Source organism: Dendropsophus ebraccatus, chromosome 5 (assembly GCF_027789765.1).
Source record: "Dendropsophus ebraccatus isolate aDenEbr1 chromosome 5, aDenEbr1.pat, whole genome shotgun sequence".
NCBI lineage: Eukaryota > Metazoa > Chordata > Amphibia > Anura > Hylidae > Dendropsophus > Dendropsophus ebraccatus.
Window position 1 is genome coordinate 50,318,245 of NC_091458.1, and position 58,391 is coordinate 50,376,635.

At 44.1% G+C, this 58,391-nt stretch overlaps 1 protein-coding gene across 2 annotated transcripts; it reads right to left on the reverse strand.

The window, feature by feature from the left end:
• Window positions 1–11,216: 11,216 nt before the first annotated feature.
• Window positions 11,217–38,487, reverse strand: ITM2B (integral membrane protein 2B). Of its 2 annotated transcripts, XM_069970147.1 has the most exons (7): window positions 38,278–38,487; window positions 25,300–25,428; window positions 24,212–24,253; window positions 18,237–18,437; window positions 17,261–17,371; window positions 14,302–14,452; window positions 11,217–12,953 (listed from the first exon to the last, which is right to left on the reverse strand). In XM_069970147.1, the coding sequence occupies exons 1-7, from the start codon at window positions 38,368–38,370 to the stop codon at window positions 12,865–12,867; spliced, it is 816 nt and encodes a 271-aa protein (XP_069826248.1). In that variant the 5' UTR covers window positions 38,371–38,487; the 3' UTR covers window positions 11,217–12,864. The 2 variants fall into 2 exon arrangements, with proteins under 2 accessions (XP_069826248.1, XP_069826249.1); XM_069970148.1 differs by lacking the exon at window positions 24,212–24,253 and having other exon boundaries at window positions 38,278–38,486.
• Window positions 38,488–58,391: the final 19,904 nt, after the last annotated feature.

Sequence of the window (58,391 nt, forward strand, 5' to 3'; positions counted from 1 at the left end):
GTACAACTCCCATCATGGCTCTGCTGGCAGGCCATGATGGGAGTTGTAGTTCTGCAGTCTGTGGCCATCCAGGTTGCAGACGTACAACTCCCATCATGCCTTGCTGACAGGCCATGATGGGAGTTGTAGTTCTGCAGCCTGTGGCCATCCAGGTTGCAGAAGTACAACTCCCATCATGGCTCTGCTAGCAGGCCATGATGGGAGTTGTAGTTCTGCAGTCTGTGGCCATCCAGGTTGCAGACGTACAACTCCCATCATGCCTTGCTGACAGGCCATGATGGGAGTTGTAGTTCTGCAGTCTGTGGCCATCCAGGTTGCAGACGTACAACTCCCATCATGCCTTGCTGACAGGCCATGATGGGAGTTGTAGTTCTGCAGTCTGTGGCCATCCAGGTTGCAGACATACAACTCCCATCATGCCATGCTGACAGGCCATGATGGGAGTTGTAGTTCTGCAGCCTGTGGCCATCCAGGTTGCAGAAGTACAACTCCCATCATGGCTCTGCTGGCAGGCCATGATGGGAGTTGTAGTTCTGCAGTCTGTGGCCATCCAGGTTGCAGACGTACAACTCCCATCATGCCTTGCTGACAGGCCATGATGGGAGTTGTAGTTCTGCAGCCTGTGGCCATCCAGGTACACGGGTACCTGTGATTTATGTTGGCATACTAGACCATATTATCTCATCAGGAAATCCTGAAGGTTTTTCCTGATGGTTTCCTGATGGTAAAAACGGATTACTGTCAGGAAATCCTGATACTTTCCTGATGACATTTGAGGTCTCCTGATCAGGATTTCCTGACAGTAAAAACGGACGTGTGAATGGGGCCTTACTGTATTAGGAAATTGTCAATTCAAGCAAAGCAATATTTATACTAATAATTCAATAATACCTGGCCATCTATAGCTTGCCATAGTAATTGCGGTTCAGCTTTATAGGTGTGGCTTCCTGTATCTGATAACGTCCGACCTCTCATGGTCACATTTCCTCACTTCTCCCTAATTGATGTAACACTGCTAATGACAAAATGACACTGTTGATCTCCCACACCATCTGCTCACAGGGGGAGGACTACCCACATTAGACAGAGCTGTGAGAGTGCTAATCACCTACAGAGTTAAATCCTGTTTATTGTACTGCTTGAGTCCAGCATGTGTTCACTGCAGGCTTCTTCAGAGATCCAGCTCAATATTGTAACAGGACAATATAAGGAAAATGCAGGCAAGGAAGCCTGGAATCCTCATTTTAGTTCTATCCATTCAGTACTGTATAACACTCTTCGCCACTGTAACACAGACACCACAAGATGCAACAACAGCTGCAAAGAACACAGTAGGAGGAAACGCATGTAGGAGAGGGCAGTGCTGAATGCGGAATTGGTTATTTAACAGTACTGTGTTACCCTGTGCAGTCATTCCAAAGGGAAACTTCTCCACCATCCAAAAGACAAAGTATAAATAAAACAGTTGTGATCAGTAGGAGTTGACCCCTGGGAGTCCCACGCTATGTGAGTGGAAAAACGTTTCAAGTTAAACCACTACAGCTGGGTTCACACTGCGTTTTTGCACACCTTTTAACATACACATTTTATCGGGGGGGGGGGGGGGGGAGGGGGACAGATGGATGCAATTGTGTGCAGTCTGTTTGAATCCGTTTTTCCGTTTTTTTCCATTATAAAAAAAAAAAAAAAAACAGATCAAAACAGATATTTTTTTTTTTTAGAGTACACAAAAACGTTAAGGTTAAAAGTAACCATTAGAAAATTAATACATTAAAGAAGAAGGCCGGGCAAAATGTATTTTATAATATGTTATTCCATAAGAAAAGTTAGAGAAATTCCTAATGTACACTAATTATGGTAGATGCACATAAAGTGTTATTTTCCTCAATTTTGTAGATCAGTAAAAAACCGACAGCCAGCAGCCCCATGCACGGCACATAGGACTGGCCCCTGCACACACACACACCCTCCCGCGTCAGCAGACCCCAGACCAGTGAAACACCCCCCCCCCCCCCAAGGACCCCCAAAGCTCAACTCAAACACCCCTCTTCCTTCGGGTGTCCGAGCCGCACAGAGAGGAGGTGCATTACCTCCTGTAATGCGGCGTCTCCCTGCTGTCTCTCTGTTCTCCCGCTGCAGTACATCTATTCAGCGGGAGAGGAGAGAAACAGCGGGGAGATGCCACATTACAGGAGGCGATGCACCCCCTCTCCGTGCGGCAGAACCCGTCCTATGTGCCGTTGACGGGGCTGCCGGCACTTGTGATAGGGGTAGTTCGGGGGTCTTTGGGGGGAGGGTCAACTGGTCTGGAATGTGCTGGCGGAGGAGGGGGGGGGGTTCAGGGGGCAGCCGCACCCACACTACAAGTGCCAGCAACCCAGTCCTATGTGCCGTGGACAGGGCTGCTTGCACTTGGATGGGGGTAGTTTGGGTCTTTGGGGGGGGGGGGGTTTACTGAGGGGCTGCTGGCAGAACCATTGTACATAACTAGTGAGCATGTAGTTATAGTTTCAGACAGCAATGTTTTGGATGTTTCATACCCTTCATTAGGCATAAAGAAAGAATGGATGGTTTAGTCATAGAGGGTGTGAACCTCATAGTTGCAAGTAGCGTGTATGCCCATGCATGCCATGACTGCCCTAATATCTGGACTTTCAAATGCCCAGGAGAAATGAAGCATTACACAGTGCACATTCAAATAAATGGTTTGTCTGTATAGAAGGACAGGTTCTTCAGAACAAGAGAAGCTCTTTGTAACCACTCTCCCCTCCGATCTCCAAACCCTGATCACTCTTTTAACTCAGCATTCTATAACGGGATCTTAAAGTGGGATTTCTAAACTGAGTAACCAATTTAAATGGGTTTTGTGGGCAAAAACAGCTGATGACCTGTCCACAGGCTAGGGATAGACATGATAATCTGGGAACAGTATAGAGACTGCTTCTTTCATGGCACTGGAATGCATGTGACCAAGTGCGCCACGTAGAATCTGTTAAGATAAACAAAATGGGCCACATAAAAATCTTAGTTAAGATGAAGGCTTTAAGGCAGCTTTATTTTTAGGTTATGTCACATGACATTTCCACTTGAAGAACCATTGATGTGATGATGTCATACATCTTGGGAAGTGTTTCCTCCCCCTACTATGTTTCCTTGCTAAATGATCAGTGCTATGTAATTGCTTGTCTTGTGCTCTGTTATTATCCAGGGGGTTGGCAGTCCCAATTTTGGCGCGCAGAGCTAATTGTCAGTGTTTTGTAATACTAGGTCTCTTTAGTGTATATATATATATATATATATATATATATATATATATATATATATATATATATGCACACATATACACACACACGCATATCACAATGCATTCAAAAAGTCTTCTGACCCTTGACTTCTTTACATTTTGTTATGTTGCAGCCTTATGCTAAAAAAAAAAAAAATCTTTCCACACTCAGTGGTAAATCTTTCCATCTTTCCACACTGGTGGTAAATTCAGTTAACTGGACATGGTTTAGAAACACACAGCCCTGTCTATATAAGGTTTCACAGATGACAATGCATATCAGAAAAAAACACCAAGCCATGAGGAGGAAAGAACTGCCTGTAGAGCTCAGAGACAGGATTGTGTGGAGGCACAAATCTGGAGAATGGTATAACCCCCTCCCCCTTCTCCTAAATGTAAGTAATGGGGGGAGAAGGGCTTTAGTAAGAGAGGCAACCAAGAACCCAATGGTCACTTTGTCCGAGCTCCAAAGACCCTGTGTGCAGACAGGAGAAACTTCCAGAAGGTCAACATCACTGCAGCACTTCACCAATCTGGCACTTATGGCAGAGTGGTCAGAAAGAAGACTCTCCTCAATAAGACACATGAAAGCCCTTGAAGTTTGCACACAAAAAAACACCTAAAGGACTCTCAGAACTTTAGAAACAAGATTCTCTGGTCTGATGAAACCAAAATTAAAGGGCTTGTCCGGTGGTTATCTTTGGCTCTGACTGCAGAGCCTCCACATCAGAGACTAATGGCCCTATTCCACGGAACGATTATCGTTCGTTTTCGGACGATATCGACCGCTACGGACGATAATTGTTCCGTGGAATAGAGTGCAACGATCAGCCGACATCGTTCATGTCGGCTGATCGTTGCAGTTGCTTGTTTTTCAACATGTTGAAAAACAAGCGACTGATATAGCAGCGATCTGCTGCCGTCGCTCCGTCGAATAGGAGCATCGGCAGCAGATGCTGCTATATCCTATGGGCTACCCGGACGATCAGCGATCCTCCGAGCAGCCCCCCCGCAGCTCTCCGCCGCCCCTCCCGCACTCACCCGCTCGCTGCAGCCGCGTTGAATAGCGGCGGCAGCGAGCGGGGAACGAGGAGCAAACGAGAGCTAATAGCGCTCGTTTGCTCCTCTAAAACGACCCGTGGAATAGGGCCATAACTCGCCTGGAGAGTGACAGCCTGCTAAGCCGATGACTGGTCATGGGGCTGTCCCATTTCAGTCAGTGATTGGCTGAGCGAGCTGTTACTCCTGAGACGAGTTAGTCTCAGATGTGGAAGCTGTGCAGTCAGTGGGGGACACTGGCGATACCAGAGGAGGACAAAAAGGGAGTGGCGACATGTAAAGATAACATGTTTATTGTTTTACATGCACCAGCAGCAATATAATAAAAGGCTGACCGCTGGACAATCCCTTTGAACTTTTTGGCCATAATTCTAATGTCTGGAGGAAACCAGGCACTGCACATCACCTGGCGGTGGTGGTGTTTTTTGGTGGCTGGGACAGGGAGACTGCTCAGGGTGGAGGAAAAGCTGAATGAAGCAAAATACAGAGATATTCTTAAAGAGAATCTGTCACAAGGTTTATGCTGCCTTAAATAAGGGCAGCATAAAATATTGACAGAAATTCTGAATAGATTAGTGTTCAGCTGTTCTCCTAATATGCTAGAGAATAGGCTGACTGCCTATACACAGCATGGATAGATAACTGCCAATCAGTAGTTTTCTGCTTCTCATGAATATCCAGCAAAACACAACAATCACTGAACTCAGGGAGAACAGGGAAAAAATCCAATGGAGTACTCATTTACGAGTCTCCACTGATTGTCCCCTACAAAATTTGAATATGCAAAGAAGGGGTCCGTGGAGCCTCAGTTACGAGTCTCAAAACACGGGAATAGACAGATATCCCTCTCTCCAGAGAAGCAAGCCCGTTGCCAAGGGGTGCCTCCTAGTGGGGAGAGCACTAAACCACCCTGATACGTAGTCCTTCCGGTCATCACTCTGTTGCGAGCTTTGGGACCTAAATAGGGAAACACCAGGGTGGCCCCTGTAAGTCAAAGTCTTACAGGGGCCGCTGATCGTTCATTTAGGTTCAAACCTGAAATCATCGGTCGCCACCCGCACATCGCTACGTGGATTTCACAAACATCATACATTACCTGTCCAGGTGCAGGTCTTCTCCTTCTCCTGGTCCTGCGTGGCAGCATCAGCTTCGGAGCGGCCTGTCTGACGTCATGGGATCCGGCCATGCAAGTCTTTTGGTCCCAGCTGGTCAATCTGGTGCATTTAAAATGGCAAGTCAAAATTCTGTCTATACCGCAGTTATTCATTTTTTTCATGCAATCCTGGAATCCCCTAAGATATTTTGAGCACTCCATGCATTTTTTTGTACTTGGATAGGTTAGGGTGTTAAAAAGAACAAAAAAAGGTGCTCCAAAATTCTTAATAAAATAAAATGGAGGAGCTTTGTAGAAATTTTTGACTGACCAGGAGATTGCCGGGCTAATGTCTGCACTTACAGGTACTACTTGGTATCTCACTGCAGATTTTGCAGGCTTTTAGGTCGCTTAAAACCCCCCAGCTTAAGTACATGGTAGTGAATTTCACTTGATTGTGTGCTCTACATCAGTGATTGGGGGTAAGGGGGGGGGGGGGGGCTGAAATTAGTTTAGGTACATTAAAGTTGTTCTGTTTGCTGACGACACAAAAGTGTGCAACAGGGTTGATATTCCTGGAGGTGTAAGTAATATGGAAAATGATTTAGCTTTACTAGATAAGTGGTCCAAACAGTGCAAATTGAAGTTCAATGTTTCCAAATGTAAAATAATGCACTTGGGGAGGAGGAATCCTCTATCTGAGTATCACATCGGCAGTACTGTGTTGGAAAAGACTTCAGAAGAGAAGAATTTAGGAGTAGTGATTTCTGACAGCCTTAAAATGAGTCACCAGTGCAACCAAGTGGTGGGGAAAGCAAAGATATTGCTAAAATAGAAGGGGTCCAAAGACTGGCTACAAAAATGGTGGAGAGTGTGAGGCATAAACCATATCAGGAAAGGATTTGAATCTGTATAGTCTGGAGGGAAAAAGGGAAACCTTTGAAACCTTTAAGTATGTTAAAGGACTAAATAAGGTTCAGAGGGAAGTGTTTTTAGTAAAAAACTGAGCTCAAGAACAAGAGGACACAGTGAGAGGTTATCTGGGGAAAAGATCAGAAGCAACGTGAGAAAATATTACTTTACTTAAAGAGTAGTAGATACTTGGAACAAACTTCCAGCAAATGTGGTTGGTAAATCTACAATAACAGAATTTAAACCTGCCTGGGATAAACATATATCTATCATAAGACAAGAATGGAAATACTAAAAGGGCAGACTAGATGGACCCAGTGGTCTTTTATGCCGACATTCTTCTATGTTTTTATGTGGCTGTCCAGGTCACGTAACACAGTCGCGAGAGAATGAGCTAGGCACTGGCTTCTCCTGGCTTATTCTCCTGATCAGTCGCAGTCTGAACATGCAGACCCCAACCAATCAGAACTTTTGACCTGTCAAAAGTTTATTTTAGTAGGTACTTTTTAAATGTATCTTTCTTGCCAAGCATGTACAGCAAGAGAATTATAATTAATTTCCACAAATTTAACCCCTTCAAGACCGAGGTCATTCGTGCCAGGATGTCAGAGCCAAATTAATGCAATGTTCCTCTCTGCCTTCCAGTGGCGGATTAAATGTGCCCGGGGCCCCCCCCCCAATAAACATCTTGCCACCTGGTTTTCTGTTGCTGCCCTTAACATATGGCCATCTGGCCCCCCTATGCAGCCTGCCCCAATAATCATTGTCCAGTCCCACTGCCAGGAAGCCTCCCCTCAGCCCCCAATGGTCCATGTTCCGGTCCTAGCACCCCCAGTGCCAACACACACTGCTTACATGTTAGCAAGGCCGGACAGGCCCTCTCACCGCGCGGTGATAAATTATGAGAGGATGTTGTGAGAGCAGCATGGCTACATGTTGTATCATCACGGCCATGGCTGGAATTACAGATAATAACACAGTAAATGGGGTCAGAAGCTTCTGTCTCTGTACTGTGTAGCTGAGCTGCAGTTACAGGTCGTCACCACTACACAGTGTACAGAGGCAGACTGCTTCCGGCCCCGGTCACCGTGCTGAGTTTAACACCACCACCACCACATACTGACTAATACCACAACATACTGACTAATGTCACTACATACTGACTAATTCCACCACCTACTGACTAATACCCCCGCATACTAACACCACTGCATACTGACTAATACCACCGCATACTGACTAATGTCACTGCATACTAACCAATGTCACCGCATTCTGACTAATGTCACCGCATACTGACTAATGTCACCACTAATAGTGACTAATACCGCCGCTGCTACTGAATAACATCCATTTTACACAGATCACTATCACCTCATACAGTCATATAGAGGTACCCAGCTCTACACAGGTTCTCTACACCATATACATTACAGTACTGTTATATCAGGTGACTCACAGGGGACGTCTTCTCTGATCGGAGTTCTTCCCTTTTCATCTTCGTCTTCATCTGCTCTGGACCATCATGAGAACTTCTCCGAGCCACAAATCCACAGAATCTGCCAGACAGACATATTAGGCTCCTCACTCTAACACCATCCTCATCTCTCTACAAACTGCACATCTGTATTGGCCCCTTTACACCCTCGTTTAGTAGGTAGGCTGACTCTATGTGATCCCCCTTATAGTATATGATTTCCTCTATGTAGTGCCCTTATAAATGGCCCCCTCTCTCCCTATGTTGTTACCCCCCCTTATAGATGGCCCCTGCCCCTCCCCTCCCTTATAGATGGTGCCTTCTCTCCCCCCTTCCTTATAGATGGCCCCTTTTCCCCCCCTAATAGATGGTCCTCTCTCTCACACCCTCCCTTATAGATGGCCCCTTCTCTCCTCTCCCCTCCCCTCCCCTCCCCCCCTATAGATGGCCCATTCTCTCCTCTCCCCTCCCCCCTATAGATGGCCCCTCTCCCCCCCCCCCCTTATAGATGGCCCCTTCTCTTCTCCTCCCCTTATAGATGGCCCCCTCTTCTCCCCCCCCCCGTTATAGATGGCCCCCTCTCTTATCCCCCTCCCTTATAGATGGCCCCCTCTCTCTTATCCCCCTCCCTTATAGATGGCCCCCTCTCTCTTATCCCCCTCCCTTTTAGATGGCCCCCTCTCTCTTATCCCCCTCCCTCTTAGATGGCCCCCTCTCTCTTATCCCCCTCCCTCTTAGATGGCCCCCTCTCTCTTACCCCCCTCCCTTATAGATGGTCCCCTCTCTCTTACCCCCCTCCCTTATAGATGGTCCCCTCTCTCTTACCCCCCTCCCTTATAGATGGTCCCCTCTCTCTTATCCTCCCCCGTGGCAAGGCAGATAAAAAAAAAAAGATACCTAACAACCCGCTCCCCCGCCGATTGTCTCTTCTTCTCCAGCCTCCGTCTGTCCCCATCTAATGTGCGGATGCCGGGGGTATCATGTCCTATCCCCGGCAGCGCACGGATCATAGAGTTCCCTGTACGCCGGGGATGGTACTTCCGGCACAGGGACGCTCTCTGTACCGGAAGTCACGGCCACAGGGAGCTGTATGATGCGCGCGCTGCCGGGGATAGGACTTGACACCCCCGGCTGCCGCATATCAGACGGGGGTGACTAGCGTTGTGGGCCGGGAATTCCAGGGACAGAGCGCCACTGCAGAACATCACTCAGGGGCCCACTGGGCCCCGAAAGTGATGTGCTGCTGCTCTGTAATGTGGGCGGCACGGCATGGGCCCCCCCCCCCCCAGAGCCTCGGGCGGCCGCCCAAACCGCCCACATTATAATCCGCCATTGCTGCCTTCTAAGAGCCATAGCGCTTTTATTTTACCACCTACAGGGCTGGTTGGGGTGTCATTTTTTGCGCCATTATCTCTAGTTTTTATTAATTAATATATTGGTGTAACAGAAAAATTTGGATCGCGCTTTATTAATTTCTCCTGTCACTGAGTACCTTAAATGCAGTGATCACTATAGATCGCGGCGTTTAAGGGGCTGAGAGGCAGCTGCTGGTTCGCAGCTGCCTCTCATTATCATCGGCTCCCCGAACACGGATGTGTGCGGGACTGCCCTCACTGCAGCGGACCCGCACACATCTACAGCCCCTTAAGTCAGGAACGTACATATACATTCCTGCTGCACTTGGTATGTGCAGCAGGAACATATATCTACGTATTGCTGACGTGAAGGAGTTCTATACAAGTAAAAGACTTGATAAAACTTAAAAAAAATTAATTAAAAAAAACAGACATGTATAATTACATGTTAAACATATATGCCAAAAATCAGAGGCATGTGCATAATATTGCATTCTTATCTAAGTTTTTTTACAGTATACATTTTCATGACATACAATGGTATGTCCACTTCCCTAAAAATTATTAGGGCCCTTGCACACAGTAAAAACTGCAGAATTTACAAGCAAAGTCCCGCAGCAGATTCCATTTCTTATTGCTTTAACCCTGCTGTTCTGTTCGGTTCTACTAAACACATATAATGTTCCGGTCATTTTTGACCGGGCCTATTAAAGTCTGGATTTTTAACTAATTTAAGTGTTTTATTTGAATTTCTTTTGCAATACTATACTGTGTATGAACATGGTTGTTCATAAACAAATGAAAAATGAAATCAAAAATTTATTTTTTGTATCAAAAAATGTTACAAGGCCTTATTGCATTATTAATGCATATTGTACATTTGCAAAAAAAAAAAAAAAATTGGGTCTATTTCACGCCATAACACAAATGCATTGTACGCCAACACATCAAGAATGTTATAAAAAAAAAACAACCAGTAGCCAACAATTAGTTTTGTGGCTCATCAGAATGACATGTTTGTGTTTTTTGGGAACGTAAGAAACTACTGTTGAAAAATAAAACATAGAAATAAACACGTCTCCCTTACTGAGGATACCGCGCAGCAGTTCTGGCTTATTTTATTCTAACAGTACCCAGCATGGTCATTTTTCTTTTGAGCAATATCTGCCCCAGCTGGTGCGATGTGAAAAAATTGTCACATGTAACATTTCGTCCTTTGAGCCCATGTGTCAAATCCAAAACTACTCGCATACCTTGTTTTTTTAGCTCTTCCTCCACGGGTTTTTCCCTATGTATACCTGAGCATTTACAGTGTATGAACTTTTGCTGTCGCACAGAGTCCATATTTTGATGGCATAGTTTGCAGGCTTACTTGGATTATACTGTCTGAATGGGCACCTACCTCTGAATGACACCAGTTGTTCATCTACAGTCACATTTTCACCAGCATTATATAAAATGTATGTATAACTCTGCATGGACCAAAAGGACCTAGATAAACTGGTTAATAGAAGTAGATGAACTATAAAGACCAAAATGAGATTATAGCCGCTTTTTTTTTTTTTTCAAAAAATTGCTGGGGATTAGTATAAAAGGCTATTGGTCATTTTACAAAGACTACAAGTGTAGAAAAAAAAAAAAAAAAAAAAAAAAACGTGGAGCAAAACGTAGACAAAAAATAAATAAAAACTGCTGTTAGTAAGAACCCCTCAAATGAGGAAAAGTCAATAAACCACAAGTTTCAGAACCGCATAATGAATATTTTAAAAAATATCAAATTTCAAATTCAGTTATTTTTGACCGAACAGAACAGCAGGGTTAATGGGGTTTCTCGTATGCCTCTGCTATCCGCTCAAAAAATAAACCCGTGAGCAGACATGCAAGAGAAACCCCATTGAAGCAATAGGACAGGCAGAATGACAAGCAGAATCCGCCACACGGTAAATTCTGCCGTTTTTACTCAGTGAGCACGGGCTCTTACAGAGAACTTCAGCTTATATTTGAATGAAGAAAAAAAAAGCACACAGGCAGCAATCAAACAGGTGGTGTAAGTTTTATTCTCTTACAAGTACGATTATATACAAATTAGTAACACGTTACCACCTAATTCTTTATTGACACTCCTGTTTTTATAGTAAGTGGGCATACCAAACCATTAACTAGAGTTAAAAACAGATTTAATAAAAAGCTTAAAAACAAAGAAAATAGTAACACAAACATCTGAATGTTAAGTAGATGGAAATGCACAGCTGTAGATATGTCCCCATAGAAATAGAGCTGGAGGTCAGGTTACTTACCAGTAGGATGATGCCCCTCCATGTTTTTTTTTTTTCTTTCTATTTTATTTTATTTTTTTGGTAAATGCCAAGACCCTAACATACTTCATTATGCATGTACTGAATATATGTATGTACACAGATGCTCCCATAAGTGCCCATTTGCACACTGCCCCAACTATTTACATATAATGTAATTTCCAGCAACAAACTTTATGGATTCCATACTGCTTTTCGTTCCATTGTATTCAATATATCTGAACTATCAACTTCCAGTTCTCTTAATATAAATGAAATATGCTGAATAACTACAGTACTTCACTTGTTTATAAGCAGGGTGATCACCACAATCCCTCTAAATGTATTTTCTGCACACCAAAAGCTTAAAAAGACAACTATATGTAAAAAGATACACTTGTCAGGGCTAGATTCTGTAGTATTTGCCCTGCGCCATAGACAGCTTGATAAAAGTTTATATCGACTCATCCACAAATACACAGCTTAGCAGCAGAAACAAGATGTCAATGTTAAGTAGCCTGTCAAATAATAGGATTGCCATTGGGGGGAGGGTGGGTTCCAACCTATGTACACAAAAGAGAATTCACAAAGACTACGCTGGCTACGATCCCTCCTAAAGTGCCTTGTTACTATCTGGTTTTGGGCGCCATTTTTATTTTCTGCATAGCTGATACCATTATTACGTAAAAAGCTCTTCAGGCTCCGTATACAAGTCATTCACAGTGCTACTGACTGTAGTTTCATCCAAAAGGTCAAAACATACATTGAAAACATAGGCAGGCACCCTATGGCTACACATTTGATAAAGTCATCAGCCGGGAGTTGTAGTCCACAGCTGCGTCTGTGCCATAGGGTTTTAACAGAAATTTATTCTTTATTCTTTCTCCATACCATACTAAGTGTGACTTTCTATATTATTTAGTCCTGAGCTCTTCTGAAAACGAGTGTTTTACAATGAATAAAATTAGGTACTTTAGGTGTATGAACATGCGATATTAAACAGGCTTTAATTTTCAAATGAATGCATATAATATGTGCGGCTTCTTAAAGTAGTATAATAGTGGTGGATAGAGGCTGTGACATTTCCATGTAAAAGTCTTATATAAAGTAATCCTCTAAATCATCAGGAATGAAAGTCGGTGTAAATGGTCTTATTTGACGTCTTATTCTCTAGATTTAAAATAGAAAATACCACACTCAGAAGATGGAATATGGAAAGGAAAGGAAAGAAAGGCCGATTAAAGACAGATCAGATGAGATGAAAGTGAATCTGCTGTGCAAAAGTCTGGCCACTAAGAACAAAACCCTTCCTTAAAAGAATGACTACACACAACAAAAGGGCAGGGTTATACTGTTGATAAATGGCTGACACGTTCTTCACCAGGCTCCTTTTACAGGTGGCAAATCTCTGTCTCCGTCGCAAACATATTCTCAAAGTGAATGATCTTTGTACATTTCTCAGCCTCTCGTTTTTGCTTTCCTGTTAAGAAAGAGATATGTCAAGTTACCACTATAGAAAGGACTTTACAGTGCAGTATCATACATGTTAAAGGGGATCTTCCTGATTTAAAGAAATTTGCAAACTAGAGATAAGCAACCCCACAGGTGGAATCACCAATCTGAATCTAGAATTGATTTATTTAGTCTTGAAAAAACACTCACAATCCCCAACTGATTAAAGGGGTACGCTGGAGAAAAAAAAAAAAAAAAAATTACACATATCTGTCAGTTACTTTTTAAAAACGTCAAGCCTTTCAAAGGGGATATCCAGCGCTTAATTTTTTTTTTTATATATTGCTTTGCTGCTGTTTAAAGCGATACTGTGTGCTGCTATCCCCCAAAAAAACAGATGTTCTCCTGAGCAGAAGTCCTTCCCTGTTGTATTTTCTAAATTGTGGCCGGTGGCTTTGTTTGGCTAGTAAACAGTTTTTATTAGGAATGGTCCGAACCGTCCAAGGTTCGGGTTCGTATGAACCCGAACGCTTGGCATCAGATTCCCGCTGTCTGCCCGCTCCGTGCAGCGGGTGGATACAGCGGGAGGACCGCCTGGAAAATTGGGATACAGCCTATGGCTATGGCTGTATCCCAGTTTTCCAGGCGGTCTTCCCGCTGGATCCGCCCGCTGCACGGAGCGGGCAGACAGCGGGAATCATTACAGAGAGTTCGGGTTCGTACGAACCTGAACCGAACTCTGTTCGGACCATCCCTAGTTTTTATTCAATGAGGAGTGGCCTAGGACGTCTGTTTTTTTTTTTCTCCCCCCTACTCCTGTGTGTCACATCCCCGGCAAGTAGCTCAAATAGTCATAGTGTGCGTCATCCAGGTGCTACAGCGCACGCACAGGCTGTGGTGTACTGTAATCATGCGAACTGCTTGCCGGGGTCCTGACACAGAGGAGTAGGGGGGAGAGGAAAAAGCTCACTGACCCATAAAAAAAACAACTTAGCAGTGATGCTTGCACATATGCCCCAAAGGGCAGCAATTTGCTACAGCAGTCACGTGAGTGATGCATATGACATCACCTTCACAAAACTGGCAACTCTAGATGCAGGAGGAAGCCATTGCAATGGCAACTGAGATCTTATAATGTGGTCTGTCTGTTGAGGAAAAAAAAAAAAAATAGTGCTGCATACTTTTTGGACTATACTACTGCCCAATTTAATATTAGCTCAGCACTATCTTTATTAGGCTCATAGAGCTGAATGAAAAGGTAGTACACGTCCCGTGTCATGTAATCAGTGGGGGCCGCAGTGGTTGTACTTCTGCTGTTTAGACAATTATTACTTATCCTGTTATCCTGCTATTCAAAGCTTCAATATTCTCAGTACCTCGAATTGTGCTCCTGCGTTGCAGTTTGTAGGTCTCCTTGTCCTGACAAAGGCGACGGATAAAGACACCCAGTTGGTCCACATTATCAATGCGATCGGTCACTACCATCTGCTCATGAATTAAATAAGACTGAGGAAGGTATGTTCCAGCCTGTGCAAAAAGAGGTGATAAAGGAACAGATTCAAAATATAGTTTATTAACCATAATGAAACCATTTGCATTTGGCTTGCATAGATATCTACCCCAGACTTTCAGGTTTTATTTAATTAGGTCTATTAGTTAGATGGACATTTAAGATTGTCTAACCTAAGGCCCCGTTCCCACTGAGCAAAGGTAGCGGAATTCCGCGACGGAATTGTCCGCCGCGGAATGCAGTTAGCCTCCCGCTCATAATGGGAGTCTATGGAGGCGCGCGCTGCTGCCCTGTCCGCGCTGAAGAATGAACATGTTCATTCTTCAGCGCGTACAGAGCAGGAGCGCGAGCCTCCCATAGACTCCCTTTATGAGCGGGAGGCTAACGGCATTCCGCGGCGGACAATTCCGTCGCTGAATTCCGCTACCTTTGCTCAGTGGGAACGGGGCCTTAGGGTATGTGCACATTACAGAATTCTCACAGATAACATCCCACAGATTCCGCCACTCACCCCAGCCTGACTCTCTGCTCATCCTATAGACTCCATTCTATGCTCAGGCAAATTCCGCAGTCTGCCCAAAAAATTGACATGTCAATTCTTTGGGAGTATGGCGGAATCTGCCTGAGCATAGAATAGAGTCTATATGATGAGCAGAGAGTCAGGCTAGGGTGAGCGGCGGAATCTGTGGCATGTTAGTTAGAATGAAGGGGCAGACGCACACCACAGCACGCACACTCTGCCTCTTCATCTCTGTCTCACTGCTAAAGTAGCAGACGACTGAATTGCTACTTTAACAGTGAGACGGAAACAGTCAGGATTCTCAGCACCAGGCCCCCGACCAATACAAACCTCTGACAAGTAGCTATGACATGTCAGAAGTTTGTTTGAATGATAGGTACCCTTTAATGTGAATAAATGTAAGGTTATGCATTTAAGCCGTACAAATAATAAGTACAGTTATGTGCTAAATAATAAAACACTGGGTAAAACGGCTTCTGAAAAGGACCTGGGGGTATTGGTGGACAGTAAACTCAACTTTAGTTATCAGTGCCAGGCAGCAGCTGCCAAGGCTAGTAAAATAATGGGATGCATCAAGAGGCATGGATGCTACAGATGAGAACATAGTTTTGCCTCTTTATAAATCACTGGTCAGACCACATATGAAATACTGTGTACAGTATTGGGCACCGGTATGTAAGAAGGACACAGCTGAACTGGAGCAGGTGCAGAGGGGGGCAACAAAGGTCATTAAGGGAATGGGTGGGTTACAGAACCAAGACAGGTTATCACGCTTGGGGTTATTTAGTTTAGAAGAAAAGAAAAAAAAAACATCTTAGTGGCGATTAGATCACAATGTACAAATATATGAATGGACAGTACAGGCATCTTTCTAGTGTGTTTTTTTTTTTTTTTTTTTAAACCTAGGCCTGTAACCGTGACAAGGGGGCATCCTCTACGCCTAAAGGAAAGAAGGTTTCACCATCAGCACACACACATGGATTCTTTACTGTTAGAGCAGTGAGACTATGGAACAATGAGTACAATGTGCAAGATAGTATGTATTTGCATCTTATTGAGGGCCAAAAATGAGCACTGACCTTGGTCACCTTCACAAGCACGATCAGTCGTATGGCCCCTCCTTTCCTGCTCTTAGCCGCCATCTGCACGTCCCCTATCACAGCCAGTGCGTTATTTTTTTTATCAGGTTGGAACGGGCTAACCAGTCAATAAATGAGCCATATCACCCTGTGTAATGGGGCCCGAAGTTTTCACCTATCCACAGGTGACTGGTACTGATCACAAGAAGGGGACATGACTGTCCACGGACTGAACAGAATGCACTGTAAGTGGCAACCGCTCTATTCATTGGCTATGGGGCTGCAAAACATACAGAGTTTGATAGCCCCAGAGAGAATGAATGGAGCACTGGCACTGCATGCATGGTGCAATCCTCTCTTTACATAGGCAATTAAGTCTGGTTTTCAAGATTGGTAGGGGTCATAGCTATCGGACACCCACCAATTAGCCCGCTATCCCCTATATCAGCACTTCTCAAACTTTTTCTACTGGAGCCTCACCCAACAGACCAAGGCAATGCCTGGGCCTCACCAGACTGACCAAGAGGGAGCCTGGGCCTCACTTTCTGTGGTGAAAGTCCATTTAAAAGCTGGAAATAATGCTAGTGCTGCCTTTCACTCATCTCCCAAGTTCTCTATACTATTAAAGCAAGTACAAAATAAGTTAATAATGTTGCTAAAATTGAGATTTTTGCAAACAGCAAAGGACTGTGCAGATCATAGTAACTTGTGTGAAAACTGGCTCCTTAGCTGGGCCTCACCAACAACTAGGAGGCGCCTCACTGGTGAGGCCCGCCTCACAGTTTGAGAAGCACTGCCCTAGCCACTGGAGGATAGGGGATAATTTAAGGAGATGGAGTACCATTTTAATCTTCACCTAAATGCAGTAGTGCACTTTATGCATAGAATCCATTTTTCCATGACAAGTAGCTAAAGGTAATGTCGCAATGTATGAATATGTATTTGCTTGTTAGTACTGCTTGTCATAGACCAGGATTACATTGGGGTTGGGTTTCCATTGCATTTTTTAAGTAAAGTTTAGTCTATACAGTAAAAAGGAAACCTGACAGTCAATGAAATCCACTTCAAAGAACCCACAATGCCAGGTGAAAAGATACCAACATAATCCTATACATCTGTGTTAATATGTTATGTGTAGAAGCATATTTTCCATACTAATGGACATACAGACAGTAGACACTGCTGTCAAATAGCTGAAATTTCCTTTGAATTATTTGTGTTATTACCTTAATGTTGATAAGAAGCTCCAAGAAATTCCTTGGCGGCATAACGACTGAGGTGTTCAGTGGGATAACGTAGCATTTATTCAGGCTGAGATCAAGGTAGGCAGTGAGTTTCTGAGGAGATAGAGAGGTCGCAAACAGATATTAATAAAAAAAATGGTGAATCAAGTAATTTTTCTGAAGCATTACTACAAAGATAGTCACACAACTCCAATGGCTTATAGATAAAACACTAGATCAGCAAACAGCTACTATCCCAACTGACCCATATAAATGCACACTCCATCTGGGAGAGAGAAGAAAACTGCTGTCAGAGACCTCTGCAGCTCGTCTCCAAGGAGAACAAAAGGGTTCAGTGTAGAAATGAGCAAATCTCGAGCATGCTCGAGTCCATCCGAACCAGAGCATTCAGCATTCGATTAGCGGGGGCTGCTGAAGTTGGATAAAGCCCTAAGGCTATGTAGAAAACATGGATATAGTCATTGGCTGTATCCATGTTTTCCAGACAACCTTAGAGCTTTATCCAACTTCAGCAGTCACCGCTAATCAAATGGCGAACAATCGGGTTTGGATGGACTCGAGCATGCTCGATGTTCGCTCATCTCTAGTTGAGTGTTTTCTATCATCATGTGTCAGGAGAGAGTCTGGACGCCCTAATACATATCAGATAATCAGTCAGTTCTGCTAACTTTTTTTTTTTTTTTTTTTTTATAAACACGTGCATGGAGGCCTATACTGACAGTGGTGATACGTTTTTTTTTTTTTTTTTTTTGCGTGACTCAAAAGTACACCTGACTACAGTGGACTACATTTGGTCCATAAAAGTGGAAGCACTGGCAGTACGCTGCAGTATATGTTAACCTCCCTGACGTATCCACTAAACTTGGGGAAAATTCACTTGCTCAGATAAATGTATACGACTGACAGGTCAAATCAAAAGTAACAAACTCCAATAGATTGGTCAACAAGTATACCTTACCCTGTGAAAGTCATGAACAATGTCAGCAGGATCGCTGTCAGCAAACTCAGGGACTGGAACATTGATCAGCTCAACCTCCTCTTCTTCCAAGATCTGAATCCTCTCTTTAAAGGAGTGATAGCGGACACGATTTTCTGCATAAGGCTCAGCCAGGGACATGTCATCCTCAGTGTATCGAATTCCACAGAAGTATACACCACGCTACAAGAGAAATAGGAGAAAGGACATCAATAGGCATACACAACTAGAACATTATAACCATACTACAGAAGACTTCTAATATTCAAACCATCAATGTAACACATTTTAGGGGGGAAAAAAAAGTTATAAAAAGAAACCTTCATATTACTCATTCATAAACCTGTTACATGTGTATACACACACACATATATAAAATGTATCCACTAGACAAATCAACTCCAACAACCAGGTCTTATGGGTCTGCTGTGGTGTCCAATGTATGGAGCTTATGTTTTGCTGAAACAGAAAACAACCGAACCACTGGAAGCATAAAGGTCAGGGTTTCCTCTTCTATCCCTTGGTTGAGCTTGATGGTCAAGTCTTAGGGTGGTATTACACGAAGCGATTATCGTTCGAATAATCGTTCAATCGGTCGTATTTGAACGATTATCTTTAAGTGTAATAGTAGACAACGATTAAACGACGAACGATTGGTCGTTGGTCGTTTAATAGGTTTTGGATCTATTTTTATCGTTTGTCTTTTACACATCGTTCGCACATCGTTCGTTTGAATAAGATGTCGTTAGCCGTTCCCTGTTCATTCGCAAATTGAAAGGGGAGTGTTCTTGAACTTTGTTGCTCCAATTCAACCGATAATCTTTCCGTGTAGTAAAACGAACGATTATTAGGCAACCGCTATTGCGATCGTTGGAGATCGTTTATCGTTAATTGAAAAAAATCGCTTCGTGTAATACCACCCTTAGGGTCCATTTACACAGAAAGATTATCTGACAAATTATCTGCCAAAGATTTGAAGCCAAACCTGGGATTGGATTTGAAAAGAGGAAAAATCTCAGGCTTTCCTTTATGACCTGATCTCTGTTTATTGTCTGTTTCTGGCTTTGGCTTTAAATCTTTGGCAGATAATCTGTCAGATGGACCCTTATTTTTCTTAACTCCATTAACTACAGTATCTAGCTATGTGCTATAAGGAAGCGTCCCAGCTGTCACCACTGGACAAAGGTCTGCCATGACTGCGGAGACAAAGGTGTAACTAAAGGGCCTTTTACATGGACCGATTATCAGTCTCATCCTGTGTAAAAGTGACATTGAGAAGTAGGAAACCGCCCAATCGACTGATCAAATCTTTAGGGCAGGCTTTAAAATTTATTGCTATTGGATGCACATCTCCCTGTGTAAACTGAAGATGTGTGGTTAATAGCAAAGGGAAACTGACAGCACAGATATGTATATATGTGTGCTGTCAATTTCCAGATCACACATGCAGGGCATACTTACCTAGTGCACTGCTGTGTGATCCGGTATCCTGATCTCCATCTCTACCATCCTGCTCAATGGCTACCAGCAGTATCTTCAGGCTAGAGAGCAGGATGGGAGAGACAGCAGGATGCTGGATCACACAGCAGCGCACTAGGTAAGTATGAACTTCATATGTGACTTGGAAACTGGCATCATACCCATGCTGTCTGTTTCCATGGCTGCAGACCAGCTGCTCGATTATTGTGCCGTGTAAAAGGCACTGCAAAAAAAAAGAGTACCAATCTCGTTGATCAGAGCTCATTCTTATCATAGCAGGGCCCCATGTTGGCATCTAGTCCTGGCCCAGTAACATGTTATTTTGTTTTCACTTTTCCTTTTTTAATATTTAAAATCCAAAAAATGAGAAGGCCGATGGGACAAAAAACCAAAACCGAACCATGACTTTCATAATTTCCTGTTTCGTTTTTCATGTGAAACAGCACCTCAGTCATACACATAAGGAGGAAACAGCTGCAGACAAACAGGGAGTAAATCAGGTAAAACAAACTCCGCTGTACAGGAATAATAGCCGGCTAAAACAATGATCACTTCTAGGAAATACCCACAAACACTTTCCCAGAAAACACATCATTGTTTTCTCTTTTTGCTCCTGTGTGAAATTTTCTTTTTGAAAAGTCAGGGAAAATCACAGGGAGCTAGATGGTGAAGACAAGCCGCTAAAAATACTGCTGAGTCAATTCTCACATAGGTGGGGTTTGTAAGCATAGATATTATTAGCTATATAGAGGGTAGACCCCCCTAAACCAGTCAGGTACCACCTGTGATGTCTTCAGATAAGCCTTCACATCTCATACATACAAAACAGCAGGGATTTACTCTGCATACTCAGGATCCAGCAAATTGTCCCTTTTGGCTCTGAATTTTACAGTCCTTGCCGAGATCAGGTGGTTATGTGGTGGAAGTCTGGTGTTCCAAGAGGAAGCGTGTCCTCTCTAAGCCCCCACAACCTCACATGTAAGTAATCCGAATGTTCAAGGACAGAACGCTGGGACAGAAGCCTGCATACTAGTCTGCCCAGGCTACTGGATATAAACCCTATTTGTAATGTAGAAACAGAACAGATTTTCTTGTTTTTGCCAAAATTTTAAATAAACATGCAGATACTATTCGTTTCAACACAGTATACAAGGGATGTAAAGTCTACATAGCCTAAAATGCCAGGTTTTTGTTATGTTAAAAGAAAAAAAAAAAACCTCAAAATCAGATCAAGACTACTTTAGAAGTGCTTTAGCAAGTGCTGGGGATGGGGGAGGATAAAATAAATAAAGGTCCTATTACACAAAGAGAATGTCGGCCATATTCAGCCGATACCGACCATTACGGCCGATAATTGCTTAGTGTAATATGGCAAAATGGCTGATCATTGTCTTTTAACATGTTATATATATTATATATAATATTAATTATATTAAGATATTATATATAACATATTATGCCTTCTCTCAGCGTAATAGGAGTGGCAGTAGCAGACCACCGCTATCTTCTATGGGCTGCCCGGATGATCTAGCGATCACCCGGGTGTGATATGTTTCCCCTGTGTCTTTCACACTTGGCACTTTATAAATGTATTACCTGTGGATACATGTTTTTAAATGGGTAGTGCCAGAAAAATGCTAGAGATTTGTAATTTACTTCTGTTAAAAAAAATCTCAAGTTCAGTACTTATCAGCTGCAGGAAGCGGTGTATTCTTTACAGTCTGACACAGTGCTCTCTGCTGCCACCTCTGTCCATGTCAGGAACTGTCCAGATGAGTAGAAAATCCCCTCAGAAAACCTCTCCTGCTCTCCAGACTGGAAAGAATACCACTTCCTGCAGGACATACAGCAACTGATAAGCAGCTGGAAGACTTGAGATTTTTTTTAATATAAAGTAAATTACAATTCTCTGGCACCAGTTGATTTTAAAGAATTTTTGTGATCTACCCCTTTAATGGTCAATGAATACAGCAAAGTTTAAGACTGACTTGCTGAGTCAATGCTTCTTTCCCAGGATTTGTTTAAAGTCTATAACTGGAGATACAGAGATCTGCATAGAAGCTGTAGACAGTAGGATATGCACAAACTGCACACAGTCTGTACACCTGAGATATGTAGGATATTTCTTTAGGAAAATTATGCTAAAACGTTTCTGCCCACCGACCAGTGAGCTTATAGTGTGTTCTCTGGTCAAATGATATAAGAGCCGTGCCGAATGTGTCCAAGGTACGTAAGCGACTGTAAGGAAATAAATAATTCATATTCTGTCTCTACTAAGGCATGGGCAATGACTGGGCATACTGCCATCAGGACCCCTAGGAATAGCTGTGGCTTCTAAGTCACCTGCCTATGTCACTTGTTCTTAAAATCACAATCTTAAGTCTCCATAATAACGTAGCAGATGGTGTGGCTATAGATTACAGAGAAGTAGAGTCACAGTAAATAAGTAGCCATTAATATATAGAGGACCAAGATGATAATGTTCTGCTATAGCAGCAAAAGAATTAAGATTGGGAACGTCACAAGTAGTACGTAGTACGTCAATTATTCGGACAATACCTAAAGGGGTATTCTCATTTCAGCTAATATAGTTATACTTGTAGTAATCACCAAGGTCAATATTTTTGCAACTACATTAATTTAGCAAACTCGTCTCCTTCTCCTGATATCAGGGCTGTGGAGTCGAAAAGAATGTACAGACACCAGCATTTCAGAAAATCTTTCCGAATTTTATAATTGAGTTTTCATATGAAATTTAAAAATGTTCCTCATTAATATAGTTTATGTTCTATCAAAAGACCTTATTTATTAAAACAAGAAAAACACTTCCTCCCATACATTTAGTTTCCTCCATATATGAGAAATAAAGCACTGGCCCTATTAGATGGGGATGGTGGTCGGGGAAAAGTTGGTCACTATTTGGCAGTTTGTTTCTGAGCTGGAAGAGTCCATTGTGTGGGGGGGGGAGATCTGTGCTGTTCTCTTCCTGGATGCTGGATGACTGTATAGGAGCAGCAGTGTAATACGAAGATATCCTGTGTCATATAGAGGAGGAGGAGAAGACATAAGTAGTGTAGCAGTAACCTCTGTCCTCAGTGTGGTGCTTTCTCTCTGGGAGAAGATTGTGTGCTTTTTTGTGTGCTATGGCCGCAGCAGGCTGTGTGTGTGCGCATCCTATGGCTGGAGCACGCTGCATGTGTGTTAGAGAGAGGTAGAAATGAAAGGGGTATTATGGGCCAGTGAAAAATCCAGGGGGTGGTGGGATCTTAATGAAGAAGTCCTATTTACCTGTCCCCGTGCCCCCACAGTGCACGTCACATCCCATGGTCCTCCACCGGGCTCCCGATCATATAATGTCACAGCCCCACCCAGTAATACCCACTCAGCCAAACAGTGACTGAGGCAGGACAAAGCTGTAGTCACTGACTGGCTGAGAGGGTAGTTCCTGTGGAGCCGTGATGATTCATGAGTTCGGACACTGACAGAAAGCTCATAAATGTGGGCCTATATCTGACCTCTAAATCTCAGGTATCTGGCATTGTTAGCAGTTTTTCTTTGTGTCTGGTGAATATTCAGTTACAAACGTAGATTGTCGGCAGGAAAAAGACCACCGACTCCGTCTAGTCTTGAGTTCTTCAGGACATGGTGGCTGGTGACTAGCTGCATCCGCTGCGCGCACACACACACACACAAAAAGCTGCTTTATTCAGAAGTCACCCCAGGATCATGTAGGACATTACACTAAAGCTGCTGAGCCAGTTCTACTTAACACCAGTGTGATAAATAACTCTGGTCTGATTGGCCATTTATAAAAGGGGCTGGAGTCGGAGTCGTGTACTGATAAAGTTCAGGAGTCTGAGCTACAGCTTACCGACTCCACAGCCCTGCCTGATATGCTGCTCTTTTCCTCCCGTTGTTAACACCTTATTGTCTATCTTACCAACCACCACTTAACAATGGAAAGAGCAGCAGTGTTATAGCCGTCATGCCTCAAGATGTGCACACATTTACTAATTCACAAAAGTGCAATCTAAAATGCTCCTACTAATGCTTTTGGGAGGCACTTGTGCACATTAATCCAGGTTCCTGTCCTGCTGAAGCAGTCTTCCTACCTCTTTACAATCCTTATACCGTACAAAACAGGAATTGTCTGATTAGACCAGACCTAGTGGTTAGAATAAAGATGGTAAGATTTCCGGATTTTATAATACAGTAACATGGAAAATTAAAAAAAAAAAAAAAACTATTCCTAAATAATAATAAAAAAAAAATTATATATAATTTATTAAAAACTTATTGACACATTCCTTTTAAACCATTAAGGCAACATTGGCCAAAAACGAAAGTAAACATACATATGTACAAGACTTAGCAAGTGAGTATAGAGTGTATAGCATGATCATACAGTTAGTGGGCAGTTCTCAGGAAGCTTAGGATGTCTTGTACACAGAGGCACCTACTACTAAGTGTGCACATACCTCTTCAAGCTCGCTCAGTTTCTGTGCTGATGCTGTAAGGTGCTGTGTGAAAGGGGATAAGGTATTTTACAACACAGACACCAGCGTCTAAAATATGTACATAAATCATAGTATACCTACACAATGACATGAATGTTGTGTTCTGTGGCGCACTGTGGGTATGTAGTTCTCTTCTGACTTTTATATTAAAAGAGAAGTCCGGGAAAATAGCTGAGGAGGAGGGAGGTAAAAAAACAAAAAAAACAAAACAAAACAAAACAACAACAACATGCTCTTACCTCTCCCGCTCCAACACTGGTGGCTGGTTACCGACACTCAGGTCCCGGACGCTTCCTGTTCTAAGTGGGGATCAGGGTTGTGACGTGTGTGTGTGTGGTCCGCTAAGCCAGTGCCGCTGACTGCCGAGGACCAGAGCAGGAGAGGTAAGAGCATGTTATTTCTTTTATCCTCCCCCTCCCCAGCACTTGTTGGGAAAAAAAAACCCAAAAAAACGATTAACCCAGACTTCTCCTTTAAGTTCAATGTGATCATGGGTTGTGGGTAGAGAGAAAGAATCGAAATAAGGGAGATAGAACGTTCATGATTGCATGCTCAAATCAACTAAGAACGCATGCTTTTTTTAAATAGGAAAAATCAGGTAACCTCTTGATGGAAAAAAAAAAAATTTAACTAAAAGCAGAACTCATCAAGCCTGATCCTTATTTTTTCCTGTATGAGCGACTGTCTCCATGCACATCAGGTCATCAGCTTTCCCTAATGAAGTCCTTAATGTGTATGGACAGATTCACTGCATAAGCTTTAGTTCAGTTTACAGTTAAGAAGGTTTTGACTGGTGGTGGTGTGCGTGTTCAAACCCCCCAGCAATAATTTGATGTTTGAGCTGTGTGCTTCACTCCCTGGCTTACTGCAGGAGATCAGCTCCATTCACCCACACTGATTAAAACTTTTTATGTGTCATTTTTTTTTAAGGGACAGTGCCCACCTAAGCCCCAAATACATTGGATCTTGAGCATTACAGTGTATTTACTTCTTACATACAAAGTGTTTCTGTGGAATTACAGCCATAGTGTGCTGTTTGAAAAAATTACCTGTGAAACAAAGTATCTGTAAAGGTACGCTCCACCCAACACAATGCCAGCCAGCATAAAGGCCAGTCCAAAGCACATGCACCAGCACCAGGCCCGTCTCTGTCCGAGTGGCACCACTTCTTCCACCTCCTGCAATGGAAAGAGACACATGTCATTTCTCAGGGACTATTAAATTCATAGGAATGACACCAAACATTAATGCGGCGGCATAAACTGAACAGGATCTTTAATTCAACCTCAAAAAAAAGGAAGCAGAGTTCTCAACATAGCGAGCTGACGTATGTAGGGATCTGAAGACAATGCCAAGTTTATGGGTATTTTTACAGGGGCTCACCAACTATTAGGGCTGTATTAGACGGCCCGATCACATTAGTAAGAGTGCCGATCTGCTTGATCAGCACTTGCTTACTGAGCAGCTCACTTATCGTGCAGCAAGGGCACAAGAGAGTTACTGATGTCTGTGCAGCCCTTGCTGTATATAGTAAATAATAAACTGTATATGTACAACTGAAGTGACAGGCTGCTCAGCCAATCACTGGCCGTGGCTGTCCAGTCCTGGCCAATGGTTGGCTGAGCAGCCTTTCCCTTTAGAGAGCGGCTCTGAAGTTGTACAGGCGGCTGTGGGGAGCGCAGAGAAGCTAGGAAGACGCCGGAGAGCGTAAAGATGTAACATATAGAGTTTATTATTTCTTAAGAGATTCATCAGCCATTGGCCATGTACTGCTATTACATGTAGCGACGCATGCCTGGCGCCCGATGATTTTAGGTCAGGGCCTAAAGACAGAATCAGCTGATGTCATCGGCTGATTGTTGTCTTTATTACACAAAGCTATGATCTGCCGAGTCGGCCTGATTCAGCAAATTATCGATCCGTGTAATACGGCCCTTAAGGTTTTGTCTGTTGACAAGGTTGATGCATTGGGAACCAGCTGGATTCTGAACGCAGCCCTGGAGTACAAGGGTATATTCACAAATTGCAGATATATGCATGACGGAAGATCCATTCTATTCATCTGAAGCATTTTATAGGCCTTACGCTGATGTATGGGGACAGTCACATAAAAGTCTGCAACAAACCTGTCATGTGTAAATACACCCTAATCCATGTGTTAGTCAATGTCAATAGAAGATAAAGCAAGATATGACGTTGCTCAATTTTACATGACTCTTACATAACCGTAAAAGAAAAAAAAATGATTGAGAGATAAAACCTCATGTTAAGGTGTGGAGCATAGCAAGCAGTTCTGACATTCTTGGCACCCGTAAACACATCTTGAAGGATTGCTGCAAAGTTTTTTTTCAGTCTGTACAAAGTGTTAGGGGGTAGAGTTTTATTCCATGGCCTTTGTCCTTATGACGATGACTAAACATATATACTTAGCTTAATAACTGAGATCCTGGAATGAACTCCAGGGATCGGATCGATTATATTCAGAGTAAAAGCCGCAGAGTGCAGAAATAGTATGTGACACATAGGGTGGAACTATCCAGCTATGAAAGTCTGTATACTAGGGAGTGTCATGGACCCAGGGACAAACAGTGCCGGTATAGAAAGGAAAAACAATCGCTCCTATAGCCCAGCGCTCACAATCTGGCTGTACTCAAGTACCTTTCCAATAGATGTCTTCTGCTGGGTAAAGGAGGGCATTATAATACATGGGGTAACGGAGAATTGTTACTACATGGGCGTACAGGAGGGCATTATTACTGTATGGGTCCACAGGAGGGCATTAACCCTTTGAGGACCAGGCCCAAAATGACCCAGTGGACCGCGCAAATTTTGATCTTAGTGTTTCCGTTTTTCCCTCCTCCCCTTCTAAGAGCTCTAGCACTCTCAGTTTTCTATCTACAAGCCATGTAAGGGCTTATTTGTTACAGGAATAGTTGTACTTTGTAATGGCGTCATTCATTTTACCATAACATGTATAACGGAATCCCAAATATATTATTTATGAAGATATAAATAGGTGAAATCGTAAATAAGAATGCAATATGGTAAGGTTTGGGGGGTTCCTGTGTCTACGTAATGCACTATATGGTAAAAGCGACATGATACCATTACTCTATAGGTCAGTCCGAACACAACCATATGCAGGTTTACGCAAATTCTCTAATGTTATATATTTTTTTTAAATGAAATCCTTTTTTTTGGCAATTAATTATAAATAAAATGGGACTATTGTGACGCTTATAACGGTTTTAGTTTTTCACCTACGGGGCTGTGTGGGGTGTCATTTTTTCCGCCATGATCTCTAGTTTTTATTAATACCATATTTGTGAAGATCGGACGTTTTGATCACTTTTTATTAATTTTTTTATATATATAATGTAACATAAAATCGGTAATCCGCGCACTTTTTTCCCTCTTTTCGTGTACGCCGTTTACCGTTCGCAATGACGCTTGTTATATTTTAATAGATCGGACAATTACGCACGCTACGGTATATTATACGTTTATCTATTTATTTATTTTTATATGTTTTATTTATATAATGGGAAAGGGGGGTGATTTCAACTTTTATTGGGGGAGGGGTTTTGGGGTAGTGTGTTAGTGTTTTTAACTGTTTCTTTTTTACACATTTGAAGTCCCTTTAGGGGACTTTTACATTCACTAGTTTGATTTGTACACTGATGAATGCTATGCCATAGGCATAGCATTGATCAGTGTTATCGGCGATCTGCTCATTGAGCCTGCCTGTACAGGCTTAGAGTAGCAGATCGCCGATCGGACTGCACGGAGGCAGGTGAGCAGTCCGTTTTACCGATCGGGACCCCCGCAGTCACACTGCGGGGGTCCCGATCGGTAAGTGACAGGGGACTCCCCCTGTCACTTACACTTAAACGCCGCGATCGCGGCGTTTAAGGAGTTAATGACACGCGGCAGCGCGATCGCTGCAGCGTGTCATTACCGGTGAGGTCCCGGCTGCTCACTGCAGCCGGCCCCCACCTGCTATGAAGCGCGCTCCGCAGCACGCTTCATAGCGGGAGAAACACCCAGGGCGTACAGTTACGCCCTAGGTCGTCTGGGGACAGACTTCCATGGCGTAACTATACGCCCTGGGTCGTCTAAGGGTTAATACCATACAGTGGCACAGGGGGTATTATAATACATGGTATAGAGGGAGAATTGTTACTACATGAGCATACAGAAGGGCATTATTACAGTATGGATGCATAGTGGGGGGCATTCATTTAAGGTGGCATGTGAGGGCATTATTAATGACTGCGTATACTGTTTGGGCATTATTTGTAGGTACATTCACAGTCAGGGTATTATCAGAGAGGACATAATTAACATACAATACATTAAAGGGGTTATCCAGCGCTACAAAAACATGGCCACTTTCCCCCTACTGTTGTCTCCAGATTGGGTGGGGTTTTGAAACTCCATTCCATTGAAGTAAATGGAGCTTAATTGCAAACCGCACCTGAACTGAAGACAAAAGTAGGGGGAAAAGTGGCCATGTTTTTGTAGTGCTGGATAACCCCTTTAAGAGGGGCAGCAAACTCTGTTGGGAGGTCAACATTGGGGCCTGGGACTGATGGCTAGGAAAGAGAAACGTGAAAAAAACTGCTCAGAGGAGAAGTCACAAGTTAGGCGCCAACTTGCCGAATGCTCAGCATTTTGGCGGCTGCAAAAGTTGGATGCTGCCCTTGGACAGCCTATCTGCCGAACATTCAGCAAGTTCGCTCATCACTAAACGTCCCCTGTGCGAGATTGCATCATATACACAGAGGATTATGAAGAGGCTCTTGTGTAGATCTTGAGTATACATAGTTTAGTTGATATAGGTTATCCAGTACCTCGATCCATAACCTTTACACTAGGACACACAGAAGTCTATTCCTATTGATTCTAGCAGACTGGTGTTCATTGCCGCACTTCTAGGAGATAATTCAGCGCCATGAAGACTTGTAAGCCCCTCGCCTGTCTTCGTACAGCTATGTATGTTGGAGATGTTCTTTGTAAGAATCTCGGGGACAGAATATTCCTGTAATATTGGACATGATGGAACGCACCACGATTCTTACAGAAGCTGACAGAATAGACCTGTCTGATATTGGAGGTACAGCAGAACCGCACAGCCGTCAGGTTCTCCGGTAACTTATTCATATCATCTACATTTTCTTTTTTTTTCTTAATAACGCTTTATATTCTCACTTTCTTTTCATCTGAGCTTACCGAGCTTTCAACCCTAAATTTCTAATAAAAATGTCAGCCTCATTGTCCATCCATCCAAGCTTGAAGAGCATCGGGTGAGGCCTGTGAAGTGTTATTTCCCTTTCCTCACAGTGCACCTTCTGTAACCTTCACCGACAATACTTCTACTTATTCATGTGGATCGAAATGACAAGCGAGGTTTTAGTGGATTGGATATTATATTATGGCTCACATACTTCATTGCGGCATATTTCGTTTGTATTTTTCCTGTAAAATGAGACTTTGAGGCTTAAAATTAGCCGTGACATACAGTCGGTCAGATTTGATATTAAAGCACTGAAAGGGAAAAAATGCTACACGGAGATACATGAGTCGGGATGTATGCAGCCGCCCTACAGGGATAGGCAATAATGTCTGGGATGAAAATATACCCTTAACATAGTAACATCATCTGGGTGGCCTATAGAAGATAGCGACGGTCTGCTCCTATTATAAGAAGCGACGGCCAGCAGGGTCGCTATTGCTATCAGGGTGGTGATTTTGGTTTAGGATTAAAAACAATACTAAGCCAACATTGTGCATGTCAGCTGATCATTGCCTGTAAACAACTACCACACTAAACGATTATCGGCCGGTAATAGGCCAAGTGCGGCCAATAATAATCTGGTGTAATAGTACGCTAAGTTCGCACAGATTGTTACACTCTATGCACAGGAAAAGATTTTTAATCACATGAAGGAAGAGGATCCACAGCTCCATATTAAAACCTTAAAAGCTTTATTTCATTGTCCATAAAAAACATACAGCACGATTAAAAAACACACCAACGCGTTTCGGGATTATCTCCCCTAATCATGGCAATTACAAGAGATAATCCTAAAACGTGTCAGTGTTTTTTAACCATGCTGTATGTTTTATTATGGACAATGAAACAAAGCTTTTGAAGTTTTTATATGGCACTGTGGATCCTCTTCCTTCATGTGATTGACCAGCTGGTGTGCGGCCCAGCCCTTCTCCAATTTTACCTGGGAAACTGGTGTACTGTCTGGCTTGCTATGCACACGGTGAGCTGACTTCTCTTGTCTCTGAAGCATTGTAATACGTGAAACTATACAGTGATTAGATAAAACAGTATGTTATATGGGAAGCTGCACCCAGAAGTGGACATGAGCGTCTGAAGAAGTGTCTGGTATTGGTGTGATACCGGTTACTCTGTATGATATATTCAAGAGAAGAAAAAAAAAGTCTGGCATGCTATGACACTTTGCACATGAAAAATGGCTATCCACTTAACAGGTGTGGGTTTCAAGCACACTCGGGTCCGTACAAACCCACAAGCCTGCGGCATTTGATCACCATGTGGCACAAGCATGCGGTATTTGAGTCTGTCTGCAGCCTAATCCAAGTAAGCATACTACTTGCCATCTCACTAGACCGAGGTTGTAAAGTTTCCTGGTACATAAAGTGCTTTCTTTTGGTTTATACTCAATATAATCGCTGGGGTTGTGGCCTACAGTACAAAGTGCTCTAAGTTCTCCTTCAGTGTATATTCAGGTCAATCATCAATATTCAATGTTCCTGAAACAACAACAAAAGGCCCTGAACTGAGAGATTCCCAAGAACCTTCTAGCCTTTCCCATGCCATATCCCCCAGGGAAGCACTGCAGTATCCAGGGACATATCAGACGAGTCCTTGCAACTAAGGGCTTTAGCCCAGGCCTGATCACAGTTAGAAGCCCAAGCCACAGTCTAGCCTGAACTAAAGCAGATTAAATTGGAAACTACTTACACCTAATAAAGAGACAGGCTGGCTTCACTTTCCAGCTCGCTGAACCTGACAAGCTCCTTGGATTTACAATGGAGTTTGTCTTGTGATCTGGGGAGTAAAACACATAAAACAAGTCGAGAGAAGTGCAAGGTTAAGACCCTATTAAAGCCCTATTACAGGGATTCAGCCGATATCGGTCGCTATGGCCAATAATCGTTCCATGTAATAGAAGGCAACGATCAGCCGACATGAACGATGTGAGACAAACGACTGCAACGATCAGCTTTCTTGTCATGTTTAAAGACAAACGACTTAGATAGCAACAATCTGCTGCCGTCGCTCCGAGGAATATGAGTGGCAGCAGACCGCCGCTGTCCTAGTGATCACCTGGGCAGCCCCCGCACCTTCCCTGAGCGCGTAGTAGCGGCGGCAGCGAGCAGGGAATGAGGAACGAGTAGCCCTGTGTAATGGGGGCTTAATACTAACCGATTATCAGCCTTACTGGGCCGATTACGGCTGTTCCGGACGATAATTGCATAGTATAATCACATGTTAAAAGGTCCTGATCAGGGGACACGTAGTGTTAGATAAGGATTTGTGCAGTGATGGTCAGCTGCATACCACCCTGTGTAATAACAGCGGCAGCGGCAGACCACTGCTGACTTCAATGGTCAGCCCAAACTATTTACGGACCATTTGGGCAGCCCTCGCGCTGCTCCCTGCATGTAATAGCACAGGCAGCGAGCAGAGAACTAGGGGGAAGCGATCACTGACATGACAGGTTGGCGTTTGCTTCCCCCGGATTATGGCGCTGTGTAATACAGTGAGGGTCTGAACACTGAACCTCTGCAACATGTCAAATGGGCACTGCTTGGGTATGCACCAGGACTAGCATAATGTTCTGTCAGTAAACTAATGTATACAGCCAATGTATGCATGCATATGCAAGCCTGACTGGTATAGCATTAGGGAGATTTATATATGCCCATTACCTGGTTATCTCCTATACTTTTTTACTACCTTAGAACGACTATAGGCATTGAATATTTTAGCAACATTTACAAGTAGCCCTTTATTATATTTACGTGGCATTTGTCCAAGGGGATTTCCAACAGAGTACCTGCTTTCTGCTCTAATATTTTTATTACATGTACAATATAGTAGTAATACTCGGTAATTTCCAACACCTCTATTCTCCTCTACAGAGAGCCACGCTGCATGCCTGTCCTGTTCTCCAGCTGAGAAGCGGGATTTGCAGCGTCTGATAAGGTTTATTGCAGAGACGCTGCTTGTCTAATTCTCAACCATAAAGCCAGCGTCGAAAATGAAGCTTCACCACAAGGTTAGGGTTTCACTACACAACACACAGGAAATGGTTTTGAGCTCAAATCGAGCAGAAATCATTAACACACAAAATTGTAAGCCTGGTATTATCATTGTGCCTCAAATCCGGGGGAAGAGGAGGAGAAAACATGGAATCCATCATCTGGCAGTCAATGGCACTCTAAATCTTTAGATCAGGGATGGGGAACCTGCAGCCCATCAGCTGTTGCAAAACTACAATTCCCATCATGCCTGAACAGCTGAAGCTTTAGCTTCGGCTGTCCAGGCATGATGGGAATTGTAGTTTTGCAACAGCTGAAGGGCCGAAGGTTCCCCATCTCTGCTCGAGATACTTCCAAGTTACAATCTCTGCTTTATGACAGTGGTCTTAAAACTGTGGAAAAAACTACAACTCCCAGCATGCCCAGTCATTAGAATGGCTGACAAAATAAGGCTATGCTATTAAAGGCTCCTATTAGAGACCACTGGTAGCACAGCACGCAGCACTAACTTCCCAGGTGAACTGTCAAAAAATGGACACCATGTCAGAAACCTTAATGGGCCCCATTATGCTCCTTTTAATTGAGAAGATAGCTGATCGCCCATGCACAAGTTGATGACTGCTTGTTTATAGGATCCCTTTAAATGGGCCAATTACCGGGCTAGAGCATTCACACGGCCCTTTACTTTCATTATTATTATCAACAGCACATTGATGTTCACACTAGGAGAACTGCTGACTATCGATGTCTAAGTTTGCATAAAAAGGGTGACAATCCAACAAATGTGTCATATCATTAATCAGCTTATCACTGTGCAAAAGTCATCCCACGTGAAAAGCCCTTAAAGGGGAACTCTGGCAAAAGAAAAAATTCTTCAAGGAGGTGTCAGAAATTTATAATTTACTTTTATTTAGCCTTCCAGTACTTATCAGCCGCTGTGCATCCTACAAGAAGTGGTGTACTCTTTCTAGTCGGACGCAGTGCTCCATACTACCACAGAGGTGGCAGCAGAGAGCACTGTGTCAGACTGGAAAGAATACACCACTTAGCAGGACATACAGCATCTGATAAGTACTGGAAGACCTGAGATTTCTAAATAGAAGTACCAATTACAAATATAACCTTCTGACAAGTTGATTTGAAAGAAAAAACAACTTTTCCAGAGTACCATTTTAAATGGGTACGTTATGTGACAGATTCAGCAATGTCATGTCTTTGCTTCAGGAAGTGTTACCAGAGAAAGACCATGCAGTCTGTTCCATATGCCCGTCCACTAACACAGGACATTACACACAAATTAAGAATTAGAACACAACATTGCTTTTTGTTACAAAGTCTGAAAAATGCAAGACACCCCCTTTAAGAAAGGTCATTTGCCATACAAGTCTCATGACCAGGGACCCCAAGAACAGGGGCTGTTGATGCCATAAACGTTAATAGTTCACCTTTAAACCAAAAGAATGAACAGAGAAATCATCATGCTGACAAATATTGACTAGTGCACATATCTGTAAGTAAAATGAAAGCGTGCTAGACGTGGGTTAGGGTGACAGCGAAGCCAAATGACGAAGATACTACTGGGGTGTGCCAGCTCTCTCAGAAGCCAAATGAGAAGACGTGAACTGCCAGGAACTCGCTTTTATTCTCAGCATCAAACGGACAGATATCTTAGAGAACAATCGTCTGACCTATAAAACATGCAGGAAAGCACGGCCGCAATCCTACTGGGACAGTCCAGCTCGGGGGCGGGGGGGTGGAATTCAAATCCCATTCCATGGAATTGTGAGAGGTAAGGCTGGGTTCACACTACATTTTTGCAATCAGTTTTTTTCTTTTCTTTCAAAAAACAGGAAAAAACCCCAACAACGGAATTCAGAGTCAAATTTGTGTGCATCCATTTTGATCCGTTTTTCCATTGACTTCCATAATTAAAAAAAAAAAAAGTATCTTTTTTTTTTAACGTACACAAAAAAAGTAGTTGACCTCATTTTTGTGTCCGTAAATTATAATTTTTTTTTTTAATAGTGCGAGTCAATGGAAAAAACGGATGCACACAAATGCATTAGTTTTTTGCAAAAACATAGCGCGAACCCAGATTTACAGAGGTTACAGGGCACAGCTCCAATACATACACACACACATATATATATATATATATATATATATATATATACACACACACACACACATACATACACACTATTTCCTATATTATCCTCAGAAAATCTCAGAATTAGTTGGACAATTCAATTAATCAAATGGAAACTGCACTATGCGTCACTATCCACTGTGGGGCGCTCCAGAGAGTTCCAGCAGACCCTACAAACTACTCAGTGGTGGCCGGGGGCAGCACAACCTGAGCCTGCCTACTGTCCGGGACCCTTGTATGGCACTATTGTAGCCTGTAGTCAGCACGGCTATTTGTAAGCCAAAAGCAGAAGTGAAACAAAAAAAAAAAAAACAGAACTGTTCTGTTCTGTATTGTGGGCACACTCCTGGAATTGGCTTAGGGCCCTATTCCACAGGACGATCATTCGAATTATCGTTACATTGTTCGGATCTAAACGATAATCATTCGGTTAAATAGCAGTTAACGATTAAACAACGAACAAGAAATCATTGATCGTTTAATAAGACCTGGACCTATTTTTATTGTTGCTCGTTTGCAAATCGTTCGCATTGAATAAGACGTCATTTGGTTGTTCACAGTAGCAACGAACGCAATAACGACGACAAGAACGATCAAAAGTAACTATTATCGTTCCATGTAAAAGGGTGAACGATTTCAGGCCATTCGCAATAGCGGTCGTTTGAAATCGTTTATTGTTAACGATTATGCAAACGATAATCGTCCCATGGAATAGGGCCCATTTACAAGTTTCATCAGCATGTTCAGGGTATATGGCAATCATATACTGTAGCGTACCTGCAGTGGGCACACAGACTTTGTGTAGTCACAGCTAGACACAGGAAAGAGTTCTCAAAGCTTGTGCAAAGAAGCCTAGCTGCCCATAACAACCAATAAGACACCAGCTTTCATTTTTAAAAATGAAAGCTGGAATCTGATTGGTTGCTATAGGCTACTGTTCCACTGCCCATCTGCAGAGGTTTTGATAGATCTCCCCCATAGTGTTGAAGTGTGATGTGAATGGCTTGTACATAGTGATACCAAACACTGACCAAAACCCACCAGTGGGAGCAGTGGCCCAACAAGGAGACATTGTCTAAAGCATGCACCTGAAGAAGCTGGCAGTCCAGCCTTGAAACACGTAGTGTGTTGTTTTTAATAAATGTTTTTATACCATTCATATCCGCTTTGATCTGGTGAGTACCTGCGCCTGTCAACCTGCCTTTGTTGTGGAGTGGAGGTATTGTCTAAGTCGGTCCTCTAGCTGTTGTAAAACTACAACTCCCATCATGCAAAGTGTTGGCTGTCCAGGCATGACAGGAATTGTAGTTTTGCAACCAAGCTTGACCCCTAAAGGGGTCCTTTAATCCTGTCCCAACTATCCGCTTCCTTAAACATATAACCATATCCGCTAAAAATAACATATCTAACATGCCAACATGGGAATATCTCCTGGCCTAACAATGCAAACAAGCCGAGGAATGTCAGGAGACAACTGGCTGCATGGAGAATCACATCCTGTGCCAACAAGCAGATGGAGAAGGACGTTCACAAGGCACGGCTCTGATACCCAGATATCTGAGATATACAGAGATATGTCTTCATGAGGAACATGTGAGCGTACACGGCCCAGTGTATGTGCAACACACAAGCAGCAAATAAGCCATGATTCATTCTAATACATCTGCTTACACTACTGATTACTTCTATTACCTGTCTGCTCAACGCAAAGAAAAAAAGTCAGGGGCTGTTCACACTACTGGCCATGCAGGCAGGTTAATGGGTTTGGGAACCTGTCCCACTGAAAACGCAGCTGGATATGCAGGCAGCATGTAAGGGCATGTTCACACAGAGAAAAAGCGTCGGAATTCCACAGTGGACCTCTCCGCCACAGAATCCTGTTTGTGTCAATTCTTTGAGCGGAGACGCATGAGCCCTCCCATAGAGACACTGTGGGACACTGACGCAGGCAGACAGTACCATCACTTTTGCTCAGTGTGAACAGGCTCTTATAGAGCAGGTGGAGCTGAGCAGATTGAGATATAATTATAGGATAACTTGTCATTTATTCATGTAAATTTCTGCTCATTCTGGACTAAGTAGTCAAATGGGCGGTCTTAACCAGTGACAGAGCTGTCAGTCACTGGGTAGGACCGCCCACATTACTTTTTATTCTAGAAAGAGCAGTAATCCTGGAACTTTACCCACAAAGCTGCATATCAATCTGCTCAGCTCCTCCTGCTCTATATAACATGATGCAGTGTACTACATTATCAATGAGACAGGTTCCCTTTAAAGTATAAATCAGGAGCATAAAGAGAGAGAGAAAGAACGCAATGGAGACTGCGAATAAACTTATTTCTGCCCCCAGATACGAGCAGCCATGCTCAGCCACCCCGCCATATCTATGCTGAGAAATACCACACACGTTACATAACAAATTCTCTCATTCCACCAGTATTGGTCACTATGCGTCCGAGAAGAGCAGGGAACAGGAACCTGCTGCCCTCCAACTGCTGGAAAACTACAACTCCCATGATGCCTGGACAGCCAAAGCTTTGCATGATGGGAATTGTAGTTTTACAACAGCTGAAGTTCTAAAAGGGGGGTCTCCATGTCTATAAGGCAGGGATGGGGAACCTTTGGCCCTCCAGCTGTTGCAAAACTACAATTCCCATCATGCCTGGACAGCCAAAGCTTCGCTTTGGCTGTCCAGGCATGATGGGAATTGTAGTTTTGCAACAGCTGGAGGGCCAAAGGTTCCCCATCCCTGCTATAAGGAAACACAAGGACACCAGTCATAGAAAAGCCATAGAACAAAATCAGACTACACCTCCCAAACAGAGAATATAACATTTCCACTGACATTGTAACCTCTAGTCATTCTAGTTACTTTATAGACAAGTCTGCACTTGTTATATAGCTGTAAAATACAGAGAAATAAATGGGGAATGTGAAGACAGGAGGGGCCCTCGGGGTGACTGGAGGGCCAACCACTGACAACCAGGAAACCTGTCTGGTTTTGCTCATCAACCAATCACAGCTCAGCTTTCATTTCGCAGCGCTGGTTAGGCTCTAGAAGCCTCGCTGTGATTGGTTGGCCAGGGCAGGCAGTGCAGCTGACCTCGCTATTCACACTGTAGCATGCGGCATTGTGGGATTGCGGCCACACACACACACACACACACACACACACAGCAGCGGCGGCTCCGGCACAGTGTGTACACCCGCAGTCAGGGATGAGCCGTCAGCCATTTTCTGATCGCCGCCGCCGCCGTCTGACACTCACAGCAGCTGCCTCCATTTTATTGCACTCGGAGTCCTGGCCCTGTACACATTTCAGCCTTACAGGAAGCCGCGTCCCCTATGCGTTATGTCCCGATAGTGTGGGCTGAGCGCGCAGGTAACGCAGCGGTTTCCGGAAGAGGAGACGTGGCGCTCGGGGCTGTGTTCACAGTGTGCGGTACCGGACACATAACGCAGGTGACACCTGCACGCACCATTACCATCCCCCATAGACCCCCGGGATCAGCGGCCATGACGGTGCAGGAGGATGTAGCGATCACGTCCCCGGTACATGGCGGCCGTCTCTCACCTTGCTCTCCGGGATGATCAGCACCTCGCTGTTCTCATCCTCTTTCTTGGCGTCTTTCTGCGCCAGTGACGAGTTAAAGGCTAGCTTCACCATGGTGAGTGCGGGCCGCACCGGGCAATGGCGGCGGCGGATCCGGGACCGAGAGCGGAGAGGCGGCCGGGGCTGCTCTTTGTTGTCAGCTCAGAACTGCGAGTCTCCGTGGAGAGGAGGCGGAGGGGGAGGAGCCAATGGAGAGGGCGGGGCCAGAGAGTGACGCAGCATCATAACAATAATAAGAGGAGCTGCCAGAGGTGGCCTGTGCCCTATGTGCTGTACCAGCCTCACTGTATGCTGTGCCCTGTGTGCTGTACCCTATGTGCTGTACCAGCCTCACTGTATGGTGTGCCCTGTGTGCTGTACCCTATGTGCTGTACCAGCCTCACTGTATGCTGTGCCCTGTGTGCTGTACCCTATGTGCTGTACCAGCCTCACTGTATGCTGTGCCCTGTGTGCTGTACCCTATGTGCTGTACCAGCCTCACTGTATGCTGTGCCCTGTGTGCTGTACCCTATGTGCTGTACCAGCCTCACTGTATGCTGTGCCCTGTGTGCTGTACCAGCCTCACTGTATGCTGTGCCCTGTGTGCTGTACCAGCCTCACTGTGTGCTGTACCAGCCTCACTGTATGCTGTGCCCTGTGTGCTGTACCAGCCTCACTGTATGCTGTGCCCTGTGTGCTGTACCCTATGTGCCCATTGTGCTGTACCAGCCTCACTGTATGCTGTGCCCTGTGTGCTCTGTGCTGTACCAGCCTCACTGTATGCTGTGCCCTGTGTGCTGTACCAGCCTCACTGTGTGCTGTACCAGCCTCACTGTATGCTGTGCCCTGTGTGCTGTACCCTATGTGCCCATTGTGCTGTACCAGCCTCACTGTATGCTGTGCCCTGTGTGCTCTGTGCTGTACCAGCCTCACTGTATGCTGTGCCCTGTGTGCTCTGTGCTGTACCAGCCTCACTGTATGCTGTGCCCTGTGTGCTCTGTGCTGTATCAGCCTCACTGTATGCTGTGCCCTGTGTGCTCTGTGCTGTACCAGCCTCACTGTGTGCTGTACTAGCTGCCCTGTGTGCTCTGTGCTGTACCAGCCTCACTGTGTGCTGTACTAGCTGCCCTGTGTGTGCTGTACCAGCCTCACTGTGTGCTGTACTAGCTGCCCTGTGTGCGCTGTGCTGTACCCTGTGTGCTGTGCTCTGTGTGCTGTTCCAGCTGCCCTGTGTGCTCTGTGCTGTACCCTGTGTGCTGTACCAGCCTCACTGTGTGCTATGTCCTGTGTGCTGTACCCTGTGTACTATGTCCTGTGTGTTATACCAGCCTAACTGTGTGCTGTCCTGTGCCAGCCTCAGTGTATGCTGTGCCGTGTGTGCTATGCTCTGTGTGCTGTACCAGCCCCACTGTGTCAGGGCTAAGGTTCATGGAACATATATGTCCCAAAATGTGACCCCTATATACTGTATACCAATGCCCCCCCACACACACACACACACACACACCTGTGGTTGTGCAGCTGGCGCAGAACTACAACTCCCAGCTGGAGAAGCACATCTTGGGGAACCTTGCTTTATACATTGATCAGCCAAGACTATAAGGGACCTGTACATCAGGGATGGGTTATCTCCTATCAAACCCCTTGTAGTCTATGGCCCAGTGCATATGACCCTGCAGTCCACAGTCAGTGTGTCTGTCCAGAGTCTGGGTTAGAGATGAGTGAAGTTACAGTAACAGGTAAAGGGAATCCCTTCTCTATCTCATTAGCCGGCTGCCTTCTAACTGACTGCTGCTCTGTGCCGCTCCTCCCCGGGTACTGGGAAAAGCTGGATCCAGTCCTGGGATACTGGTAGAAGTTCCAGTTGGATCCAGCTTTTCTCAGCGTCCATGTAGGAGCGTCAGTCAGGTAAATGGAAGCAGGCTGATGAGCAAAGATAACAAATCGCTTTGCTTCATAATTACTGTAAATTCGCCCATCTCTAGCCTGGATCGCAGACTAGAGAGGAGCAAATTTCTTTCCAGTCTGACACAGTCTTAGGGTGGGTTCATACTGAGGAATTCTCGCGGATAATATCCACAGAATTCTGTTGGGTGTCGCGTGCACGACCGCGCGCCTTTCCGCCGGCTCCATGGACACCATTCCATGGGCCGGCATATTCCGCTATCCGCCGAAAGAAGTGACATGAATGGTGTCTATGGAGCCGGCGGAAAGGCGCGCGGCCGTGCGCACGGAATGCCGTGGAGTTTATCCGTGAGAATTCCGTAGTGTGAACCCACCCTAAGACAGGAACTGTCCAGGTTCTTTATGGGGATTTGCTGCTGCCCTGGACAGGTTCTGTCATGGACAGAAGTGGCAGAAGAAAGCACTGTGTCAGACTGAAAAGAATACACCACTTCCTGCAGGACATTCAGCAGCTGATAAGTATGGGAAGACTTGAGATTTAAAAGAAAAAAGTAAATTACAAATCTATATAACTTTCTGAAACCAGTTGATTTAAAAAGGAAAAGATTTTCACCAGAGTAGCCCTTTAAAGTCCTACAGCAATCAAGTTTGCAGTCCCAGAACCCCTTTGTGTTTGGTAAAAGAACAATATTTGAACGTCCTTGACATTAATACTAAAAACTATTTTCAGGTAAAGTCAGATGTTGTTTATGGGTCCACTACAGCAGTGTTTCTCAGTGTTTCTATGCCAGGTATCTCCCATTGACATGTAATGTCTCCAGAGTCCCCAAGGTTATGCTTATACATGTATCTCTTGTCCCTATGTCAGACCCTGTCACAGAGAGAAGTGACGGCAGCCCAGATGTCCTTTACTAAGGTCACTGTCTGATGTGCAGACACTTTATAATGTATTCTCTGCAGCGGTACATGGTATATTAGTAGGTGTGCCCAGGTATCTGCTAGAGGAGGCTGTGTGCCTGTATTCATTCCAGTATAGTCATTCATATTCTTTCTCTTTCCTTTCATCTAGGTGATTAAATCATTTAGTGCAATCTGGTTTTACTTTCTGTTCTTCCCATATCAGTGTCCCACATATACACATATAACATAGGTTCCACAACTCTGTCAGTACAGTTGGTTTAAGAGTAACTTGGATTGAAAGCGTTTTGCAAGAAGAGCTCACAGTTTTCCAAAATTGTAAATTGGTTTAAGAGCATTGCTTTGGTTTAAGAGCTCCCTGTACTGGGTGGGAGGGGGAGCGGGAGATGGGTATGGCCTGCATAGCGTGATCTACAGTACTGTTCTCTGACCCAGGAAGTCTCCCTCACCTTCCAAATCATAGAAGATTCACTTCAGGCTGGGGCTTGTATCAGGGGACAGGATTGTGGAGGTAATCTCTTCATAGTTGTAACCCCTCTCTCCCCGGACAGAGATGCTGCTATACTGTGCTCACCCTATACACTGCTCATTCCTTCCTGCAGTCTCTCCCTTGTGTTTCCCATTTTCTCCATTCCTGCTATGATGTGCCTGCACTTATGTTGCGTTTACACGAAACGATAATTGGCCCGATCGCACGATTGACGATGTCGGAGTAACGTTTTTTTTTTTCATAACGGTCAGTGTTTAGACGGTACGATATACCGTACTGAAACTCGTTTTGCGATCGCTTAAGCCTATCTCACACATTGGTTAAAGGAGACCTGTCACCCCCCCGCACCGGGGTGACAGGCTCCCGACCCCCAGCTAGATCCCCTTATAGTTACCACATGTCGCCGAGTCCTGCTGCCAGAGCCGGTCCCGGGACAGAGATATCCTGGTGAGAAGCCGGCGCGCGCGCTGTGGAGATGGGTCCGGCGTCCATAGAGAATGAATGGAGCCGTGCGCGCGTGCCGGCTTCTCACCGGGATATCTCTGTCCCCGGACCGGCTCCGGCAGCGGGACTCGGCGACATGCGGTAACTATAAGGGGATCTAGCTGGGGGTCGAGAGCCTGTCACCCCGGCGCGGGGGGTGACAGGTCCTCTTTAAATCGGCGAACTATTGTTTACACGGAATGATTTGCAAATTTTTTTTGCGAACAACGATTTTAGAACATGATGTAAGATCAAAATGAACGATTTCTTGTTCGTCGTTTGATCGTTCGCTGCGATTACAAGTACGATTATCGTTCGAATTCGATCGGCATCGTGCAAATTTGCGCGATAATCGTTCCGTGTAAACGCAGCATTACACTCAGCTATACACACTGCTGTATAGAAAAGTTTCTGTCACTGTCCTCCTGCACAGCTGTGATATTCACTTCCTAATTAGTCCATGCTGAACACACCCCATTCCCCATTGCTGTCTTGTGACCACACAAACCTCTGACAGCAGCCCTGCTTCTCTACTGCCTGTTGTACTATGCAGTTCCATCCTGCTGCTGTTTTTTCATTCTTATAGCATGTGGTGCATATATTGTACAGTAACTTATAACATGACATATTCAGTTGTGTCTAAATTTTTGTTTCATTTGTTTTACCTGTTATTCAGAATAAAAAAAAACATTATTTTGGGGGGTAAGGAACCAAATGTCTGCATATCAGTAATTTCTTATGGTAAAATTTGCTTTGGTTATGAGTGATTTGGATTACAAGCACAGTCCCGGAACAAATTATACTCGTAATCCAAGGCTCCTTTATATCCAGGTGACTGAAGAAAGGGGAGAATAACTGTATAGTCTTTCTTCCCACATTGTCAGGGACTGGGCCTTTTGATACTTTTGCCTGGTTTGAGGTCACTCCTCTCAGAGTAAGAGAAGGAGAATGAGTCTGGGACTAATATTAGGTGGATGGTACTGTTTTCGGTACTTTACAGTTAGCACTCCAATGGTAACATTGGGTCTGGCACTGCTATAGGCAAGCTGGGGTTGGAACAGTTATGTTGATCCTTGGCTGACACGTTTCTGGTAGCACTGTGGCAGATCCAACAGTACAAGAGAAAAATGGATGGCACTGCCTCAGTACCAATGTGGTAAGTATACCGGCAGACCGCCAACAATTCACAGCCCAGGTGGTGCTCAATCAGAAAATAAGCGTGTCCAAAACTTCACAATAGAGAGAAAAAAAACGATGGCATCCACCAACTTGCTGTACTCATCCGGCTTTATTGGACATACGAGGTGCAGGGGAGTAAGAAGTCAGGCGACCGCAGTTTTGCGGCAGAACGCCTCAAAAAGCGGCATTCTGCCATCAAACTGCAGTTGCCTGACTTCTTACTCCCCTTGTATTTCCTTTAAAGACAGATGATTACACCAAGTTGGTGAGTGCCATCTTCTTTTTGCTCTATTGTGAAGTTTTTACTACCTACAGAGAGAAAATACCTACAGGGGGATACCACCTTCCAGGAGGGAGAGCTACCTACTGGGGGCCCCAACAATAGAAACTACATACTAGGTACCAGGGGCACCTGTTTAATAGGGTAACCTTCATACTGGAGGAACCTGCCAAGTGGAATGACCTACCTTATAGAATACAGAATGCATACTGGCTCTTATCAGATGTCATAAACTTTGTTGCACAGTAAGGTGGTAATTCTGTTACTTATTTTATTCACCCTGAGGATAGGTTATTAATATTAGATCAGCACCCCACCGATCATCTGGAAGCAGACAGCGCTGTCCATTGTACAGTGGTCCTGATGGGTAACTGCACCTCAGCTCACATTCAAGTGAAAGGGAGCTGAGCTGCAGTATCCTAACACTGATACTGAACAAGCTTCTATTGAAAAGGTGCTTGTTGTCTTCAGATAATCTTTTCACTAAAGATGAGCGAATTTTGAGTATCCATGTTTTCCAGGACGTCTTAGTGCTGCGGCCAACTTTTTTAGCCACCAGTAATCAAATGCCGAGTTCCCGAACATACCTGAAGTTTACTCATCTCTAATTTTCACATAATTTCCCCAAATGTAGTCAAGTATGAGTTAAAGGGGTATTCTGGGGAATATGTTTTATTACAATATTTCTTTGGTAGATGGTAAGACATAAGAAAACTTACCATGACCTTCCTCGCACCCCAGACTGGTCCTGCTATATGTGAACAGAGAGTTCTACAACCCATTTTTGCAGGTGTTGTATATATAATAAGACTCTTTGTTTTACTCTGTTACTTTGTGAAATCTGGTGGATGACATGAATAATGAATAACCCCCTGTTATTATTGTACATTCAGCATGGTACCTAAAGCGTGGAAGTTTGCCAACATCTAGTCCTCATTTCTGCCTGAGTAATCCCTATATCTGTCTGTCATTGCTGCAGCTGGTCCTTTGCCATTTACTACTACTGCCTGCAGATGGCTTTTTCGAGCCTGATTACTGACAATGCAGTGCAATATTTCTAAATTTGTCTTTTTGTCTCATTACATTAGTATGACTGTATCCATAGCATAGTCACTGAAGCTCCAGGGTTTATGGTAATCCAGTAGCTGGTGGGTTCTGCTGTAGTCAGCTATATGCCAAGCTGAGTTTCCCTGTGAGGACCATATATTTCTTGTCTTAAAATCTGTTTTTTTATGAGTCAATCCTCGCATACTTCTGGGAGATATATATAGAATGATCATAAAGGCAAATATTAGTGGACTTTAAATACTTCAATCACGCTGACCCTAAAGTAGTCTATGTGAATGAGATTATACCTAACTGCATTGGATTAGATGGTCTAATGTGTACGGGACCACCACAAAGACAAAACAAGTATTACAGCAATACACATCCTTGTAATTTGTACCCATAATACATATAGGGAAAAATTCTGGGGTCTATTAAAGGACAGGTAAATCTTAACAGACACAAAGACATGGCAGCCATGGCAATCTGTACACACATCTACAATCACATTACAGGGGTGCTGATAGGGTGAAAAAATAAGCGCCATCCATCTGTCAAATCACTTGTGCCCATACAATAGCTGTTGACTGGCAAATAGTTCTCTCTCCTGTTTACCCCATACTCATGAATGTTTGGCTCAGAGAGGTGCCCTGGTGGTGACACTACATACTGGGGGGTCTATCTGAACAGAAAGGCCTAACCACTACATAAAGTGACTTAATACCATATGGGGGCTGCACCGCGGTGTCTGACTACCAATTCGGGGGCTCAATGAGTGCTTATACTTTATGGTGTCACAGAGGGGCCTTAATAATATGTGGGGGCACAGAGGGGCGTACTTACTACAAGTGTTGGAGCAAGGAACCTAAAGTATTTCTCTGGCAGGTTCAGCAGGGAAAAGTCATAGCTTCATTGACTGAATGGGCACAGTTGCAATGACCATGCAATCACCATGACATAACTAAGCATGCCACACTTATAATGTATTGTGAAACCAATGTTTTACAGTACACTTGGGTAAGGAAGAATCTGCAGATTGATCGCATCTGGCATCACTGTGAGTTCGGGAGGTGGGGCCCAGAGTGGGAGAAGATGGGCCCGCCACAACGCTGACACAGGATGCAAATGGCAAGATGACTGCACGCCTTGTCATCTTGCCACTTAAACAGTCAGTCAGCTACAGAGAAACAGTGAGAGAATTTGTATCTGTTCAAACTAGACACAAGACGGGGCTCATTCTAGCCCAGGCCCCTCCGAGGGATTCACCTGCTTCCCTGTGGGCCAGTCTGTACATGCAGAGTGTTAAGTCACTTAAGCCTGTGTAGTATAGGGGACAGCCCTGTGTAAAATCAGGCTACGAACTGTACATCTCATCCACCAAAAGGGCAATAGACAGTCACATCCAACTAAATATACAAAAGAAATAAATGCAACTATAAAACTAAACTAAATCAAAAGAGTCTTCAGGTTTTAAAGGCTTCTAAAGACCTGTGGGTCCTCAAGGAGTTAAGCCGCTTTCATCCCTGCAGTGTGGGCTACAAAATAAATAAAAAAAATGTTCTTTGTTTTTCTGGTTCTGCAAGGAGACCTACTGCTTTGGATGCAGCTGGCAAGTTTGTTGTCAGTACATATCAGAATCTAAAACCTAAACACATTTGCTTCAATGGTTTGTCAAACTAAACAAGCTTAGCGTAGGCTGCATACATATCACTTGCACAATGTATCCCACATGTCAGCAGTTTCTTAGGTTACTCTTACTGGCTTAGAGGACATACCATGAAATGAAAGGCAATTATATGCATGGTCTTTTAAGAATAAATCCATTCTTCCCACACCAATCAGTCAATGTTGGGATGGCTAGCTCTGACTACTGGGGGCCCGTTACTAAATTAAACTTTTTAATTTACACTCTATCTTCTGTATTTATTATTTTCGTTTATCCCCAAGCTAGTGGATAGATGTCTCCCATATATTGCACACACACACACACACACACACACACACACACACACACACAGGGAAATCTTACTTCACTGTATCTCTACAGCACATCCCTAGAATTGGCAGCAGCATGGATGATTATAGAGCAGTACTGGGTAGTGTAAACTGTAAATCAAGGGATGCTGATGTGTACCTCCATTGTTCTATATTTTAAAAGAAAAGCATATGGAATAGCATAAAATTATGTGTTATTTTATCCAGTGCTCCCTGATATATATGCCATCCAGAGGCCAAAAAAACCCCCACAATTTTGGTCTCTATCAGGATATGGTGGTCTATGAATGAAGAAAAACACATTTTTTTAACCACTGACTATTATACATGTTTGTTATCCTTTGTTATCTGCAGCTCATGGGATGATGAAGAGATGATAGACATTCCTTTAATTACATTTACTTGTATTATTGGTTTATGCAGTTTGCTGTATGTGTAGTGACTAATGTTGAGTGGATCTTTCAAAATGATTCCCCACGTCTGCAGAAGTTGTATGCTGCCCAAAGAAGTCCTGGAAAACATGGATACCTATGTATATCCATGTTTTCCTGGCAGCCATAGGGTGGGATACAACTTCTGCAGCCCTGTTAAATAAATGTTTGGGTTCGGATAACAGCGCCAAACCCAAACATTTGGACAGATCCGCCCAACACTAATAGGACTATTTAATCAAAGAGAGAGACCATAGAGTTGACTTTGGATCTAGTACCTCTTCAGATTTTCAATCTAACCCACACAATAAAGAAAGCTGGGCCTTCTAGGGTGGTGGCTCTCCTGCTGCTTCAATATTACAACTTCAAGCGGTGCATGCTAAAGTTTTATTTATTTCAGTAGCTGGAGAGGCAGATGTTGGAAACTAGTCGTGACCTAGGATAATCCCATCTCATCAGCATCAGGCATTAAGCTTTAGGGGAAAAGGGGCTGTGTTCACACCTTGTGGTCATATCTTGTTTTCTGCTGAGACTCGGTTCCTTGGGGCAGCACGAGAACTTGTTTGGCCCCCACATGAATGTCTTACACATGTCTGATTTTCAACTAGGCTACAATATTTCTGCCTGTCAGTGAGGCCTTACAATTCTTATAAAAAGCATTCAGTGGATCATATAGAAAGAGGCATGAACAGTGCATAGTACAGGACAACCTAATGGATATCTTATTACCTCAATACTCACAAAATATCTATATTTCTATAAAGAGCTTATTCTACAAGCATCCAAGTAGTGGGATATGTGTGATGTTGTAAAGTACTGTGAATCACAGAAACCACATTGATATAGAGAACATAATAGGGTCTTTTATTATTATTGTTTCATATGAAAGGGACATGTTAATTTATGCTTGCACTGTCATGAATGTTGTCATAATCCAGTCTGTGCAAGAAACAAGACATCTTTGCAGGCAATATTAACCCCTTCGTGCTGCAGCTAGTTTGGGCCTTAAAGAGTCACTGTCGTATTTTTTTTTTTGCAGAAATCAATAGTCCAGGCGATTTTAAGAAACTTTGTAATTGGGTTTATTAGCCAAATCTGCCATTATCTGCATGTAAAAAGCCTTTTCCCAGGTCCCCCCCTCCTTCCTCTTTTTCATCCACTCTGAAAAATCTGAAAATTGTGACTTGTTGCAGGAGACGTCCCCTGTCTGCTCTAGGGAATGAGGAGGGGGGAGGAGGAAGGAGGGAGCTAGCCGGCAGCAGAAAGCAGATAACAGAGGATTACAGGCACGGAGCTGGGTGACAGCTGTAATCCGAGCTCAGACAGGTCACTGGTGACTGTCACAGGAGATATCCCGTGAGGGATTTGTAGATTAACTCTCCATAGGAGAACAATAAAGACAGGGGGGAGAGCTTCAAACTGCTTTTTCATGATAAAAATGCATTTTTCGGATAATAAACCCAATTGCAAAGTTTCTTAAAATCGCCTGGACTATTGATTTCTGCAAAAAAAAAATCACGACAGTGACACTTTAATGACCAGGCTAATTTTTCAAAATCTGACCTGTCTCACTTTATGCTCTTATAGCTCAGTGATGCTTTAACGTATGCTAGCGATTCTGAGATTGTTTTTTCGTGACATATGGCACTTTATGTTAGTGGCAAAATTTGGTCACTACTTTGTGTGTTTTTTGTGAAAAACATCAAAATATCATGAAAAATTTAAAAAAATTGCATTTTATGAACTTTGAAATTCTCTGCTTCTAAAAAAAGAAAGTTGTAGCACATAAATTAGTTACTAAGTCACATTACCAATATGTCTTCTTTATTCTGGCATAATTTGGTAAACATATTTTACTTTTTTAGGGTGTTATGGGGCTTAGAAATTTATCAGCAAATTATCACATTTTCGTGAAACTGATTTTTTTAGGGACCAGTTCTTTTTTTAAATGGATTTAGAAGTCTGGTATCCTGAAAACCCCCATAAGTGACCCCATTTTGGAAACTACACACCTTAAAGAATTAATCTAGGGGTATAATGAGCATTTTAACCCTACAGGGGCTGGAGGAAAGTATTTACAATTAGGCAGTAAAAAATTGGAAAATTTTAATTTTCCAATAATATATACGTTTATATTAAAGTTTCTCATTTTCAAAAGGAATATGAGACAAAAAGCACCCCAAAATTTGTAATGCAGGTTCTCTTGAGTACAACGGTACCCCATATGTGGGCGTAAACCACTGTATGGGCACACAGCAGGGCTCAGAAGGAAGGGAGCGCCAATTAGCTTTTCCAATGCAAATTTTGCTGAAGAAGTTTCTGAGCGCCAGGTGCGTTTGCAGTGCCCCTGTAGTGTCAGCAGAGAGAAAACCCCTCATAAGTCACCCCATTTTGGAAAGTACACCCCTCAAAGAATTCATCTTGGTGTGTGGTGACCATTTTGACCCCACAGGTATTACAGGAAAGTATTCAAAAGAAGACAGTAAAAATGAAAAACTCGAATTCTTCCAATAATATGTTCGTTTAGTTTGAAATTTCACGAGGAACAAGAGGAAAAAAGTACCCCAAAATTTGTAACGCAGGTTCTCCTGAGTACAATGGTACCCCATATGTGGGCATAAACCACTGCATGGACACACAGGAGGGCTCAGAAGGGAAGGAGCGCCAATTAGCTTTTTCAATGCAGATTTTGCTGCAGAAGTTTCCGAGCGCCAGGTGCGTTTGCAGTGCCCCTGTAGTGCCAGCGGAGTAAAATCTCGCCATAAGTCACTCCATTTTGGAAAGTGCACCCCTCAAAGTATTCATCTTGGTGTGTGGTGACCATTTTGACCCCACAGGTATTAGAGGAAAGTATTCAAAAGTAGACAGTAAAAATGAAAAACTCAAATTTTTCCAATATTATGTTCTTTTAGTTTAAAATTTCTCAATTTTATGAGGAACAAGAGGAAAAAAGTACCCCAAAATTTGTAACGCAGGTTCTCCTAAGTGAAAAGGTACCTCATATGTGGGCATAAACCACTGCATGGGCACACAGGAGGGCTCAGAAGGAAAGGAGCGCCAATTAGCATTTTCAGTGCAGATTTTTCTGAAGAAGTTTCTGAGCGCCAGGTGCGTTTGCAGAGCCCCTGTAGTGTCAGCAGAATAGATTCCCCCCAAAAGTCACCCCATTTTGGAAAGTGCACCCCTCAAAGAATTCATCTTGGGGTGTGGTGACCATTTTTACCCCACAGGTATTAGAGTAAAGTATTCAAAATTGGCCAGTAAAAATGAAAAACTCGAATTTTTCCAATAATATGTTGGTTTAGTTTGAAATTTCTCAATTTGACGAGAAACAGGAGAGAAAATGTACCCCAAAATCTGTAACGCAGGTTCTCCTGAGTACAACGGTACCCCATATGTGGGCATAAACCACTGTATGGGCACACAGCAGGGCTCAGAAGGGAAGGAGCGCCAATTTACAGGAGCAAAACCGCAGCTAGTAATGGTTATTAGAATAGCGCAGTTACTAAAATAAAATAAAAAAAATGAGATTACAGGTAATGTGGGGTGGTTACGGGCAACCAGGGGTGGTTATGGGCAACCTGAGGTGGTTACAGGTAATCTGGGGTGGTTACGGACAACATGGGGTGGTCACGGGCAACCTGCTGTGGTTACGGCAACCTGGGGTGGTTACAGGCAACGTGGGGTGGTTACGGGCAACGAGGGGTGGTTATGGGCAACGTGTGGTGGTCACGGGCAACCTGCTGTGGTTACGGCAACGTGGGGTGGTTACAGGCAACGTGGGCTGATTACAGGCAACGTGGGGTGGTTACAGGCAACGTGGGCTGGTTACGGGCAATCTGCTGTGCTTACAGACAATCTGGGATGGTTACGGGAAACGTGGGGTGGTTACGGGCAACCTGCAGTGCTTACAGACAATCTGGGGTGGATACGGGCAACGTGGGGTGGTTACGGGCAACCTGCAGTGCTTACAGACAATCTGGGGTGGTTACGGGCAACGTGGGGTGGTTACGGGCAACCTGCAGTGCTTACAGACAATCTGGGGTGGTTACGGGCAACCTGCAGTGCTTACTGACAATCTGGGGTGGTTACGGGCAACGTGGGGTGGTTACGGGCAATGTGGGGTGGTTACGGATAAACTGAAGTTCTTATAGGCAATCTGGGGTGGGTACCTGTAATCTGGCATGGGCACCGCAATCTAGAGGGGGTCATTGGCAATTTGGGGTGGTCAGAGGCGCCGTGTCGTGGTCAGAGGCGACGTGCGGTGGTCAGAGGCGACGTGCGGTGGTCAGAGGCTACGTGCGGTGGTCAGAGGCATCGTGGCGTGGTCAGAGGCAACGCGCGGTGGTTACGTGCAATCTGGTGGGGGTTACATGTAATCTGGCATGATTACGGGGAACCTGGGGGGGTTATGTGCAACCTGGAAGGGTTACAGACAATCTGGGATTGTTACTGATAAACTGAAGTGCTTATAGGTAATCTGGGGTGGGTACATGTAATTTGGGGTGGTTACGGGCAATCGGGAGGGGGTCACTGGCAATTTGTGGTGGTTACGGGCAACGTGCGTTGGTTACGGGCAACGTGCTGTGGTTACGGCCAACGTGCTGTGGTTTTATTTTTTTGTATGTTTGTCACTTTTTGTACTTTACATATTCATTTTCACTGTATTACTATGATTACTGTGATATTTTCTATCTCAATAATCATAGTTCAGTGACAGAGACCAAATTGGTCTCTGTCACTTTAAATTTTCAGAGTTGGCTGGTTGTGAAGCGCATGCGCACTTCATAACCAGCCAGGACGTCGAGGAGGAAGGAGCTCCAGGAGCAGGTGAGTATATGGGGAAGGGAGGGTGACTGGGGGACGGGGGTGACAGGGGGGGTGGGGGGCGACTTGGGGGGTGGGGGGACATCACTTTTTATCCCCTGTCACCAATCATTCATGGTGACAGGGGATAAAAAGTGCCTGGATGCACATGGTACAAGCGATCAGCGGTATATAGTATATACCGCTGATCGCTTGTACCGGGACCCAACAGGGGGGTCCCCGATGACTGCCCCATGCTCTCCGCTACCTCCGGTAGTCGGTTCACAGCGATGGCGGCGGCCATCTTGGAAATGATGGCCGCCGGGGGAGGGGGGTTAGTGATCGCCCTACTAGGGGGGGCTGATCTGAGGTCTGGGGGACACTTATTTCATCTCCCCCCGCCGTAGATTCACGGCGGGGGGAGATGAAAGGCGGCGGCAGCACCGGTAATCTCCTTTACCGACGGCCGCCGCTATAACGTTAATAGCGGCGATCGTCGGTAAGGGGGGGGGGCCGGGACGGACCCCACACACTGCCCCAACCCCTCAGCTACCTCCGGTAGCCGGGGGGATGGGGTGGGGGCCGTCCCGGCCCCGTAGCCTTATTCTCTGCCATCGCCGTAAAAAGCTGATGGCAGCAGAATAAGGACCCTTAGTGACCGCCGTAAAAAGCCGTATCGGCGGTCACTAAGGGGTTAAATGTAGGAACTAACAACAAGCATGGCTTACCACAGAGAGACCATGCTCACAAAAAAGAGAACTTGGTTAGATTGGCCCACTAACAGCATTTATCACCTTGTAACGGGAAGGGTCGCCCAGAGGGGCAGGTTGGAGGTAGGGCAGTATACCCTTTCTGACCTTTCTTTCTGGAAAGTCTGGTATCATAGGGTGCCATAAAGAAGGAACCAGGCAAACCCTGTGGTGCCTTGTTCTATAATTGGCAGAATAGCCCTTTCGTAACAATCAAAAGTTTTGTCTTTATTCCCCTACCAGGAGGCACACTACTGGATGTTACATGTAGCTGCTACATGCCCCTCACACTCCCCAAAGACTAGACAAAATGGTTGCATACACACTGGCACACACTATTATTACTATTCTATGCATTTCTAACTTTGTACATAGAATTCTATACCACATGACCATGACGTGACCACAATCTTGATACTCAGATAACCTATAACATGCACAATGTTTGTTTTTGTGCTCTTTTTTTCTGTTATTATATTAAAATTCCAATAAAAATTCTAAAAAAGCAACCATATGGTTAACATCACTCTCCATATAATAATACCCAATAAATAGTATAATATAAATGTTATAATTAATATACAACGCCTACATGATAATTGAAAGGTATAAAACAAATGATGAGAAATACCATGAAAAGGTACATTGTTCACTGCCATGAAAAGGTACATTGTACACTGTCATGAATATGGAAAAGCAAGCAAGATGCAACAAATTTCCATACTATCTACAGGATATTTGATATGTTTTTGATCACTACATGTACAATGGCAGGTCTCCACTATGGTAGCCCCCGAGTGCCCTTTATGAATGGAGTGGTAGTGCACCTGCCTGACCGTCACTCTATTGATCAATGGGAATTATGTCAATAGAAGAGTACACTGCTTGGCTGTCACTGTCCATAGACAGTGAATGAAACATGGTCACTAGTAGGACCCAGCCTTAAATCAGTTGTCACCAATAAAATTCTTTAACACAACTGCTTACATCCGATCTGTAGGAACCTGTTTATAGGGAAACTGTCATCTCCCGGGCCCTACCTAAGGTGCTGACAGTGTGATGTAGCTGTCAGTCCCCTAGTGATGGTGCCTTTTGGTAATGTGTCTGTGCAGTGGATTATGCACAATCCTACTGTAATAAAGTGTCACAGTGTTGTTTGTGCCGCACTCTGGCACAACTCACTACTCCTTCCTCCTCCCTCCTCTTCATGAATAATCAATGCTGCCCGGCCTCCTGCTTGCTCAGCTGTCAGCCAGTGTCTCTGATTGATTCACCTCTCTAGATACCTGCCAGCAGTTAATGCTTTAGTTCAGATCCCAGGATGGAAATGAAATAGAAGTCTTTATCCTTTTTTTCTCATTATTGTATCATTTTCACACAATATTTTTGCTCAGTATTTTGGTCAGTATTATTGCAACCAAAACCAGGAGTCGATTGAAAACACAGAAAGGCTGTGTTTACACACTGTTGAAATTGAGTGGATGGCCGCCATATAATGGTAAATAATGGCCATTATTTCAAATGTTGTTTTAAAATAACGGCAATTACTTGCCATTAGGGATGGTCCGAACCCGCCGAGGTTCGGGTTCAGCTGAACCCGAACGCTCGGCATCGGATTCCCGCTGTCTGCCCGCTCCGTGCAGCGGGTGGATACAGCGGGAGGACCGCCTGGAAAACTGGGATACAGCCTATGGCTATGGCTGTATCCCAGTTTTCCAGGCGTTCCTCCCGCTGGATCCACCCGCTGCACGGAGCGGGCAGACAGCGGTAATCATTGCGGAGGGTTCGGGAACCCCGTCCGAACCAGGTTTCGGACCATCCCTACTTGCCATTACTGAATCAATTTAATTTCAACAGGGATTTTAACCAAAGAATGAAATGAGGTCAGGTCTGTAGACAGGAGAGTTAGCCCTAGACCACAGCTCCAACACATTTGGTCTTTGATTTCTTTCAGACATAACCTGCCTACAGAGGACTGATCTGCAATCACAGACACTGGCTGAAAGTTGAGCAACCAAGAGACCGGGCAGCACTGATTAGTCATGGAGGAGGGGGAGGTGTGCCAGAGTGTGGCACAAACAGCTATCAGCACCTTAGGTAGGGCCTGGGAGCTGACAGATTCCCTTTAAATGTGTCATTGGGCCCCTCTTCCTCCTGGGCAACTGTGAAATTAATTCTGTTATAAAGTAGGCAATGGTATCTGTGAAGGTCCAAACAATGGCTTATATTCGGTATGATCAGGATCAGACATACTATATAGGTGCAGGCTACCTATATAGTATGTCTGCCCCAATCATAGCAAATATAAGCCATTGTTTGGACCTTCACAGATACCATTGCCTACTTTATAACAGAATTATACGAGATAAGTAAAAGTTGGAGAGCGTGCCAGTGAAAGAAAACTCAAGTGTTATATAAAGATGTGACTGGCACTCTTATTCATAGTATATGCATATTACTATACAAGTGAAGACGTTTCCTAGAAGCTATCTCTTTACTGTAAATCACTCTAGAGTCCCTTGTGGTGTACAGTCTGTCTCTCTCTGTATGTTTCACTTTGCATAATTCTTCCTCTTTTTGTAATGGGTTAAGTTTCCTCTATAGCAGGAGGTATCCTTGGCATGGAATACGGCTCTTCTCTAATGAATTGTCGGATGTGATAAGATTTCTGCTTATGGCTTCTATGAAAGGGAAATGGCCTAACTAAAAAACCAATGCTTATATTACTGCATAACACTGTGGGAGTTACACTGAGTAATGAAGACTTCTTACAAGTGTGACAGTCACCTGCTATGTGAAAGCCAGTTTATTCAGGGGATTTTTACATAGACTTTACATATACAGAATCCATGTGTTTGTTTTTTCCATTGTTTGTCATTGGTATTTACATGAAACATCACACATTTGTAAATCCACATGCAAGAAAATTAAAGGGGAACTCCGGGTAGAGGTAAAAAAAAAGAAACTTCTGCACAAGCATATAACAATACTTACCTATCTATCCCAGTTTTGAAACTACCAAAAATCCATTTGTTTTGGGGGGTTTTGTTCTGTTTTGTGTTTCTGTACTTCCTGGTTGAGCAGATGTACTCAGTACTACAGGTTCCAGAATGCAATGCTTTCCCTCAGCTGTTCATCACAGCCCCCCACCCTGCCTATTCCCCGCCTAAAGCTGTTGCAGAACATCTAGGCTGTGTTCACACATTGCAGTTTCATTGTGTTACTGTGGTCCCACCCACACAGCACACTGTATTCTCTACCTGTAATGCTGATATTGGAATAAAGCAAATAACTTTTTAAATAATTTTTTTTTCTTTTCATCTACACACACACATATTATAATCAGGCATCTTTTATCTTTGAAGTTGATTCCCACAATAAGGACTTTATCTGATACTATCTTACATGGGATATACTGTTTATTCCTTGTTTTTGTGCAGGTGGGATTGGCAGTGTTGGCTCTTATTCTCTCTGCTGTTTAGCATTATCTAATTGTGTTACTGCATCATTTTTGTGCAGATGCTGCAGTACTGCAATGACACTCCAACATGTGTGAACACAGCCCTAATTTCTCTGTAGATTTTTGCACAATCAGCGAAGCTGAAACACCTGCTTCTGGCTGGTCAGAGATGGTGAATCACGCCCCACCCCCTCTCTGCATCATCAGCCTGTGCTCAGCAGAGACACACAATGTGAGACAGAGGCATGGAAGATTTGTCTCCTAAGGTGGGATAGCAAAAGGAGCAGGAGACAATGTGGACCCGCACAGAGGCCATATTTTTCACTTCCTGGATTTCTATCAGCTACCAGTGTGGCAGAACCGTACAGATACGATAATACATTGTATAGACACATCTATAGAACTTTTAATAGAAAACAAGTTTTTCTTATCCGGAGTTCCCCTTTAAAGGTGTCAAGTCACTCAGTGATGTGGAGTCTGCAGTCATGATTCTTTTTCAGGTAGCCACCACGTGGACTAGCCCCACTGAATAAGGCCAAAAGCTATGAGCTACTACATTGCCCTGGGTGCAGGAAAGACTAGCTATGACTTGATGATCACATCAAACATGGGATGTATGGGCACAATTTCTCATACCTGCCAAATGTTTAGGAAGACATTCCCTTCGTATTATAGTTTAAAGGGAACCCATCAACTTGAAAATGCATTATCGGGCCATGTTCACACATTTTAAGACACCGGCCATTCTGTGACCCGGCCAGGTCATGGAACAGCCGGTGTCAGAAAAGATCATCCCAGACGGTATTGCAGTATCGGCCGGATCATCTTTACCCCCGCTGAAATCATATGTGGGCGCATCCGTGCGTGTATTCACTGAATAGTGGCCGCAGAAAACTGACATGTCAGTTTCTTGCAGTGCCGCTAGGGATCCCAGCACTGCACTCCGGGATTCCTTAGAAGGCAGCACTACGTAAGTTCCGCAGGAACATGGCCTCAATCTGCTTGGCTCATTTTTCTTTAAAGGGGTACTCCAGCGTGGGGGCACTTTTGCGCTGGGACCGGGGACAAGGTGGCCGAGGGAAAAGACGTCCTCTCACCTCGCCGGTTCCAGCGGCAGATCCCGCCTCCTTCACTGAGTGTCCGGGTGTCACGTCTCGGAAACCGGGCACCGGAGCAATGCGGGAGCCGCCGCTGGAACCGGGGAGGTGAGTGGACGGTCCCAGCGCAATAGTGCCCCCATGCTGGAGTACCCCTTTAAGGGTACACTCACACTGAGGAAAGCAGGTGGAACTTCCCAGCAGAAACCCTGCCGCAGACTCCACTCAAAATTTCTGCCTATTTTCCTCACTGTGAACGTAATCTAACATGATGCTGACAGCTTAGGTAGCATTTTCATGGTGATGGGTTCGGTTCCCTTTAAGTCTCTTTAAAGGGGTACTCCAAAGGTGCCAGAAGGTTACTGTATACTGATTAATGACTTCTATTTAAAAAGATCAAGTCTTCCAGCATTTATCAGATGCTGTATGTCCTGCAGGAAGTGGTGTATTTTTTCCAGTCTAACACAGTGCTCTCTGCTGCCACCTTTGTCCATGTCAGGAACTGTCCAGAGCAGTAGCAAATCTCCCACAGAAAACCTCTATTGCGCTGGATAGTTCCTGACATGGACTGAGATGGAAGCAGAGAGCACTGTGTCAGACTGGAAAGAATACAATACTTCCTGCAGGACATACAGCAGCTGATAAAGGGAATCAATTAGCATATTTGTTCTGATCGGGCTCCCAGAACGGCTGCACTCACCTGGCAGCTGGCTCTCCATTGGTGCCGAGGGATCTGGGCTTTGTGGGCATCATTTACAGTACAATGCATTTTAATCCCACACGTGATAAACTAGTCATATGAGCTGTGACTAGCATTTTACTGCACATGAAACCCACAGACCTCAGATCCCCCAACACCACTGAAGAGCCGGCTGCCAGGTGGGTGCAGCCCATCTGGGAGCCCAATCAGCACAAATGTGCTCATTGGTTCCCTTTAAGTACTGGAAGGCTTGAATCTTTTGAATAGAAGTCATTTACAAATCTGTATAAATTTCTGCAACCAGTCGATTTAAAAACATCCTCTATTCTCTAGAGTACCCCTTAAATTTTTTTTATTGGTACTTGAGTGTGTTACATTGTAACACCTGGAAGAATAAATCATCCAGAAAGCATAAGTTACTTCATTATGTATAATAAGCAAACAGATATCTAATCCACTATACAGAAGACGAAGGGCTAGAAGTTGCCGACCCCGGCATGTGAACATTGCTATATTCAAATCAGTGTGATCCTGTATCACTTCAGCTTGAAACCGA

What these genes read in the sequence shown, in the direction of transcription:
- ITM2B (XM_069970147.1), bottom strand. Translation starts at nt 38,370, where the DNA reads ATGGTGAAGCTAGCCTTTAACTCGTCACTGGCGCAGAAAGACGCCAAG. An exon ending in AACTGAGCGAGCTTGAAGAG is followed by an intron (nt 18,438 to 24,211) that starts GTATGTGCACAC and finishes TTTCTCTTGTAG; the next exon opens with CGTGGTGTATACTTCTGTGG. An exon ending in TTGTTCATGACTTTCACAGG is followed by an intron (nt 17,372 to 18,236) that starts GTAAGGTATACT and finishes CTATCTCCTCAG; the next exon opens with AAACTCACTGCCTACCTTGA.